This window comes from Plectropomus leopardus, chromosome 21 (genome assembly GCF_026936395.1).
Source record: "Plectropomus leopardus strain MGB_pleo_1.0 chromosome 21, ASM2693639v1, whole genome shotgun sequence".
NCBI classification, from domain to species: Eukaryota; Metazoa; Chordata; class Actinopteri; order Perciformes; family Serranidae; genus Plectropomus; species Plectropomus leopardus.
In genome coordinates, this window is record NC_142196.1 from 2578688 (window position 1) to 2648229 (window position 69542).

Consider the following 69542-nt stretch of genomic DNA (forward strand, 5'->3'; position numbering starts at 1 on the left):
TGTAGAAAAACAGTCATAATTCTGCATTTGGATGGGGGTTATTAACTGCTGGCCACAGGTGCTTTGAGGCTGACACTCCCCAAGCTCAGGAGGTAATGAGAGGTAACACCTGCCATATATAATAGGTGTGCGGACGTGTGTGTGCACGCACGTATTCACACGTGTGTGTTGGAGGTTGACAGCTCAATGTAATTTGGACAATATAATTAGCGGGGCTAGACAGCTGCTGAATAACCCGACTATTTATGCTTTTAATAGGGGCTTTAGGGTATTGTTCGCATGCAGGCAGTGTTTGTCCTGGTTTCCAAATCAAGGATGGCGGAAGTCCTTCCTCCCATATGTCACAAGGAACAGGCTCCCTCCACATTCCAGGGCCCTGACAGACCAGCTTTATTACAGTAAAGTTTCACTTCTTTGTCTCTCTCAGGTAAGCAATGCACACACCATTCACATCCATCCACATGATGTAAGAGAAAACGGGATTCATCAGACCAGGCCACCTTCTCCCATCACTCTGTGGTCCAGTTCTGATGCTTATGTGCCCACTGTAGGCTCTTTGATGCTGGAAATGGGTCAGCATGGGCGCCCTGACACGTCTTTGGGTATGCAGCCCTATACACAACAAACTGCGATGTACTGTGTGTTCTAATACCTTCCTATTGGAACCAGCATAAACTTTTTTGGCTATTTGAGATACAGTAGCTCTTCTATTAGATCAGACAACACAGATCAGCCTTCACTCCCCATGTGCATCAGTGAGCCTTGGCCGCCCATGAGCTGGTTCACTGGTTCTCCTTCCTTGAATCACTTTTGTTAAGTCCTGATCGCCTCAGACCAGATTGAAGATGACCCAGTCATGTAGCCATCACAAATCCTAACATTTGCCAATTTGTCTGCCTCTAAAACATCAACTTTAAGGATAAAATGTTAACTTGCTGCCTAATCAGCACATTCTAGCTCTGACCGCGTCACATAGTGCCGCTATGTCAGGACCTTCCACGTCTACCTATGACACTTAAGGTATCCTTCTGTGTCTGCTGGTTACAATCCAGAGTGTTGTTGCGTTGATGTCAAAAAATGCACATGGTGGGAAGATGCAGCTCATTACCTTGATGTCACAGCATGCAGAAAGCAGCACGGTCCTTTTACACAACAGTGCGGACTGTCACGATGGTTAGGATCAGGCAAAAAAGTCACAGATAGTTAGTTTTTGCTGTTAAAAAAAAAGGCGAATAAATCTACATTGTACCTTGGACCTTGTTCACACAAAAGAGGCACATGGTAAAGTGTAGAAAAAAACACACACATTCACACAGGAAGCAAACTCCAGACTCCCGCACAAAAGTCAGTTTTTGTGGGACCCAGCCACCTGCCCACCCACCTGCCTTATAAGCGCACTTGCGTTCCTTTAATAACATGGCAACCGGCGGCATTATTACCTGATGCTGTCTGTCCCTTAGCATTTCATGCTCATGCAAGTTGCTATGACGACGGCAGCACATATAGATGCAGCAGCCAGTAGCTCCACAAATCCTTGCTACTTTTTTGTCTATTTTTGCATTACCATGGCCCCCTCTGCTGAAGCATGACTTTTCTACGATAGAGTGGCACTTATCAACATCCGGAGAAGTTGTGTGGGGTTTGGACTGAATGCAGCAGACCGCGAGAGGATCTCCACCGGTGGCCAGTGCCAAACAGCGAGTCAGACCAGAGGGGAGAAACGAAACTGAAGGCACCAGACAAAGAGAGGGAAGAGAGCCAGTATCATGGCGGGGTTGACCTGACTGGGACCGAAAGCTGTTCCTCTTCAAAGCCTTCTTCTGGCTAAAGTCCGCTCACGGGAGAGAAAAGTGGATGAGATGCGATTAAGGCTTACTCAGCTACGTTTATATAACACCATGGCCCCTTTTGCTGAAGCACGAATTTTCTACGACAGGGTGCCACTTATCAGCATCGGGAAAAGTTGTGTGGAGCTTGAACTGAATGCAGCAGACCGCGAAAGGGTCCCCACCGACGGCATACGCCAACAAGCTGGTCGGACCTGATGGGAGAAACGAGACTGAATGTGCCGGACGAAAAGAGGAAAAGAGTCAGTATCATGGTGAGGCTGGCCTGACTCGGAGCAGGAGCTGTTCCTCTACCAAGCCTCCTTCTGTCTAATGTCTGATCACAGGAGAGTGAAGTGGATGAGATGCGGCTTTTTGGCTCAATCAGCAACGGGAGATCTGGGACTGCCCTGCGCACATCTTCACAGAGACATGGTTTACACCTGACATCCTGGATCAAGTTGCTGCACTGAATGGACTGACCTTGTGGGAGCCATTTGGACAACAGACTCTGATGCAAGTACAAAAATTGCACTGCAGTAATTGAATAATGCCATCAGCAGCAACATCACCAAGCAACCAAATGGAATATTCATAGTAGCTGCTGATTTTAGTCAACTCATCGTTCAACTCCAAAGATGAAGCAGGATCAAAGATAATTGTCATTTAGTGTTTTAAACTTTGTTTAAAAAATGACCAATAAATCTACCTTCTACCTTGGGGCAGCTGTGGCTCAGAGGTAGAGCAGGTCATCCTCTAATCGGAAAATCAGCGGTTCGATCCCCAACTCCTCCAGGCTACAGGTGGAAGTATTCTTGGGCCAGATACTGAACCCCAAATTGCTCCAATTGCCACCTCATCGGGCTGTGAGTGGTGCGTGTGAATGATTACTGAGTAGCAGGTGGCACCTTGTATGGTAGCCTCAGCCACCAGTGTTGGGAATGTGTGTGTGTGAATGGGTGAATGTGACAATGCCGTGTGAAAAGCGCTTTGAGTGGTCAGTAAGACTAGAAAAGCGCTATACAAGTACAGTCAAAAATACAGAAGTTCTCAATGTTATTGACTTCGTAATGTTCGTAATGATCGTAATGTTATGGCTGATCGGTGTATAACATGTATTGAAATTGGAATGTGTGATAGTTTAACCAATAAGTCTTTGTGGTTGTTGTTTTTAAGTAGTTATGTAAATAGCCAGAAATTCTTTAGCTCTATCCTTCATGCTGTGAATTCTAATAAAATATACATGTGTACTATGCAGGCAATCAGAAGCACAATGCAGATTCCCACTCTCGGTGTAGACACTTAATGTTTTCTTCCTGTTCTGTGTTTTTTTACAATTCTATAGAATTAGACCTGGGGTTCCAAGAAAGAACTAATACTTGCTAAATAAAAGCACACACATACACAAAAATCCATTTAAAGATTGATCACTTGATGTGTGCTCACAGGTCCTGACCACCTCCTTTGAGCAATTAAAAAAAAACAAGCATGTTTGTGTGAGCTATAATTAGTCAGAATATGTTTCACAAGCTGTGATAAAAAAAAACGGCACGTTTAGCTGCGACACGTGGCCTAGCAGAGAAAACACATCAGCGTGACGGGACAAAATTGGACATCACGAGGGAATTATCTGCATTTACACTGTTTTCTCTACATTGACACTTGTGTATTTACAGAGCTGTGATGTGCTTCAATAAGGGTAGATAGTTTTTTTATCCACATGAATAAGGACCATCAGGACCATTTTTTGATGTGACTGTGACCTTCTGCTATAGTCTGTGCACAGACACTATGTGAAGTGTTAATATTTTACAAGTCATAACTCCATTAAGATTGACAGCCAAAATGTTTCACAGCGCAAACTCTTGCTGTGTGTGGACCCTGGGGAGACGGAATGAGGACATTTGGAATACAAAGTGTCGCACACCCTACCACCGATGAAAGATGTCCCTTCACTGAAAGGCAGCTGGTTTTGAACCATAGCTTTTGGCAGGCTTCAGGGGACAGCGCTGTCAATACCTGTGGGCTTGAGATGTGTGAGTGTGTGAGTGTGTGTGTGTGTGTGTGTGTGTGTGTGTGTGTGCGTGTGTGTGCGCGCGTGCGCGTGCGCGCAAGCTAACACAACTGTTGCTACCACCCCAGCAGTCATGTATGCTGGCATCTTAACTCCCGTCTCCTTTGAAGAATATATATAGAGCCAGAGAGGGGCGTCAAAGGTAACTGGCCACATTGATTTGTGCCCACGCCAGGAAAGCCTTAGTGGAATAAACTATCTAACAGAGAAGGCTGTCATTTACTGCAATATGAAGCTTGTCACTCATCCACAGAAAGCAGCTAACTGATTCTGACTCCATAGCATGCAAAATTTTTATCTGTGCTGGAGTGAACCCAGCAGCCAGAATCAAATGCTGGCCTTGCACAAGTCTGCATATCAAGAATTTAGGTGGGATGCATTACAGATTTGCACAAAAACGTATTTCTAAACACTTTATAAAACCTCTAGAGATAACATTCCAAGAAGCATGGCGATGGATGTTCAAAACAACTTTATTTCTATTGCAGCCACTGCACTAGCTGTCATTATATCCAATCAAAGGTCATGCATGTTATGGAGCCATACACTTTAGCCAAAGACTTTATAAAACCTCTAGAGATAACATTCCAAGAAGCATGGCGATGGATGTTCAAAACAACTTTATTTCTATTGCAGCCACCGCACTAGCTGTCATTATATCCAATCAAAGGTCATGCATGTTATGGAGCCATAATGGAAAGGCAAGCCCCTTATGCGTGGGAGCGGCTACTTATGAAGCCGGATTTCCACCAGATCCATTTGCGGTCCAGCTATGCTCCATAGCGGCAGACAGAGCAAATAGATTGCATTATAGTCTATGTGTGAATTTCCCTTGGCTCCACTGCGTTGCGAATCGACTCCGTCTCAGCTCCGGCAGTCCGGAGGCTTGCAGATCAGATACGCAAGCCTCCTATTTTTGCCAGATGCCGGATCACTCCGCATTAATTTGGCCGAATTTAATACAGAGCAGACATGAAAACGGACAGCGATACAACATTGAAACATCCGGTTAATTTTCAGAATAACTCTGCGTTTACGTCTGATCGTATCTCACTTAACTACATCAATAACATGTCAAAATGAGCAGATCCAGGCCTGGAGTCAACAGGTCAGAGGTTTTTTGGGTTCATTACCAGCACCATGGGGAAGAGAAGTTAATTATGGAGGTGGAAAACCACAAAATTATTTATGACACCACACATCCTTTTATAAGGACAACCATAGGAAGGAAATGGCGAGGAGCAATTTATTGGGAGTTATGGGAGTAAATGGACATCGCGATAATTAATCCACAGACTGAATGGAGTTATTACTTCTTCTGTACTGATATAATGCGCGATTCTGTAATGACCGCGAGAACTCCTCGGTCTCGCCACTCCAGCTGATCTGGCAGTGCTGCGCCGTGCCAGACTCAAAATGCAACTGGTGGGGATTGACAGATGACGGAGCACAGAGCAAAACCGCAGCGGAGCCGTAACGCAACGCACATGCAAGCAGTGGAAATCTGGACTGAAAGATTTCTGGGAGGTGATACTCTATGATTTCACAGAGGAGTTGCGGAAAACTTCCTGATGATTCGCTCAACTTTTGAAGTGTTATGTGATGCAGTAACAGCTCTTGTAGCTCCTGCCAGTTCCTACTGACAAGCACATAGCCATAGCATCATGTGACCTAGAAAACACAAAAAAAGTGTTTCCTTTGCAGTTTTGCAAAACATGGCTTTTTTAAATCGCCGAAAATACCATCTCATGTGAGCGTAAAAACTTTTTTTGTTTTTTTAGAATTGATATGTTTCCATTAGATGCATTTTATATTCAGAATTTCAATTTGTGGAATTTGAGGATTAATGGAAACTAGATCTAAATCACAATATGTTTGCATAAATATCTTTTCGCCATGCTGGTGATTTTTATTAAAACTAGGACCTAAACAGACAACGCATTGCAGAAATCCTGACTCAACTTACATGTCATGAATAAGTGAATGTATAATACGACGTGATGATGTTGTGTCTAGAATCAGAGTGCAGCAAACAATGAGCTTTGATCCAACTTCAGCAGTACACTATCACTGGCGTAATTGACGACGCGCTCCACCATTGACAAGAGACAAAGCACACATTTAGCCAGCCCACTGAGGCTTTCAGCTGCTCTCGCGCTGCTGATCAGTCCCTGTCACTGCATGCATCACAGATGAGCCTCCATAGCAGCGGGGCTATTTGAAATCAATGGGGTCATAACTGTGGCGTAAATAGATAGAAAATTGGGCTGCTCGCTAGAGGCCAGAGGAGCATGTGGCCTACATCAATAGCAACTACCCAAAGTGGAAGAAGCGGCGCTCTCCAAGCTCGGGCTCCAAATTGAATTCCATGGATAGATAGATGGGAAAATGAAAACATTGATAAACCTCAATGAGCTGCATGAAAGCTTCAAATATGTGATTTTTTTTCTACATTCAGCAGCACACATGGGGCATATTTTGATGCTAGGACATTGGATTCTGTGTACTGTACACTGTGTTCTATTTGATAATATGAGAGCTGCCAAATTGGCAGCTGGAAGATGATGGATCGTTGTTGTTATGAATGGCAGCGGTAATGCTCTGTGCCTGGGGAGCGCTTGGACAATGTGGAAATTCTAAACACCACAAAGGCTACTAGAACAGCAGGAATGATCACAATTGCTTATACAATCACCCCTACATGCAATTTGAAAATAGAAGAATGGTTGTTGAATTATTGATTTTTATAAGCTGGGTTTACAGTAGACAAAATGTTTGGTTTTTTCCCCCTCCAAATGTTTTATTCATTGCTTTTATTCCACAGCTGTAGTCAGGACTGCTTTGATACAGTGAATCAAGGTATGCACTCTGTTTGAAATGGACTATACTTACTGTATGTGCATCTGTTAAGCCTAAAACAGAAGATAGGAAAACCACTGTTGGTATTCCTTTTCTGCTCAGTTTGCAAACATGAGTGGAAAAGTTATCGCCTGAAGCTGAGAATCATTAACAGCCTGCTTCAGAGGTGCTGAATGGGATTTTTTTTTTTTTTTTTTCATAGAATTAAGAACAACCCAAATTAGTTTAAAGGGGTATTCTGCTGATTACATATTGGCTTCAGTAAAGGGCAAAGGCACCTAAATTAGCAATTTATTATTTCCATGGCCCAGGAAAGTTCAATCAATATTAGTGAATATGAGCTTCTCTCTCTCAAAGCAGGAAACCAAACAAGTAAATCTCAAACCTGTGATGTCACAGGGCAGTGGTATTCAACTAACAGAGCATGGGCCGAATTTAGGCCCTGACAGGGTGTGAGGTGGCCCTCTATCCATTTTCTAATACATAATAAAAATAAAGTGATTCACACTAGGTGGAGGATCCCCTGCACTCCCCGACAGAACTCTTCGCTAAGACCCGAATGTCCTAAAATTCTAGCCATGTCTTAAAAACCCAGAAATGTCCTGAGATCCTTGAAACATCATGAAGTTATAGAAATGTTCTGAAGTCCTTCAATTGTCCTAAAATCCTAGAAATATCCCAAAATTGAAAAATAGAAAAGTTCTGAAGTCCTTCAATTGTCCTAAAATCCTAGATATGTCCTAAAATCCTGGATATGTCCCAAGATCCATGAAACATCCTCAAGTCAAAGAAATGTCCTGAAGTCCTTTATTTGTCCTTAAATCCTAGAAATATCCCAAACTCATAGAAAAGTCCTAAAATCCTAGATATGTCCTAAAATCCTAGATGTGTCCTAATATCCCCGAAATGTCCTGAAATCCTGAAAAAGTCTTTAAATCCTGGAAACACTGTAAAATCCCAGATACAGCCTAAAGTCATAGAAACATTTGAAAATCCTGGAAACATACAAAAATCCTAGCTATTTTCTAGAATTCTGGAAACATGCTGTTTCTGTCCCCCAAGCAAAGCAAGTTGAGTATCCCTGTCATAAGATATGGAGTCTGGAGCTGCTCAATGAATAGAAGTCTGGTGTTTGCTTTCTATGAGATTTACTGTATTGTGGTGTTTATTATACTGCGGTGTTCTCAGTCCTCTAACTGAAAATGTCCTTGTATACTCAGATTTTCCCCTGGATGCTCTTAGTGTCACCTACAACATCTTTCACCAAGCATTGCATATGGAGCAGCTTTTACACTTAATACTTGATGTCATCACATATTTGACTTTTAAGCACTCTAGTTTTTGATTTTGTAGTTGAATTTTTTATAAATGGGTGCAATTCTCTTTTAATGTCTACCCTACGGGGCTCTCTCCCAAAGAGTTTCAGAGACTTTGTAGTGACTTTTAAATAATGGAAATAACAAAATATGGAGTGCACTGCATCAGCATTGTCCAATAAATTCCATTATACTTTTTGAGTTTGGTTCATACCTGTGGTAGTCAAACAGAGTACCATGAGGGAGGGAGGCCAGCCTGTAGGATTCATCCTGCAGATGTGGTTAGGTTAAGGCAACAAAAGCATGTGGTTAGAGTTGTACATTCACAAGGAAGCTCCCAGGTGAAAGTCCGGGTTTGTTTGACCCATCTACCACCCCTCCTGCCTGCCCGTAGGGACCTTCCAGCTCCTGATATGGTGTCATTACTGATAGCATTTTAAATTTGATGCCGTCCAGCAGTGTATGATACAGCCGTCACAGGTTCCATCCATCTGTGTTATGAACTGACTGTCTATCATACCACCACAAAATTTGACTTTTGGCATCAGTGTCTGATTCCTAAATCACTGGCAAAGTGGCAATATTTGACCACTTCGGATTGAGAATGAGCTGATTACTGCTGATAAAATCCAAGTCAAGTTGCAAGTCTTTTTTAAATTTTATCTTCATGTCGTGTCCAAAGTCATCAAATTTGTGACTGGAATCCACACTTCTGTTTACAATTGTCCCATGTTACAGCCATCCCTGGTCTCCCCTAAATGTTTCATGTGAAGACCATCAGTCAAATGTTAAGGCCTCTCTGTATTTGCTCGTTGGATCCAAACAGAGCACTGGATGAAGTTCTGGTGTGTTTCTCTGCCTTGCTCCATCTCTGTGTCCTCCACATCCCGAACTGTCTGGAAGCTAATTGCAGTAATTAATTTGTGTGACCTACAGTTGCTTCCAGTTCCTGTTATAGCTCGGTCTGGGCATTACTGCCGGAGTGTGAAATCAATTTACTGCTAATCACTGGAGGTGGGTGCCTGTAGGCTGAGTCTGGGGAGCCGGTGGACACATGAGATAAAAGCAGCTCTTAATTCACATCCTCTGCTCAAAAAGCAGACAGAGGAGAGAAGAAGAATGGAGGAGAAAGAAGGAGAGCACTGTGATCAATGGCTTCAATCTAGAGCTGTGTTGTGAGGATGGACTGAGGCTGTGGAACACAAAAAAATCCTCTTAAGATTTCATACTGTAGAACTCACAGTGACATTACATGGGTCTGACAGGGATTCAGTGGGAGTTTCATTGTTAACCATTTTAGATCATGAATCATAAAAATATGAGGGATTTTTTATTAAAATTAAAACTGCGTAATTTGATTAATTTGAACTTCAATTATTTTGTCACTATTTTCAGTGATGTTATAATATTCACTAAGTCGATTGTTGAGATCTGAGAACACAGTGAAATCATTACAAAGACATCAAATGGTCAAGAAACACGAGAAGGCTGAAAACAAAATGACTCTTGAAATCTATCACTGTTCAAGACAAAACAACAGTTAGTACAGGGGGTTGTACACTGTGATGTTTGTTTAACCCTTTGAAAGCTGAGCAAATCAGCATCAAAATATCATAAGCAACTCAGCAAGACATTATCCAAAAATTAGCAATTAAGGTATAAAAGTAAAGTCAAAACAAACAATGACCTGAAAAAAGTGCCAAAGTTTGATATATCGCTTAGCATGTTTTCAATATATAAATGAAAAATATAGATAATATGTTCACTGAATATTTTACCCATTTTTTAAATAGTTTTTTTTTTATATTCTCTCTCTCATGCAAAAAAAGGTAATGAGCAACTTGGTTTAAAAGTTCCACAAAATGCTAGAAATTAGTCAGTTCTGATTTTTTTTTTTAAAGCTTGGCTGTCAATTTCAAGTTTAAAAAAAATGTTACAGAATTATTCTAATTTTTAAAGCACTTTTTCCAAGGTTTGCTTGCCTTGTTTGTTTTTTCTTCCCCAACCACCCCACCCCCACCCTCTTTTTTCTCTTTGCTAATTTTCAGGTAATTTTCTTGTACTTTTTACTATTTTCTTGCTCATTTTTGGGTCATTTCTTTTTACATTGCTTATTGCCTTCTTCTCCTGTTTTGATCAGGTTAAAATGTGTGGCATAACCATAAATGTGCAATTCATTTGTAAATAATTCCATAATTCCTGAGCCTTTAGCCTTTAATCACAAAATATATGTTAAAAAAAAATGTCTCTGTTCAAAGCCTGATGTGCTTATTGAACTGATAACTGTGTGTGCCCATGTAAGAAGAAGAACATGGAAAAAATGATTTTATTGATTAATTTATCATCACTGTAGCTTTATTTTTAGAAATTTCAACAACCCCAATGACAATAAGGCTTAAGGATTTCACATCATCAAAGCTCTATTACATTATGGAGTAAAGTTGAAAAAGTGAAGATGAATCCAAGTTGGAACAATGCAGAGAAGCTGCCTTGTATCACACATTATTTCTCTTTGTGACTGAAGCTATCCACAGGAGACATTTTGATCAAATTTCCAGTAAGTATGAAATCAGTCTGCAGCGTAAAATAAGCAGCCTGGTGTGCTGTGACTTGGAGGCTTTTCCACCAATCTAAAACCTGGAGAGGTTCAAACCAGGAAGGTCAGAGATAATGACTGTGAAACACTCCAAATCATGCTCTTGCAGAATTTCAAAAATATGGACAGTGCCCTCAGCAGAACAGTTATTTAGCTTTAAAGCTCCAGAGAGCGCCTCTCAATCAGAGGCAGGCAGGACGGATCAGACATATTAAGACCTCAAACACCCCAAAATATTATCACAATACTCAGTGCAAAACATACCCATTCTTATGTGGGTCCAAGGGAGGAAATTGTTCAAGGTAACGCATCTTACAGGGCTCTCCAGATGGAGGAGAAAGAAAAGTGTTGGAAATATTTGAAACCTTCTATAGTAAATTCATCCTCAATATCTTAAATGCAGCATCACAAATGCATTTCTCCTCACTCTGTTTGTTTTTCACTTTGTCCTCAAACATGAGCATTCAGGGGCAAGGACACAGAGTAATAATGAAGAGGACACGGAGGAACAGAGAGTGATGAAGGGACGGGCTGCTGCAGGCTTCCCGCTCACTGTTTCTGCCTGTTAGAGGAAATGACCAGGTGACGCTGACATTACTGACCTTTTCTTATCTGTGTGTGTGTGTGTGTGTGTGTGTGTGTGTGTGTATCACTGCTTCTTCTTGTTGAAAAAAAAGTTTTTAAAAAATCTTTAAAAATCCCAGCCCATCATTACGCAGTCATCAAATGCCGCAGCTTCGACGGTGCTTCCATCCCGATGCTAAAAGCCACCTTTCACATGACATGATACCCCCATGGACGACATCAGTTTAGAACAGTGCAAGGCCAAAGCATTGTAATTATACGCTGCTGGGCACCTGCCGCATCATCCATAATTCAAGGAACGTGAGGTCACCTGTAGGGCGGGCAGGAGGGGTGGTGGATGGGTCCAGCAAATCCCAGACTTTCATGTGGGAGTTTGGTGTTCACTTCCCACCTTTTGGGGCCGGAAGATTCCCATCAGCAGTGACAAAGTATTTCCTTAGTATGACTTAAGTGTGTGTCTGGTTTATGGCAGTGGTGTAGTTTTGATTGTGTTATACATGTTTTTCAAATTCAGTTTTATTATAGCAGCTTAAGCCATGTATTAATTGTTGGTGTTTGAGCCCTCAGGCATGCCTCGGACCATTCTCCTCTCGAGATTTACTCCTGTACATCTAGCCTCCAGCTTTTAGGTTTAACTTGTGAAAACTCCAAACATTCTATACAGCGATGCTTCCAACCAGCAATGTGGGTTTTTTTTGTTTTCTCCCAGCTTTTTTGGCTCAGAAGAGTAAAAATAGCTGTTAATTTGTAACCTTTGAGCTGAGCATGTCTAAATCTTGAAAAAGGAGTCAGTGCTAGAGCTTTAATGAGCTGGCCAACAGAAGATCCACTCCTCTGTTATGTGAGAAAATTGGACATATATTTAACTGAAACAGTCTATGATTTGATGTTGAAGCCCAAAGTCTGAAAGGTATGAAATGTGAAAAGAAATATCATATTTGAGGTCAAGCTATGCTGCTATCATTGGTCATGGCATGTGTCCTCAAGAATGGCCACAGCAGAGCCCCCCACCCACCCACCCAGCCACATACACACATACCCTAACCCATCTCTGACACCCTGAGGGGCCCTGAGGGGCCTTGAGGGACGCTGTATGCCACTTTGACCACAGGTATCTCCTGACTTCTTCTAAATCACACCATCAATAGTTTTCTCTGCTCTTTGGGCAGTCTCTTACACTGTAAAGTAAGAACACACACACACACACACATACACACACACACACACACACACACACAGTGAGCCCTGAGGCCATTCTATTGGTATGCAGACAGTGGATCTCATTTTAAGCAGGGGTTTCACTCACTATCCTTGAGACCTGAGTCGGCAGCACTGAGGTCCAGCTGAGTGTGTGTGTGTGTGTGTGTGTGTGTGTGTGTGTGTGTGTATTTGTAAAGACTTGGAGTGCGCTGCAGGTCAGAAGCACCCACATGGTTCTGCAGGTGACTGCTGGGTCACAGTGACACAAACACATGTAGCTGGATGCAGACTTGCTGTTGGTGCTCTGAGCACTGATCTGGTCGGACACATTAACCAGAGCTGGACGCTCCTGCACTCTTTGAAATTTGACACATCAACATTTCAGTCGCACTCACAAAAAGAAACTAACATCTTTGTGAAGCCGGAGACTGAAACTGATGAAATAATCAATAATATGTTCAAATGTGTCTCCAAATTTAGATAGATAATAGGCAGGTTTTCATTACAGGTTTGCACAAAGCTTAAGCATTTTTTAAAAATGTTGATAAAATGCAATTGCGAGATGATTGCGTTTCCACATGAAATACCATCTCATATGAAACTTTTTTGCAATAAATGGGAGTTTTTTCAAAATTGATGAGTTTCCATTAGGCGTATCTTATAATTGCAATTTTAATTTACGCAATTTGAGGGTTAATGGAAACCTGCTGAATGTCATCCATAAAAGAGTAGGTGGGCTGAAGCTTCGTGGAGGTGATGCAGCTGAGGGTGTGTCAAACAGTTTGTACATTTTCCCCTGAAAAATGAAGGCACCCAAATTTGTATATATCCCACATATTTTGAAAGACTGCAATCATGCACTTACAGGAGTAAACAAGGAAGGAATGGGGGAGTTTGGATTGGTCACAAAACACCAGATTCAGAACTGTGTGAACTTTGAGGTACATCCTCAACAAGTTTCTTATCCTAAACCTACCGGTGTAACTTTTATTGCCCTAACCTAACCTCCCTAATGATATGTTAATTACCAAACGTTTTTTGGGGGCTTTTTTTTTCAGTGTGTGCCTTGCTGCTTTGCCAGTCATGGTGTGATTAGTGCTTCAGTGTTTTTTTAGAAATCCTGGCCAGTGTTGGCCCACTCATTTTTTATTAAAATTCTTAGTACTGCTGCTCATGTCTGTTGAGTCCAGAATACAAAAATTCATACACCACACAATTTTTGAATGATATCATTTGACCCATCCTACGAGAATACATTGCATGGTGAGGACATACCTTAAAATGATTAAAGTTCGCTCAAAGTTGACACAGTTCCAAACATCCTTCAGGAAAGTCTACCACCCCAACCTGTCTGCTCACATGTCTACTTCCATCTTTACTCGCAAGAGTCACCAGAGGATTTTTCTCAATTGCATATAAAGATACATAATTTGGAGGCATGTCATATCTCCTGCCGAATGTGTATCTTCACACTTTTGATTCAGCAAAATTCCTTTCTTTAACACTAGAATGGCCGTGATGGTTATTTTGACACATTTCACATTTATATGTTATATTACATACATGACTTTGTTGCATTAAAAAATACAGTGCTGCTGGTCCCTGACCTTTCTAGAAAATATCTGCATTTCCATTTAAATTGTTATTTATACAAATAGCACAAAAGGCAAAGAAAATAGGATCATTTTTACTTATTTCGGACACTGGCAGGGAGTGAAAGAAAAACCCATTGGGCTTATTTGGAGCCTCCACTTTAAAAAAGTAAAGAATTAAAAAATTTAGGCTGTGACCAGATAGAACATACAAGATAAATACATTTTTAAAAGTCTAATTAAATTTGTTATATGTACATTTTGGTATTATTTCATGAGGATATCCTAACACGAAAAATGCATTACTCTCTATACTGGGTATGTATCATGAGATTATAGAGTGTGGAATCTGGTGGTCAAAATTAACACTCGTGGCCTCTCTAGTAGGTATTGAATTCTGGCCCTTGTAGTGTTAACAAAAAGCCAAATATTCTCTGATTCTGCACCAACTGGCTAATTCCAACAAAATCTCTTTTACACATATATTCTAGCTAGCATCGTGTGTGTGTGTGTGTGTGTGTGTGTGTGTGCGTGCGTGCGTGCGTGCGTGCGTGCGTGTGTGTGTAACGGTCTCCTATAGAAGCGTCCTGATATCATTGCAGCTTTTTGCTTGTTGCTATCTCTCGTCCAAGCACTTTACGTGGCACATGAGCAGCAATCAGGACAACAAAGAGCACAAAGACATCTTAACAACAGCATCAGTCAGCAGTATGGTCCGAGTGCTGCCTTTTGTAAACGTGCAGCCGAGGGTTGATTCAGTGCCACAACTCACTACACATCCATTACACAAGCATTTGGACTTCTCCTCCCATGTGTTGGCTTTTGTTATGTATATGAGAGCTATTATGTACGGCGAGTAAATGTATTGGATGGAAAGGAAGGGGGAGTGCACGAGGAGGGGGTGGGTTTTAATAATAATCTTGTGTGTTTAACACGAGGGAGGGCTATTTCCCTGGAGGAAGGTCTTCAGCCCCCCCCCGTTGCTCCATTATCTCACCCTCTCTCTACTTGATATTAAGACAACAGGGAGGATTATGGCGAGCGGCGACAGGGAAAAAGCAAAAAGCAATTTGGCCTGAAGGAGGGATAAAGGAGAGGTGGGAGGGTGAAATGCAGGGCTGAAGTACTTGACTCCAGTTTCCACTTTTCTCTTCAACAACAATATTTTCCTGCAAGGCAACAAATACAATCATTTATGGATATTTAATTCATTTTCTCTCTGCTGCTACAATTTTAAGGATTTCTCATGTTGAAATTTTGATGTGATGCTCCCTGAGCCTCCAGCAATAATATGCATGATAACGGATATGCTGTCATGCAAAAGTAATTTAACACTTTGCAACCTGGAGCAGCATCGCTTTTCTTTTCTTTTAGACCCCTTTCACAAGTATTAAAACCTTTCAACCCTGTGCTAATTTCCTTCAAAAACATGGGGAGAAAGACACTGGGCGACTTGGATTGAAATGTTCAAAAAATTTCAAAAAGAAAATTTAGAAAAGTATTAAAAGGAAAAAAGCTAGGGAAAACGTTATCTCACAAATTTTCAGGTAGTTTTATGTACTTTTTACTAATTTCTCAGTAATTTGGGTGTCATTTCAAGCAAATTTGCTTAGGTTTCAAAGATATAAATCTTAAATTTGACTAATTTCAAATGCAAAGTCCATGTTTGGGGTCTACAGTTGTAGTTTGAATAAACTGAAACATAAGCACTTGATTCTAATAGGCCAGAAGTGATGGCCAGACTGATTCTTTTCATAGCACTGGTTCACCCATCGGTCTGATACATGTGCCTTTACATGTGTCAAACCTGATGACCTTTGATCCATTTTCAAAATATGGGGTCAGTTTCCCTCTCTTAGTCCACAGACACTTGACAGTAAGTGCTGCCAGCCCCACAAAATATATTTTCAGTCTATTACCAGTCAGCATGTATAAGTTTAGATTTATTTAGATAAAATATACATTTTAATGAATTGATTCCCACTTGTGACTTACTACTGACCAATGATCTGTAAGATGTCCCAGTTACTTCTGTAGCCTTTTGATCCATTTATGTGGTGTCACAATAATTTTGAAAAATGAGTTCCTGATCATTTTTGATCTGGCTCACCTATCCAGTTTCATTTGCTCTTTGTAATAATTAACATGTTTAAAAGCTCTGCATGCATGTACTGGAAGTTGAGGGCAGTATCAGCAGACAGCCTGTCACTCAAGCTGCTCTCCTGTAAATATGCATAACATTAAGCCTTGATAACATGCAAATGTAGCAGGGCTGTAAACATGTTTATTTCTGCTCCAACATGGTGCATTTCAATATGGGGGTCTGTGGGGGTTGACTAAACATGGTATATTTTTAATTACATATGTAAAATTGTGTTACACAACATCATTTTTAAGAACTTTTTCCAGGTCATTTTCTTTTTTTTTTTCTCTTTCTTTCTTTTTTTCTTAAAATTTCCAGGTAATTTCTTGCACATTTGCGAATTTCTTCCCTTTTTTTTCTGGCTTATTTCTTCTTTTATTTTTCACTAACCTTTTTTCGTGTTTTGAACAGAATCAGGCCAATTTGCTCTGGTTTCAAAGGGTTAAGGCTGTCTGACTTTGTTCCTTCTGAAATGTTTAACTGAGAAAGTAATAGTGAATAAGGAGAAGTCAACGTCAGCTCTAACCTGACTTGATGAAAAGAGAAAACGTCAGAGAGTTAAGGGAAATAATTAACTCTAGAAGTGGTCTGCTACATTTTGTTCTCACTTGAATAGAGCATCTGATTCAAAGTTATCCTGAGCATCTTAATGCTCACAAGAAGGAATTATTCGGTGTGCTCAGATTCAGAAAAAGGAGAAATGTTGTGTTTGTTTACCTGCTGTCAGCAGCTCCTGTCTGATATCAACTCTAAACACTCATCATGTCCAGGTTCAAATTTCAGCTCGAATCTATCAGATTTCAGCTGCGGACTTTTGCCGATTCTCATTGAGCACATTAGCAGTGAGTGGCGTGCCAGTGGTGATAAAATGGAGAATCTGATACGGGTAAAGTCATTAAGGATTAGTCCTGCGGCGAAATTAGATTTTTCCCTTTCAGCACAGTGTTTTTAGGACTTCAAACACAAGTGCCACCAAGCTGATCTGCTTTTATCAAAATCCCATGTGGACGGAAATATTTGCTAAAGTCACACAGGAATAGATAGAGCTTCAAATAAAAGGAAAATAAAGTCTTTCTTTCTGGCTGCTGATAGCATCTTTTCAACACCTTCCCTACGGTTGATGAGTGACTTTATTTTCAGCAGCCTTTTTTAAAAAAGTTCCCTCAATCAAAACACGCCGGGCGGGTCAAGAAAGAAGACAAACAGGCTGACTAATAAACTGACAGGAAGGACAGAGGACCGACTGGCAGAGAACCATCAAGTTTGATTATCAGACTCTTAGCCCTGATGCCCTTTACCTCTTCCCTGCCATTCGTCTGTGGTGTTTTCTTAATGAAAAGCCGACGGCTGTGCCCGTTCCGGATCTATCTGTTGGAGAGGAGTTCTAGCCGGCCAACACTGACGCTGATCAATAGCCTGCAGAGAAGACAAGCAGAGCCCCGGACTCTCAGGGCTTAATGGGAGGGAATAGGACTGGAAGTAGAAAGAGCAGAGGTGTGCTTTTAAATGCCGGCCCAGTAATCTTGGCGGAGAGAAAAACCGAAGCAAGACAAGAGAAGTGTGGGTGCAGACGGAGAATGGGGGATTGAAGAGGGAATTATGTTTAAATGAGACTAAATGGTCACTAAAGGTCGCTGGTTGTAGCTCAGAGGGTTTGACCTGGGAGAGACAGGCTGTTTTTACTTGAATTGCACTGCCTATTGACTTCTGACTCTCTGAGTGTAAGCCCCGGCTTCTGTGGAAAGCTAAATATATGTTTAATGGTTGTACTTCAGAAGAGCGGCTTTGAAACTTTGGAACATGGTAGAATTTCAATGAGAACACACGCTGCTGCAGAATGTACAGCTGTAACAGATGTGCTGAGCATTAACAAGGATAGACCACCTGCAGACTCCTCCATCTTTAGATTTTTATCAATAAATAAGGTTTGACTTTGATTTTGCTGTGCTTTTTGTTCAGGAAATACCAGCTACCTTTACAGGATAAAGCCCATTTTCACCTCCAGGTCTTCAAAAACACGTGTTCTCGAAGACACAGTTTCCATTACACATTTGCACATGTTGTTAAAACACATTTGCAAGATGACTGCGTTTCCACTGAGTGATATTTGACTTCTGTGGTGATAACATTCCAAGAAGCATGATGATAGATTTTCATATATAAACAGCATAAACAGCTTTATTTCTACTGCAGCCACCACACTAGCCATCATTGTTTCCAATCCAATGCCACATAGGCGTGTCATGGAGCTATAATGGAAAGGCAAGCCCCTTATACATCACCTCATCTCTTGTGACACCTGACGTGTTTCCATTAGATGTATTTTATATCCACAATTTCAATTTGTGTAATTTTAGGGTTAATGGAAACCCTCCTAATCACCTTCCAGTCTTTTTCGTCATATATCATTCATATAATCAGTGCATCCAGTAGGCAATACTTTGATATTTAATAGGTGGAGATGAAGGACAATAGGTTAAAAACTGGAACATATTTTGATAATTTTGCAAACAAGATGGTTTTACCCATAGTCAGTCTAAAACCCATCAGTTTAGACTGACTATAATTCCTCTGTTCATTGATAAACTTGTGTGCACCTCATGTTGTGAGCTGCTCATGTTGCAGGCAGCAGCTCCCCCACTCACCTGATGACTCAGTGCTCCAGCTGTGAGGCTCAGGCTGCCTCCTGCAGAGTGCTCAGCCTCAACACTCAGCCTCAACACTCAGCCTCAATACTCAGCCTCAACCCTGCAAAGCTTGCAAAGCCCTTTTGTTATGTACACTTCACTGTCATTATCAGTAGTGATATTAATGCCATCATTATCAATATCTGTAGTTTTCCAGTTGAGTTATTTTCCACAGTCATTTATTAATATTTAGATTAAACAAAAATCTTGTCAGAAAAGAATGCATCACATTGCATTGCAAACAAATTGATGTCTCCTCTGTAAGACCCCCTCTTGTGAGAGCCAAAACTGTATGGACCAAATAATAGTGTCACCTCTATTCATCATGGGCAACCCTTTTATTTATTTCTCTATTATTTAAGAAACCACGTGGTTTCATGTCTATCTTTTTCCCGATACCAAACTCTTCTTATTTAAAGATTTTAGACTAATTTTAAAATGTATACTTTTGAGTTTTGGGTTTTAGTAGAACATTTTGCTGGGTGCTGTGTTGTTGTTGTCAGGCCATTGCTAAACAGAGGAATGACACCTGCCCAGTCATAACTTCCTCCTCCTGATGGTTGATGGGCTGATCCCAACACTAAAAAGCCACTTTTTGCGTGAGCATGGCACGCCACTGGAAGGCATCAGCTGAGAACACAGCCAAACAGATCAGCTTGTGGTGTTACAATACACTGCGACAGCAGGATATACAGATGATCAGTGTCAGTTGATAATGCAGCCGGACAGAACCTGTTGCATCCACAAGATACGCCACTGGACAGCATCAGGTTGAGACGCTGCTGGTTATGATGTGATATAAGAAGCACAAAGGTCTCTATCAGGCAGGCAGGAGGAGTGGTGGATGGGTGGAACAAACCCCAGACTTTTATGTGGGAGTCAGGTGTTTGCTTCCCATCTTTATTTAATGTTTTATGAGGGGTTTTCTATACCTTACCATGTGCCCTTTTCCCTTACACAAACCATCTGTGCCCTTGTTGCCTAATTCTAAGCATCCGGGCCAGCATTTGCATTTGTTGACATCCCTGCGTTGGTTGCCACGTGCTTTTTTACCTAAATATAACCACATGCAGTGTAATCCCACCATGTGCATGTGGTGACATCATGGTAGCAGCATCCTGGAACATAAAGAGCAGATGTAGGAGGATACCCACAGTGTAAAGTGTAGAAGACCACTGGCAAAGCGGCAATATGAGATGACTTGGAATGTGTTGGAACACCTCATCGGACAGGAGCTCCAGGAGCACCCACTGATTGCTTTTAATCACTTTAATCAAAAGATGGTACCCTACTGAACCACACCATGTTTAACTGACAAAGTGCAAACGTTGAATTTGGACGCCAATCAAAGGATCCAGCAAGAGGACATACCATGTTTGTGTCATTTTGAAGATGTCACATCAGTTTTGCGCCGTGTCCTTTTGACAATCAGTTCAGAATGTCTAGATTGATTTGGTACTTACTTAGGTACTTGCAATAGAAAGCAATCCAGAAAAATACCTGGTACCAAAAGCAAGAGTCTAGTGAAGCCATACACGCTGTCAAACTTTAGCAAAGGATGACAGGAGACTGAGGAAAAGGTCAATCAAGCACAATGTGCACATGTCCACACAGTCATTGAAGAGTTCTAATCATGCACAATAAATCAAATCAGCTCATTCATGTTCCATGGGTTTGCAGGAGCTTTAAAATGGCCATTACCTTTTACATTAAAGCCACTTTAAAATTGACATTTTCCCCCCAATCTTACAGGAAATTATGATTTATTACATTGTATTAATTAAGTTTTGTAGCTTTGGTGCTCTTAAAACATTTTACTCACCTAAGCAGGCCTAATTGTGATATAATCAAGTTTCATTCACTTTGTAATGAAAATGAAAGCAAAAGATAAATGATGACCCAAACTGTTGTTTAACATCCATCACAGTTTACAGACCCACTTGTTAATTTGTTAATTTGTCAAAATTAATAGCAATTGCAATTTGCCATGAAAGTATTTTTAAAAATTCAATTCACATTTTAAGCATAAATTCCATTCATTTATGAAGCTGTGCAGCTCCTGCATTACCAACAACACAGTCTTGCATATATATATATATATATATATATATATATATACATGTAGCACCCTCGTCTGTATGTCCGAGTGTCAGTCATACAATAATCTGAGTGAAAAACATGTTAAAGCCTGTGGATCCCGAGAAAAAGCCTGCGGGTATTCTTGCCGTCATTAACAGGGTGTTAGGCTCCTGATAAAAACAAAATGCCACTCTGACTGGACAGAGCTTTTCTCTGTCTGTAAAGGAAATGGCTCAAGACTCAACAATGTGATTGCCGAGTCGCCCTGGGCAAGTAAAAACCCACATCGGGGCCAGTAAATCTGTCACAGATTGACAAGCAGCAAAAAAAAGCAATGAACAGATCAGATTTTTTTCCAGAGCTGATGAGGGATAGAGGAGAGCCATCCCAGCCTGTTCTCATTCAAAAGTTTTCAAATACCACTGCTTTGTCAGTGATTATGGTGGTGTGATACATCGCTGCGCAGTGTCAGTTTGTGGCATGGTTGGGACAGAACCTTTAGGAGTGTTATGATATGCCGTCTCTAAGCCGTAAGGCACCTGTTGCTGCAGTATCATACGCCATGTTTAAATGCTGCCGGTAAAGAGCTGAAAGGTCGCTATAGAGATGGTGGGAGGGGTAATAAATTGGTCCAACTAACCACAGACTTTCACCCGGGAGCCCAGGGTTTACATCCCGTATGACTGAAGAGCCAAGCTGTTTATTTTTTTCCTAAATCTAACAATGTGCCTCTGTTGACATCCCAGCATTGATTACGGCTGCCACAACATCCACAGCCAAAAAGGGCGGACACATGCAGCATAATATGTAGTGATTTGGTAAATGATAGAAACACTGACAGCCAGTCAAAATCTTTTCAAATTTACAGGGCATATGTTTACTTCCTATTTTGTAAAATCTGATGAAAGAAATGTTTTTTTTATGTCACAATTTCAGTGCTCCTATCAGTTACTATGGTTTATTTACTTACATGACCTTGAGCTTGGGTGTACAAATTTTAGGAATATGAACCATTTGAAGATACTGGAATGACATCCAAATAAGCAAAATTACCAGTTTAGGCACTGAATCATTTCAGTTGCTTAGTTCAAACGGTTAACAATGGGGGCTTCCTCAGGATCAAGACAAAACACAATAAGCTAAAAACTTAAGTAAGAGTCACTTTCAGGAAAATAGAACTAGTGAATATTGTGAGTTTGAATACTGTGCTGCAGTATTCCTCCTACTTTGACTATTTGTGTGGGGCAGCAAACACAGTCCCACATCCTCCGCAGTAATCACCAGGAGAAAGTTCACCTCAACAGGCATCCACAGTCGGTCATTTGTATTTACAGACCATCTGATATCACCTGAATGCAGCCTGGGTGTGTGAGGAGAGAACAGTAGACAGGTGGGCTGCAGAATAGTCGAAGTGTTAGTGTGTTAAAGTCTGTGTTTTAATTGCTTTTTGGCTTCAGATGTAGCAGACTGTGTTTGCCCTGTGGGTGTATGCTGGAGATTAGTGCTCTCGCAGAGCTGCAGGTATATAAATAAATAAAATAAAGCTCTGTAGAGAGGAGAAATTATGAAAAGTCCAAATGCATTCTTCATAATGGCAAAAAGATATGAAGAAGTGGGATTACCCTTTACAGCAGACTTCTTGGGAGCTGCAGATACCAAGAGAGGACATGGAGGTAAAACACAAGGAGAGATGGAATGAGATTAATGTTGTAAAAGAAAAAAGAAAAAAAACACAGAGACCCTGACAGGCAGTGACATTAAAGGTCCAGTCAGTGTGTGCGCCTCATTGCTGCAGCAATTAAAGCCAAGACTTTTTGCCTGTTTAGAGGAAAAGGAAGAGACAGAATTGATCTGCGAGCCCTCAAGCCACAAGTCAGAGCTCCCCAAATGCCAAAAACAAACACAATATTCCTCCACTTACACACACACACACACATACACACACACACACATAGATAGTCCTCTTTCAAACAGAGCAGGTACACAGTGACCTCCCTTTGAAGTATTGTTGAGTGGAGAGACCGAGTGAAACAATAAGGTTTCTGTTTCTCTCAGTTTGGTTGAATTACAGGACAATAACCTCACCCAGCACTTTAACCCTTTGAAACCTGGGTTTGATTTATTTCTAAAAAATGGGAAGAAAGCAATGAGCAATGAAAGAAGAAACCACCTAAAAATTAGAGATAAAAAAAAGGGAAAAGTGCAAAAAAATTATTTCAAAATTAGATTTTAAAAAGAAAAGAAAGAAAAGTGAAAAATAAAGTTAGAAGGAAATTACTTGGAATATGTGCATAATAATAATAATAATAATAATAATAGAATTTTAATATGCATGTTCTCCCTTGTTTTCTTCCCTAGACATTTTTCCCTTCCTTTTTTAAAAATACTTTTCAAAATTTACCAATTTCTTGCAATTTGTGGAACATTTCTTGTCAAGTTGCTCATTGCCTTTTTCACATGTTTTTGAGTCAGAGGTATTGAATATTTGAATACACTAAAGGTGTCTGAAAGTATCACAAGAAGAATTATGCTGCTGCAGGTTTCAAAGGGTTAAACTTTGACTGACAACTGAACTTCATAAAGTAAAAGAAAAAAGTCAGTAATCTTTTCTGTATTTCCAATAAATATATTCCATTATATAATTACTTTCTGGCTGCACAGTTAATTTGAAGTTATACACATATTTGTTATCCTTTAACCATCTGATAAGTTGATTGACATCGCTTTTCTTCTGTTGTGTTCAGATGCCTTTTACAAGCATTTACACCTTTGAAACGTGAGGGAATTGGTTTGAATTATTTCAAAAACATGGGGGAAAAAGCAGTTTGCCAAAACATTGTCCGCAAATTGCAATAAATAGGTTAATTAAAAAGTTATTTTTAAAAAAGCCAAAAATGGAAAAATGTCGTGAAAACTACATTTATAATTATATGAATTCTAATTTAAAATTGTGTTTCATAATTTTTATTACTCTTTAAGCACTTTTTTCAGATCATTTCCTTTATATGGTTGTTTTGGGGTTTTTTTGTTTTGTTTTTACTTTACATTCTTATTTTGTTTTATTTTTTTACTATTTTCTTGCAAATCTAATGTAATTTTTTTACACTGTAAAATATGACAAATTGATTTTACTTTTTGAAATTTCTGGTAAATCAATTGCCTTAAAAAATGTAAAGTAAATAAAATTCTAAATATTAATTTAGGTGTAATTTATGTCTGATTGTTAAGTTTACTTTAAATATAGTTATGCCTGTTTAACTTTGTAAAGTTGTTGCAACTTAAAAATGGCAAGTTTATTTAAATCAGGCCTTCCTAGTTTTAATAACTTTGGAAAAGCAAAGTTTATATATGTGTGTATATACTGTATATATAGCGAAGTTTACTTCGCTATATATCTGTATTCTGCTGGTTGCAAACTAATCATTCATATTTGTATTTTCCTAAACGTGAACAAACAGAACTAGCAGATCTACCAACTTCATTTTTGGCAAAATCCTCTTTGTGATAATCAAATGACACATGATTTCGAGTAAACTTAACAATTATAGCCTGCAAAGTAAACATAAATTACGATTTATAGTTATAGTTACTTTCCTATTTCAAGATTTTAAGTAACAAACTTTCAGATTTTGCAGTACACACTGCCTCGACAATTCATTCTTTCTTTCTTTCTTTCTTGCCTGTGTCCCTTTGTATCATTCTGTGTCCTCCTTTAAAAATCGTTTTGTAGGTCCATAAACGCAGCACAGCCAGAACTCACCATTAATTATTTTTTTTTTTTTACCTCAGGAGCAGTTTGTCACTGGCAGAGTCGATAATTGATCTGTTGATCAGTTCACAGCTGATCAGATTACACTGATGGATGAGTGAAGAAGCTGTTTTAGCGAATATGCAAACTTTTAGACCTACTGTGCTGCCTTTGCCCCAAGTGTGTATAAATAACTATAGCTATAACTAAAAAATTTATGTTGATTATTGTATTCCATGGTGTGCTAAGTTTATTAAGGACAATGAATCAAATCTGCTTGGATCTTCATCAGGTCAAAATGTTGACCACACCTACAGTATATTTATACAGAATGTGAACTGACAGGCTGGCAAATTCTATGGTGGTAGGTGTGATTACCATCTGAACCACTCAGGGTGATCAAACAATTGACAATCAATAATTAAAAATACATAGAAACAAAGTGCATAGGGAGAGAAAAACAGTGATCTCAAGGTCATAGTATAAAACATCAAATGTATCTTTTTTGATAAAAACATTAAATTGCAATTCTTTATATCAAATTCATCTTTAAATCAAAATACTTTTTACTAAAATCCATCATCAGTCTACATCACCTAGCTTCAATGTTGTATTAAATTAAGGTAAAGGAAGAACAGAAGTAATCTCAAATACATACAAAAAGACACCTAAAATACAGACCAAATTTCAATAAAGCAAACATCCATACTCCAATAAAGTCGAACATTTTGACCTGACGAAGATCTGAGCAAGATCAAAATGTAAATAAATGGATACATAAATAAACCTTGAATCCGCTGTCAGTTTTTGTTCAATGTAAACTCACAATACGAACTTTTTTCTTTTACTGGAATCCAACACTGCAACAACCAATCAACAAACGAAACTACAGACACCAGAGACGATAAAACCTTCATTAACTGATCAAATTCATATATAACATGAGACATACATGAGATAATGTGAGAGGTGAAGCATCTAAAGGAGTGAAAGAAGTGCATAAAGCAAGAGATCAGTCAGAGACTGCTACATGTTATTATGTCACCGCTGTTATTCATGTATATGTTCTTATCATTCGTTACTTTGGCTACTGCAACAACGCAATGTCCCCACAGGGAAATTAAGCTGCACAGAATAAAATGGCACACAAATACACACACACACACACACACAAGCATTTTACATGCATATATGTGTGTGAGATTCTAAACATGTAGAGACACAGGTTATTACACACTGATGCAGGAGAACGTGTGCTGCACGCTGTCTGTTCAGCCGGGGAATGAACACAACAATGCACACACACATACACAGACACACACACATTCACTGTCAGAGGAACACAAATGTTCCAGTGTTATTTAAAGAAGTCCAATTAAACGTAATGCTCAACATAATCTCTCTCTCCACTTTCATTAACTTGCGTTTCTATAGAAAGGCAGGCGAGATGAGCGCTGACAGGGACCTCCCACGCCTCCAACGGCTCCAGCCAATCACAGCTCCTGCGCAGTGCAACAGCAGCCTCTAGTGGCATCAAGGAGCCGCTGGGCTGCGGAGCCTTTAATTGGGTCTGGACTCATCTTGAATCAGGGGTCAAACATGTAGCACCATGTGAAAGGCTAATTTGACTCATGTCAAACTGGATTTTTTAGGGTTTTCAGCTGTCAGGAAGGAACAATCTACTCCACAAATAAGTCAGTGTGTGATTTACACGGTGCTGTGGAGCTGCACAGAGCTGAGCTAAGCGGGGTTAAGGGTTTGATTGCCAGCAGCTAGATACTAATACAGCCAGGTGAGGGTGACTGCACCTCTGAGCAAGGCACTACAGAGTGCTACTAAATTTCATTCACTGAAGCTGGCATGTTATTTCATTACAGATTTTTTTTTGCACTTTATCAGAAATGGTCAATATTTACACACAGTGCACTGTCAATAATTTCACTGTAGAATAACAATAAAGAGCTGGCAGCACAGATGCACAATACACTGTAATTTTATAGTACTCATTCTGGGAAATTAAAACCTAATGCTGTAAAACACAAATACAGTATATTTCAGCATTATATTGTATAAGTATTATATTGTAATATAAATGTATGTTTTCTGTATTTTTCTAATAAATATAATACTGGCAGCACTGACACCATGCGGTAAAAATTAAACGCAGCCTCCCTCTGCCAATGCCGGGCTCTTTGTGCTTAATTAATGGGTTAATGAGAATGTTGTTCCTCAGAATAGATCATTAAATCAGCTTTACCAAAATAAATAGACAAAAAACACCTCTAAATAGGCTAATTGTTTGACTATTCAAATCTCCTACTTACTGATAAATGACATATTAAAACTAGCTAGACAGCCTGTTCAGCATCAGTTTGACATCAAACATTCTAAACAATTTGAATACGATACTAGCAAAAAAAAAAAAACTTTAATTACTGTCTAATTTGTAGATGCAGGACGCATCACTGTTGATAAAGCAGGTCTTGTTGATGTGAAGCACATGTCCTCCAATTTGTGCATCCTCCTGCTCTCCAAATGACAGTTTCTGAGGAGCTGAGAAGAAAGAAAATCAACTAAGAAACAAAAAGCACCCGCCTAATGTTAGAATTACAAGGCTAATTATAAATCAAACTTCTGACCGAGCTCCAAATTCTCTATGCAGGACTCTGTTTCCAAAAAATACTGTTGTGTCCTGTCGTTTAGAGCCGGGCCTCTGTCCTGTTGCTTTAAGTGGAGCCAACCACAATGCATTGCTAACTACAGTACCAAACCGTTTAACACAACAACATTTTATTGTGTCCATTCTAGCAAATTTTGGGGTAATTTCTCAGTTTGTTACTCATAGCTTTATTCTCATGTTTTTAAAGACATCACACCAACTGGCTCAGGTTTCAAAGGGTTCAAATGAAACAGTGGAAAGCACACATTCAGCGATGCAAAGCGCTGCGCTGTGCTTTGGAAAAAATGGCAGTGATGTGAAAAAAGAAGAAAAGAAAAACAGAAAACAGAAGTGATTTTCATAGGACTGCAGCTGTTTTCCTCTCAGACATAATGCAAACACAAGGAGTAAATGTTTGTTCAATCACTTTCCATGTCAACACTATGGCTACAGTGATGACAGTGATGTCTCTTTATGTGTTCCTGCAGCCAAATCATTCCGATCCTGCAGGTTTGCAGTCCTAACACAAGGCCTGTGATGGCTCTGTAACAGCCCAGTGTCATTTTCCATCCAGGCTTTCATGTGCATATCAAAGCTTTTCATCAAAAAGGAATGATTCGCTCTCAAAAAGATGCACGTAAAAACACAACAAGACAGGCCTCATTGAAATGTGAAGCGTGGAGGAGAGCAATACGCCAGCGACACGGCTCGGCAGGAACCTAATATTAATGAAGGCCTGAGAGAGGCGCGCATGTGTGTGTGATGCTGACCCCGTGTCAGTCCACTCTGATTGACCCCACTGGAAGTTGGCTTCAGTCCTATTGACTCACAGGACAGAGGGGGAGGTGATGGCTGAACTCTGTGCTGTTTACCAGATTCATTCAGTATCCGATCTGCATGGCACTAAGTCATTATATCTTATATTTGTAGTGTTGGCCATTATTTTAATTGGTTATGATAACAGTGTAGTCACAAAAGTAATTAGGTAGGTCTGGGACAAATTCTGACAAAAACACAAGTAGTCAGATGATTGGACAGGTTGAAAAAACAGTTTAACACCCACATGCACTATGAAGACAATGATCATACAAGTTCACTTCATGCCAAACCAGCCTGTTCTCAAATAGCGGCACTCTGTCGGTGCTTTCAGCATACAAATGTGAGACCATAATCCACCTTCTGCATCCACATGCAACACACACGGACAGCATCAGATGTTAACACCTCAAACAGAACCAGTGGCGTTATTAATGTATGCTAGCAGATGGACGGGAGACATCAAGCACGTCCACATGTAACGCACAGGGGCAGTGTCACTTGACAGTGCAGACGGACAAAACTGGTCGCGTGCACCTGAAACACAGAAGGACAGCGTCAAGTAATTATGCTGCCAGTGAACGTGTAATATAAGGTGTGTGAGCACACTTGTAGGGTGGATGGGTCCCACTCTTCCTAAGTGGATGTGTGGGTTTTTTTCTACACTTTACCATGTGCCTCTTTTGTCTAAACCTAACCATCCATTACTTTGTTGCCTAATCCTAACCATGGTGATGGTCTGCGCTGTTGTGTAAACATGAGGACCGTGCCACTTCATCCGACCACATACACAATTTTTGACAACACGGTAACGGGCTGCATCATCCCACCATGACTGCATCCCAAACTGTGCAGGATCAGTCTAAAAAAACACTTGGTGTAATCACATTGGTAATAATTTTGAGGCATGTTAGCTTGTATAGTAATCACCTGGTAAATCTTCATCAACATCATCCATCTTCTCTGCACCTGCAGTGCCTTAAAGGGGAACTTTGGTATATTTCAATCTAGACACTTTTTTTCCCATGTTTCCCATGGACTACTGTGTTGTCACAAAAGTGAAACCACTTTTTGAAAGCTGGCCAGAATTAAGCAAGGCCGCTGAAGCCAGCAGTGGCTAGACAAACTGCAACTTAATTTCAGCCCATTCTCATCCGAAATTTGTCAGATCCCAGCACTCCCAAGCCACATTTTGCATCTGCATGACACACTGCTGGATGGTGTCAGCTGAGATGAGGAAGAACGGAACCTGTCGCATGCACATGATATATCAATAGATGGTGTCAGGTTGAAACGCTGCCAGTAACAACATAATATAAGAACCATGAAGGTCCCTATAGGGCAGGCGGGAGGGGCAATCGACAAGTCCAACAAACCCTGGACTTTCATTTGGGAGTCCAGAGTTCCTTCCCGTCTGCATGTGATGGGTTTTTTTTTTTCTACGCCTTACTGCATGCGTCCTTCCCCTAATCCTAACCATCCATGCCAGCATGTTTTTTTGTTGACAGGTGTGGTTGGTGTTTCTGATAATCCTTTCAGCCTTCTTCCTTCACCAGTTTAGATGGCAGCTTCTGCCTGGTGATGTGCTGACTAACATGGGTTAACCTGTTCCGTGTTTCTTGCCCTCTGCCTTTTTCTAAGTAATGTTACCATGCTTTGAGATGTTACAGTGTTCATTCAGCGTATATTTTAAATAATCTGCTTTAGTCTTTTCAAAAGGGACATTTTTCCTTTTACACAGATTTATTCTGCTGTTTCTGTGCTCATCAGTGTGGTTCATATCTCTCTGATTGGTTAGATGGATATATGGAGCTGATATTAGCCTGTGTTACATGTTAAAGGTTGGCCTGTCACACTGATGCTTGCTGTAATTGAAGTTCCTGCTTGACAAGTGACATAAACAATCAGGACAACCTAACCTGGAATTAATTTAAATATGCAATAAAAACAGATTCATGCATCATAACATTACTGTGTGGCAGTATTGAATAGCTGCTGTTGGTGACCACTAATTTATGATAATGCATTTTATTTTCAATGCTCTGAAGAATATTCAGCAAACAGAAAATATTTTTATTAATTATTTTTAGCTTGAAAATACATAGCTACATATGAAAAGCACTGGTCTTAGCATTTAGCATTAGCTTTAGACATCATATATTCAAAAATATATTAGTGCTGCTTTCACTGCCTCATATCAGTGAGAGACTAATCTCTGACTAATACAGCAAACCTCTTTGATTTAATTGCAAGGCTGTGCATTTCTGTCACGAAACAACCATTCTGGCTTAATCACAGCTGCGTTGTGTGTTTCTCTGCCTTTATTCCGGAGCGTGTGGTGCAGCATGCTAATGAGCTAATGCAGGCCCGCCGTTACTGCAATTAAGAGTGTGTATGGCGGCTAATGTGGGGAAGTGGCGGCTAGCATTTATAGGAACAGGTGTGTGACGGTGTATGAGGCGAGGAGGGATGGTAACATCTTAAAGATGCACTGAGTCTAACAGATAACATCTTCAGGAGTCAGAAGCCTATCCCAGAATGCACTGCACAGAATATTTGTATGTCTTTGTTTCACTCTTTTTGTCTTCTGTTGTTTGCTCCCTCTCCCTTTCTCAATCTTCTCATATTAATACATTACCAACCACCCCACCCCCACCACACCCCCACCACCACATCACCCTGCACCCCTTTCCCCTTACCCCACCCACGTTCTCATATCTGCTGGTGTAGCATGCCAGTCTATCACAGCAAATGGCTGTTTTTATTTCAATTTCACAAAATTGGATTTTAATGAATTCTGCAATGAATAACCAAGCAAGAAATTATTTTCCAATATCCTCCCATGATATTCCACCATCCCTCTGTATTAGTGGAATTAATACTTGGAGCATGCTGGAGATGCTGCATCAGGTGATGCAGGATTTGATTAGGAGTTTAAAGTTTTCAGCAAATAAGGTGTCGGGGCACAATCATGTTTTCTTTTTATTTTTTAATCTTGGAAAAAAATACTCAAGCAGCAGCAGGGAATACTAAATTGCCAGAATTTGATTAACATACTGGGCAAGTGGCTTTGCCATTTCCTCTCATGTCTTGGAGCATTTTTGAGGAAGGATGCGGTATGTCTGTCTTTGATGATACAGGGAACATCCAACATTTGCAGTGTGTAAAGTTAAACTGAACAGGGAGCTGCTATTGTTGCTGTTCCTTTCAACATTATTTTCCACAGGTATCACTCCCTGACTGTGCAGCAGTGTGTGTGTGTGTGTGTGTGGTGGGATAAAAGCCAAGTTGTCTGCATATAAATAGCAAACAAAGTGCACAATGCTCACAGCTACCCATTCACCGTGTATGCGTGTGTGTGTGTGTGTGTGTGTGTGTGTGTGTGTGTTAGCCATTTGCAAAGAGTCCTCTGTATACATGCATGACCATATGTGATAACATGTTAACACAGGACACAGTATCACAGTATACAGGTATTAAGAAGGGTACTTCAGTGTTATGTTTTTATGTTATAAACACTCGTGCAATCTGTTTATGTACCTTGCAGATTACTTAACATAAGCAAAACTGGTAAGCTTGTGGTGATGGTCTGATTTTGGTGGATTCATAAATTCAGTATTTGATTATATATTTATATGTCAAGCCGCGTTCTCACCTGCCACGGTCCAGTTGCGCTGTGGACATGTGGACACAAAAGGTTTTTCTTTGGTGTCGAGATCTAATGCAAAAAGTACAGTCAAAACAGTAGTATTTGACAACTTCAGAATGCTAAAAGTGATGCAGTCTAATAGCAATATATAGCATGTAAGCAAACTCTGATGTATGAAGTGGAGAAAGTGTCCACAGATACCTCAAACAACAGCAAAATTCAGGGAGCTGACTGAGCCCTGATCGAAGCTGCTGTTCCTCTTTAAAAAAGTATTGAGCTTTGCCAAAAATAAAGCCAAGGCATCCATTTTTGGAAACAAGCAACACAATACTCATGGCCATGGGTATGGTACGACATGTCAGCCGCAGCTGAACACGACACTTGAAATCAACTGAAGCTGCTACACTGAGCATGGAAGCTTTGCTTGCCTGCGCAGGCACGGTGCTGCTCAAATCAATTTTTTTTCTCTGCAGCCCCAACAGTTGAGATCTACATAGGAGTTTGTAAGAAAAAAACCTGTGCAATCTGCTTTAAAATGATTCAGATGAAAACCTCAGTGCACCAGAGGCAATGTGAAGCAGCAGAACAAACGTGTACACCTTAACATTAAACATTAAAATACATAAATCAAATCAATGGATCCTGTAGTTAAAAAGATGCAGTTCATTAATTCAGTACCATACATCCAAACCCTGCATAACCGACTGTGTTATCACTTTGTTTAACTCAATACACACACAGAAAGCTGGGAGCAACCACATACACCGTCCAAGTGTCAACATATGACGAGTAGAGATGAGATCTTGTTGAGGAAACCAGCCTCAAGTATGGTCGTTAATTCATGGGGAAAAAAGAAGATTCATGAAAGTAAAAAAGTCTCTTTTCAGGGAAATTTGTCTTGTTTTTCATCTAAAATGAAAAAATAATGTTTTCCATCATGTTTAGCATTAGGAAATTAAAAATAATTTTGAGAAAATATATCTACCTGTATGGTTTGTTGTAAATATTGATCGAGATTTAACAAGCTACAGCAATGATTTTACATAATATCCCAGCAGAGGAATAAGATTGTTTTCTTATTTTAAGAGTGAGGTCACTTTTGCACAACTTCTTAATTTTAAAATCTTATGTAATGACACGATGTAAACAAACCCAGATCAGATAGAAAACTGCTCTTTCATTAATCAAATGTAGTCTTATTTAATTTTTTTTTTGGGTAATATTAATCCCTAATTTAGTTGTTTTGTAGGCTTTTTTTTGCTAATATTAGTCCTGAATTAAGAGATTCATTTTTAAAGTCAACTCTATCAAGAGACCAAGAGACCCTCCTTGAATTTTGGCATTTTTGCGTAGTTTTAAGACCCATTATACTGTTTCAGTGACTAGAAAATTCAGTTTTGAGAACTTTAGCCAAGCAAAATTTGTTTACCACCATTGACAGATTTTGTTTTTTGGGTTTTTTTTTTTGCTCAGTTCAAGACAATTTGATAAAGAATATAAGCATATTTCAAGTAGGGCTGTTTTTTCAGTGCCTATTTAACTTTAAAACTAATGAATAGAAATGAACTATGTGGTGCTCTCTTGAATTTAGCAGCGCATCAAAATAAAAAAAACAACAGATACCCACCAACACACACATACACATACACACACACTCACACATACACTGTGTTGCCAGTGAGCGTCTTCGTCCCCTTCAAACAAAGCGGCAGAGGGTCGGGGTTACCTCTGCTATCTTTTACGGAGCGCTCTACTTCTTTCATTACCTCTCATCCTAATCAAGGATGCAATTAGTGCTCGCCAGCTAGCACTTTCTGCTTGAGCTGAAACAATGGCTAACCGTGATGTGAATGGACGCTGGGTGAATGCACTGCTCATCATGCATGCACAGGCAGAGAAAAGGGGTCAGAGTGACAACAAAATGGAATATGAACAAAGAAAATACAGTAGGTAGCCGTGTGAGTAGAGCATGTACAGTATGTTAGGCCTAGTCAAACACTGCTGCTATTGTTCACTGGAACACTGCTGTCTAATTACTGAACCTCGGACCACTGCTGGAGTGGAGCTCTTGTTTGGAAGCGTGTGCTGCTTTTTCACAGTTTCATAAAGCCCTGGTGTGTGAAGAGAAGTATGGCTGTACAGGGAGGAAGCCTGTTTCCAGAACATGTCAAGGACTCATCTTTAAATGTGAAGTCTTTGTCCTGGTCTCCATTTTATGGGGATTTAACTTGTTCCAGCACAAAACAGAAACAAGATGTTTCTAGTCAATGTGGAATTAACCAGTTAACCAGTGCAAATTGTATGAAGCAATTTGAATATTGAACTGGAACACTTGGTGGTTTTCCATTTGGAAAACACTCCCATTTATTGCAAAACAGTTTTTATGCTCGTATGAGGTGTGTATTTTAGGCAATTTGAAAAAGCCCAAACTGCGATGGAAACTCTTTTTGTGGCTTTTCTAGGTCACATGATGCTATGGTTAAGTTTCTTGTCAGTCGGAACTGGCTCCCTCATGATGCAGCAGGAGCTACAAGAGTTGTTATTGCATCACATAACTTTTCAAAAGTTGAGCGGATCAATTGGAAGTTTTGAATCCACAATTCCTCTGTGAAATCATGGGCTATCACCTCCCAGAAATCCCACATACGTGGCCGCTTCCACGTATAAGGAGATTGCCTTTCCATTATGGCTCCATAACACGCCCATGTGGCCTCGGATTGGAAATAATGACAGCTAGTGTGGTGGCTGCAATAGAAATAAAGCTGCTTAATTTTGAACATCCATCACCATGCTTCTTGTTATCACCAGAGGAGAAGTCGCAGAACATCACTCAGTGGAAATGCAGTGTTTTATCATCATTTCAAAAATATAGCATAAGATCTGTGCAAATCTGTAATGGAAACATTTCATTCATAGTTATAACATTTATTCTGATGGCATATGGTAAGCTGCTTAACCTTAACATGTTAAAGACCAAGTCCAAGCTTCAGTATGCTGATGATAATGCCATAATATTCAGCCATTTGGAGGGAAAAAACTACATTTTTATGCATTTGCTCAAACATACAGGCTTTGAGCTGCATCTCAGGCTGCAAAATACTGTATAAAATAACGTATGTAGCCACTGTGACATCAACCATTCGTTTGGCATCATGGCCAACTGATTTTTTTTAATGACATACCATTCTATGATTTTTTTTTTATGACAGACTAGAGTATGCATTTTTCATGATTTTTTTAATAACATGGTTCACCATGACATTTTTATCATATTTTAAATTCGATTCTAAACTATGACGTCTGGTTTTTTGAACAACATACTACCCCATGGCAGTTTTATGGATTTTATTAGAAGACATATTAAGCCCAGCAGATGATTTCATGAATCCAAAACACTTAAAAAAAGAAAAAAAGTTAACGCTATTTATGAATTTTGTGGTAAAGCATCATGTCAGTGTGAAAAGGTGTGAATACATACAAACCAACCAGAAGGTGGCCTCCGTCCTCCTGATTTAAAGCCAAGAGATGAATTAAAGAGCAGGACAGTTTAAGACAGAGGGAAGACTGACGTCCAAACACAGCGGCAGACAGACTGAAGACGGAGCTAGCGAAGCAGTGATAGAGGAAGGCTCAAAGAGATGGAGTGCTGGATGAAATAGGAGTAGACAGCTCGGACGGAGCCGAGAGCTTCATCACACATCTCCTCAGGGACGTAATCAGTCCTCCTCCAATTTGGCGCTTGCCGCTTATCGCACTACCGGGAGCCATGACCCACCGACTTTTACGGTGTGGTCGACTGGCAAATGGAGAGATAGGCCCCGTCTGCCTGCCAATGTCTTTTAATGAGCGTGCCGATAAACAGTGAGAAGGAGGACCGGAGCTGAGGCCCTTTATAATTACTTCTCCAATGATCACCCTATTTCACCCTGTATACCAGATCAATATTACAAGACGCAGCCTTGATGACTTACAAAGTCACTTAATCTCACTTGATACTGCCATCACTGAGGGAGGATGGGAGGAGGCCTGTGTGCAGGCAGGAGCGCACTCAAGTGCAGTGAAAGAAGAACATACAATAATACAGATAAGGAGGAGAAGGCAGACTTTAACACTTTCAAACCTGAGCAAATTGGATTGAATTTAAAAAAAACAAACAGGAAAAAGGCAATGAGCAACTTGACAAGAAACAGCCCAAAAATTAAAAAGAAATTAGAAGTACAATAAAATTACCTGAGAATATGTTTTTTTTAAAGAAAGAAACTAAAAATGAACATAAGAACATGCCAAAAAATATGTTTCCGTGAAATATATAATTTCTAAGAATTATAAATATAATTTTCTGGACATTTTCTCCACCTTTTCTGTTAATATCTAATAATCACCCCACAGCAAATTCTCAAGTCTTTTTCTTGCCACCTTTTAACTTATTCTTTTGCAGTTTGTCAGACATTTCAAGTTATCTTGCTGCCATTTTCCTATGTTTTCAAACAAAATGAAAACAATTTTCTCAGGTCTCTGAGGTTTGTCTGCTTGCGAAAGGCATCTGAAAGGAGCACAACAAACTAATGTTAATTCAGGATCTGATATTTATTTGTTATTTTGAACATTAAAATCAGATCAGGTCAAACTGACAAAATGCCATACAGTATAGTACAGTATTCTGGTCATCTTTTTTTTTTAAAAAAATCCTAACCTTTACTTGATGTTTCCAAATTTAAAAAGTTTTGCAAATTGCAAGTTGCAAGTTTGCAGACTCCTGACTTTCAAAATAAACATTGTTTTAGAACAGCAGCATTTCTGACATTTATTTTCATTTCACCAACCAAAAGTCTGTAGGACTTTGGTCATATTCAGTTTGCAGGCCTGAAGGAGAAAGAGCCAAAAGAGGTAGCAGACTAAGAGGATGCATGCTGAATAAGCATCACAGTCCTGCTGTCAAACCCAGCTGCCCCTTAATAATGGACCTCCAGCACTTCCAGCAGATCCAGTGCTAAGCTGGTCTGACTCCTCAGCTGGACAAACAAACACACATGAGGCTTCAGGTCACCTCAGAGGGAAAGCATCACTTAAACAGGGACATATTCTCATGGCTTTAATACAGAAGTGTCTACCTTTATACACTGTCAGATTTGACAAGTTGATTTTAATCTTAATTTATGTTTACGTTTTATCATATTGTAAAAAAAAATGTCTCTTGTCAAATTGTTAAAATTTCACTTCAAATTTTGTTATTTTTACTTACTTTTGTGAAGTTTTTGGCAACTTAAAATGACAAGTTTAATTACAATAATCTTTCTTAATTTTTCAGTAAACCAATTTTACTGTGCTATATTCTGTATTCTGCAGGTTAAATACTAGTCAATCATATTTGTATTTTCTGAAACATGTTAACAAAACAGACATGACACATCTCCTAACTTCATCACTGGCAAAATCCTCTTTGTGATGATCAACTAGTCGGACAAACTTAGTTTACTGAAGATGCTAACACTTAGACAGAACGAGGTAATTCTGGCTGCCATTTTTAAGTTGCAACAACAACTTCAAAAAAAAAAGTAATTACAGTTGAATTTCAAGTAAACTAAACAATTAGATATAAAGTAAACATAAATTAAGATTTATAATCATATTTACTTTTCTTTGGTATTGGTATCCAAATTTTTTTTAGTCAGATCAACTCAGATTTTTAGCAAAACATGGCCACAGTACATACAGGCCAAGGTGGTGTCGAGGTGAAGAGGTGCTTTAGGACGACACCATGCCTGGGCCCAACAGAAGAACACCAGCTGCCTGAACAAAGTCCAAAGAATGTACAGAAAAACATGACAGAAAATGTATAAATCAGCATAGACATGTGTTACTCTAGTGTGTTTATAAAAATGCTATAATTTGCTCTGTTTGTTTGTTAAAGCAAACTTAGCTCAACTTAACTTTCTTCCTCCCTAATTAAAAAAAAAAACAAAAAAAACTGACAAGCTCTCTGCTTTGCAGAGAGCCAATTAGCCCTCCAAATTCAGCTGTCATCCACCGAGGTCACTGTATTCTTGGGAGAATTGGCCTCCCACAGAGCTTTATGCTGCCGTTTTCACTCCCTCAGTGCTTTATTTCAGCTAATGAGCAAAGTGCAACTCAATAATCAGCTACACTCGTTTTCCTCTGATAATACTGTTGCAGGCCATGTTCTCCCCCGAGCTTATCAACACAATGTACAGACTGGGATATTGTGTGGGTCAAGTAAGGATCAATCTGCTAAGGAAGGTGCAAATGTTAATAGTATAAATGTGAAAATGTGAGCTGTGCTTGTGAAACATGAGATACATGAGTTACATGAGATATTCCACCATTTCTTAGCATATATAAAGGGAATATTTATTCACAGCTGGAAAATGTGTTGATGCACTAGGGTCGCTGAAGGTGAGATGAGGCGTGCATTAATCCTTGTGATCTGTAGGCATGTTTCCATTAACCCTCAAATTGCACAAACGCCAATATAAAAAACGCATGTGAAAGTAAGTCAAATAATATATATATATACAATGGAAATACTTTATAGCTCACATGATGTAAAACAAAAAGTCAAGGAATCACTACAAAAGGTGTTATTGCACTGCACCCGGAATTTTTTAATCCACAATTCCTCTGTGAAATCATGAACTATCACCTCCCAGAAATCCCTCATATGTGGCTACTGCCACATAACACGCTTAGGTGGCCTTTGATTGGTGACAGTGACGGTTAGTGTGGTGGCTGCAACAGAAATAAAGCTGCTAATGTTTGAACATTTGAACATTTTTGCCGGGGGCCAAAGAAATTTTGTCATGCGGAACCCTCTAATTTTATCACTAGATTAAATAAAATACGTACGTATTAAATAGAATACATACTGCACACTTATTCCTCAGCCCATATTAAAGTTAAAAGCTCCCTGCGTCTGTGATGCACCTACAAAACGAAACTCCTATGTGAAACTGTGTGAGCATAGTGCCATGAGAAGCAAAACTTTTGACATTCAACCAAACCCGATCAACCTAATATCAAGTGTGAGAGGTTACATCGGATTGTGCGGAAAGTCATGATCAAAGACACTGCAGTCCTGATCCCTCCCCATGTGAGCAGTTTGCCAGAGCTCCATAAGACCCACAGCCATCACCTTCCACAGCAGCCTCATCCAGCCAAGCCTCGTCCAAGCATCTCAAGCATAATGTAAGAAAAGAAAACGTAATGAAACCCTGGATTTCTTAAAACATTATAGTGAACGACAGATGCAAAGGCAACAGAAGCTGGACTAGGAGGGGAGGAGAGAACAGAAAAGACAAGAGCAACTAGATACATTAATATCCTTATTTGTTAAAACTGTCGAAAAGAATAATTGACCCAATTTTGTGCTTCTGTAAGCCATGTCGTTTTATTTTGTTCTAAATACAGGGGTGTCCATTCTCATTTCATTCAGCATAGTTTTGACAATTGTTTTTTTTTGCACAAAAGCAAAAAAGAAGGACTGATTATTTTGCTGAACCACATAAAATAAAATAAAAAATCATTTGGCGTGAAAACAAAACTTTTGTGGGGTAAATCACAAAACATCTTTAGTGATTTACCCCACATTACACAATGACAAACTAAGGCATAAATGCAAAGACTAATATAAACAATCACTGTTCACACACCTGCATAATCATGGTCTCTCAGCATGACTGGCAACTGAGCAGGTGCAGAAACCTGGGCAGAAAGTCTTTCCCTAATGGGGAAACCATTTGTTTCCCTGAGGTTCACCAACTCTTGAGGTTCTGGTGGACCAGGGTCTTCTGGCACAATGTCCTCCTCTATGTTGTCTCCTACCATCACACATATATTGTGCAGAAAGGCACAAGCAAGGATGACCTCAGAGCAAAATCCTGTGTCCACCTCCAGAGCTTTAAACAGAGTTGCCCTCCACATGGTTTTCATCACCCCAAAGAACCCCTCAATCACAGAGGGAGCACGGGCATGCTCCTGGGTTCTGTCTCTAACTGGCAGCCTGAAAGGTGTTTTGATTGTGAAGGGTTTTTCAAGGCATGGATAGCCTCCATCACCTAAAAGAAAATAGCCTGTTGGAGGATAGGGGGCGTCAACCTAAATGGGGCTGTGTTTTAGAATGCATGTGTCATGTACTGAACCAGGTAATCTAAAAAAAGTCCAAAAACAGTCCTGATGCATTGCATATTGCTTGCATTTGAATTGAGTAATATTGTTTATAGTTATAGCCATTTTGCATTGATAACTACTATAGTTTATAGTAGTTATCAATGCAGTTGGATTTTGGTGGCTTGATTCAGATTTGGCACCCATCTATGGCTCCCACTGCTATACTGAAGGCATCAGTAATAATAATAATTATTTATTTTTATTATTATTATTATTATTATTATTATACTAATAATACACCGGCACAAAAACAATGTGGTTCTAGCCCTTGCAGAACCACCCGCCAGATCTGGCCCGCAGGCCGGGTAATTCCCAGGTCTGCCCTAAAGGGACCTTTGTGCTCCTTAACGGAAAGCTTTTCAACCTGCAACATCCAGTGGCATATCATATGGATGCGACAGGTTCCTTCCAGCCATGTTCTCAAGTGAAGCTGCCTATGCATATGAATATGAAGCTGCATATGATAACATCTGTCCAGCTCCATTCTAAGCTGATGCTGTCCGGTGGCGTATCATGGGGACGGGAAAGGTGGCCTTTGGTGTAGAGATCATACGCTGAAAGCAAAGCAGTAGCGTTCAACACGTTTGGAATGAGAATGGACTTGAGTGTGACACTTGTGGGCCATGACTTCATAGCCACATTTACCACCAGCCAGCAAATAACACTGATGCCAAGTTTGCAACTTAGTCACTCGACTTGATGAGTCCCCACACTCCTCAGTATAGAAAGTGTGTTACAGCAGCAGCTCGTGAAAAATGCAAGCTACCTCTTTGAGTCCTACAGTGTCTGCTGAATTGCCTCTGTGCACTACATGCACATCAAATACACAATTACAAATAATGGTAAAAAGTATGAAGACACAAACTCAAAAAAAAACATACTAAGTCATTAGAGATGGAAGAAAATATGAATTAATAAGTTAACAGTGAACAGATTGTGGAGATTCACTCTTCGATCCAAATAGTTTTGTAAGTCAATTAAAACTAAATGAAGCGAATGAAAAATAGATGAACTGTATTCATGAATTCAGACACACTGTGCCACTTGACACTGTTCAGTGTAGAGGCCCACTCACATAACTGCAGGGATATTTAGCTGCATGTATCACTGCATAATGACTGTTCAGCCTCGCTCCACATGCTTTGCGTTTATTCAGAAAAATACTCTCCATCTTTTATATTTACAGACGTTTACTTATTCATTCACAGAGCTGAAATTCAACTAAACTGCCCTTTATTTTAATCTTTATCTTTAACCTAAACTCATCTCAAGAGCTTAGTCAATGAGCTCTCAGATACGGGGACAACCATGCCCTGAGGTCTTGCAGTCAATGGTTTGTAATAGGCTGATATGAATTTGTTTTGTAATCTAATGTTTTGTTGATGACTTTTAAGAGTTACCCTCTTTTTACCTGTGTTACAGCTCTTCAAACAGTAGTTGAAGATTGCAGCAAAATTACTGACACCAGATGATTTGGTATAGCTAACTGGTGCAACTTCATCAATGATAAAGAGAGTCATGACAACAAGAAGGTACACATCTTTTTATCCTAAAAGTGGTAAGCAACACGGTTGACCAGAATCATGTCTTCCTGCCAAAAGGTCTTTGATAATAACCGCAAAAAGGCAGTTGAGTCCGAACCCATCCAGATAGTGGAGGGGGAGGAGGAGGTGGAAGGGGCAGGAAAGATGTAAGGCCATTTAGTAGGGCTGCACAATTATGGCCAAAACTATGATCACAATTATTCATCACAATTCATTGTTTTTATTTCTTTTAGTTCAACAGGGTTCCCATAACAGGGAGTTTGCCTTTCCAGTCTAGATGTGCTTTGTGGACTTGAAGAAGGCCTACGATCGCATCCCATCGGGAGTGTTGTGGGGGTTACTGAGGGAATAGGGGGTGCCAGGGTCACTGCTACAAGCCACCTGTTCCCTGTATAACCAAAGTGAGAGCTCTGTCTGCATACTCAGCATAAAGTCAAACACATTCCCGGTGGGCGTTGGCCTCCGCCAGGGTTTTCCCTTGTCACCGACCCTTTTTGTGATATTCATGGATCTCAAGGCACAGCTGGGGGGAGGAAGGGGTCCAGTTTGAGGACCTCAGAATCACATCGATGCTTTGCAGATAGTGGTTCTGTTGGCTTCTTCACACTGTGACCTCCAGCATGCACTGGGGTGGTTTACAGCTGAGTGTGAAGCAGCTGGATGAGAGTCAGCACCTCCAAGTCTTAGGCCATGGTTCTCTGCCAGAAAACGGTGGATTTGAGTTGGGGAGGGAGTTGTTGCCCCAACTCCCAAAGGAGTTCAAGTATCTCGGAGTCTTGTTCACAAGTGAGGGTAGAATGGAGCATGAGATGGACAGGCAGTTTGGTGCAGCATCTGCAGTAATGTGGGAGTTGCGTCGGACTGTCGTGGTGAAGAGGGAGCTCAGCCAGAAGGCAAAGCTTTTGATTTACCCGTCCATCTATGTCCCAATCCTCACCTATGTGCATGACCTTTGAGTAGCAACCAAAATAATGAGACTGCAAATACAAATGGCCAAAATGAATTTCCTCCGGGGGGGGTTTGAGCTCAGCCTTAGAAATAGGGTAAGGAGTTTAGACATCCAAGGAGATCTCGCTGCTCAATCACGTCAAAAAGGGCCATTTGAGGTAGTTGGGGCATCTGATCAGGATGCCTCCTGGGGCAGACCCAGAACACACTAGAGGGATTATTGTATATATCTCATCTGACCTGGCAAATCCTCAGGGTCCTCCAGGAGGAGCTGGATTTTGGTGCTTGGGAAAGGGATGTCTAGAGTGCTTTGCTCAGCCTGCTGCCCCTGCTCCAGATAAGTGGATGAGAATGGATGGATGGGTTCCCACTATTATGGAAAACCTGGAAAAGTCATAAAAAAAAATCTGCCTCTTGTATTCCAGACCTGAAAAAGTCATGAAATTAGGCAATTTCTTTTAATTTTTGGGAAAGACATGAAATTTTGTTTTTTGAATGAAACTGCTGCAGTAGTCTTTCATGGATAAATTTTGACACAATGCAAGACAGCCAGGTGTGTGTTGTTTGTCTGGAGCTGGGCAGAGTCTGACACACCTGCAGTTCATCACTCACCTGCTGCTGATCATGTAATCAAGCCACCTCCCCTGCTGCAGGATAAAAGGAGCAGCTCATTCCTTTACTCTCAGCCAGATCATCTGTTACTCTCCAGTATTTCTGTCATCAGCTCACCTCCAACCTTACCTGTTTGCCCTCAGCTACATTCAGATTTTCTGTCTTCCTAGAAACCTGAAAAAAAGACACTCCAGAACCACTTACCTGGATTTCCCCCTCCTCCTGCAGAGACCTCTCATCCCCAATTCTACACACCTGGAAATCTGTTGCCTCACCAAGAAACCTGCAACACAGAAAAGCCCTGCTCTGAAGATTCCAGACTTCTCGTTCCCCCAGAACCCAGCTCTAGAACCCAGCCGAGCCCCTGTCCCTCCTCCAAAAGCTCAGACTAAGTCCATTCGGATTTTGTTTGATAAATAACTTCTTTTTGCAACTTACCTGTTCCCCATGTCTTAATATTATAATGTGTCAATTATTATTTAGGTATTTTGTTTCACAAACCTGCATCATAACACATAATGTGTCCAAGGACCATCGGAAATGTGAAAATACAATGATAATTTCTACTGTTATATTGTGATAATCTGTATAATTTTGGGAGATTTTTAAAGAAAACATGGGTTTGAAAGGCACTGTTTTTTTAACCACTAAAAATTTTCAAATAAAAAAATGGCCAAAATATGGATTAAAATAAATACAAAATACAGCCATTTAAAGTTGCTTGTCCCTCCCCTAAAGCCAAAATAAAAAACACAAGTCACGACATGCTTCCCCTTTTTTGCACGACCCCCTTCCCCCACATAAATGACAAACACGCCCTAAATTATATCTAAATATTGAGTTCTAATTCTGCTCTGAATGCAGTATTTTTTAAAATTTATTCTTTTAGGGGCCCCATAGCTCAGTGGGTAGAGCGGGTGCCCCATGTACAGAGGCTATGGCGCAATGACCGCAAGTTTGATTCCAGCCATGGCCCTTTGCTGCTTGTCATCCCCTCTCTCCCCCTTTCATGCTTAAGCTGTCCTATCAAATAAAGGCAGAAGCCCCAAAAAACACCTAAATATATATATATATATATATATATATATATATATATATATATATATATATATAACTGATGGGTAATATCGATAGTTGTTTCAGAGAATGTATGGTTCTTAAATTTGCCTCAAAGTCATGGAAATTTATTGGTAAAAATGTGTATTAAGCTCCTGTTTTGGCTCCAAGATCAGCATGTCCAAATCATACAGACAGAGATGCACCTGCCTCTCCACTTCAAACTGGTTCCCAATCAGTCACTGGTACCAAACATGTGAATGACTGCATGTTTGACACTGATCAGCAAATGAACATGTAGAAGAGCACACCTGTCTGAAGAGATGATCCCCAACTGCTGACAGGCAGCAGATGTGTGGACAGAGCAGTAATTGGGGGGCCGCTGGTGGCAGACAGAGGGCTCTTTTTGCTATGGAAATGGGGGCTGCAGAGAGCAGATATGATAAAATAGTGGACATTCACACAGAAATGTCAGGGGCTGTTTGGACATCTGCTGTGTGCTGTGCAGCTATCTGGCACTTGGGAAATCAACATGTACGCATTATTTAAGGCAACATACCCACAGCTCTGTGCTTGACCCACATAGGTATGCATTTAAACGAGAAACCCACCCCAAAAGAGCCAATGACCATGCATCCATTTTATTCTTCTTCCCACGGATGACTGGCCAATTATGAGATGATATGTGACGTTGAAACATGATGTTGTCTCCAGCATGGACGGTAAATGTCAGGTGTCAGCCCTCGTTAGATTTAAAGAGAGATGTTTTCCTCCTGCGTTGACATTCAACAATCATACAGGCAGGAATCAATCAGTCAGGACAGACCTGCTCCTCCACAGACAGAAGCCGGGACAGACCACAATGCAATGCAGCAGCCACAAGTCATGTAGTGTTGTAGCTGTTTGGGCTGCATAGGAGCAGTGAGGGCTGGCACTAGGGGAGTGGCTTTGGGACACCAGAGTTCACTACCTAGCTTCCTAGAGGTGCTGTGGAACCAACTAGGTGAAACACTGATGAAAGGAGGATCCCACCTGATGACCCCAAAGATGTGTTAGTCTTCACTGCTCTCTGACTCTCTCTGGCATTCATATTTCAGTCATAATTGCCGATCAGTGACCCTAGGATCCTCATTGAGTGCTTATCCTTTTCTGGAGCACAGGCTTCTTGTGTTTTATTTAAATTCAAAGCTAGCTTAGCTAGTGACTGCTGTTAATAGGGCAGCTGACAACTAGGGAAAGACCATATGACTGCTTGGAAAGATAGCTGGCAGGAGGGAAAGACCCCAAAGGTGCTGACATGGGCTAGCAACCCACGCCTGCAGTGGTGAGGTGTAGTAGCCTTTTTACAACCACAATAAGCTACAGCCAACATAGGAAAAATACCCCAAGAGTCAGCGAGAGCAGGGGTGGAAGATGACTCACAGGTGGATTACACAGCAAAAGACATCAGAACGGACATGACTATGCATTGGATACGTGACTCAGTGAGGGATTGGGGCACGGACCTATCCACTAGGGTTAAAACTAGCAGCATTCGGGGTAAGGTGTGGAGGCAAAAGGTTGTACAATAGTGGGCAAGATGCTTCAGGTTTGTCCTTGTGGCTGGCAGAAAGTAACATCAGTCAGAGGCCTTAAAACTCATCAAGGAAGGAAGAGGTGTTTAGCAGAGGCAGGGCAGAGTGGCCGCATCGATCAGTACTTTTTAAGAAGTCAGTCGAGTCAGTCTGGTGATGACCAGCGGCAGGTAGAAAACCACAGTTCGCAGGATATCAGTAACACTGCGCCTGAGGAGGAGGTAGTGAGAGGGGATATAGTTTACACTGAGGTCATCAGGCCAGCCAAAGAGAGAACCATGGAGCAGAAGGCTAGAGTTAGATGGCCAAGGGCAAATGATAGTAGGTGGGAGATGGTTAACAGTGACTTGTTGGTAATCTTAAGTGGGCTTAGAGGAAATGTGGTTGAGAGGTTCAAAAAGATGGGAGAGGTGATTTACTCATATAGTGCAGAAAGGTTTGGGGTGCATGACAGAAAGAGGGGAAAGAGAGTACAGGTAGGCAAGTCTAGAAGGCAAAGAGAAATAGAGAAGTTAGTTAAGGAAAGGAGACCCTTAAGAAAACAGTGGAAAAAGGCTACAGACGAAGCGAGGGAAGGAATCAGTGTTTTGTAAGAGGAGTTAAGAGACAGGATAGCAGCACTTAGAAGGGCAGAGCATCTTAGGAAAAAGAGAAGAAAGAAAGAATATGCAAGGACATCTTTTTTTAGGGACCCCTTTAAATTTGCGAAAGGTTTGTTTAATCAGGAAAAAGGAGTGCAACTTAAGGCAACAAGGCTAGAGGTTGAAAATATTTAAGAAAGACTTATGCAGACTTAGAGGAGAACAGGAGTTGAGGTCTTCCACCTGATATGCCTCCATTAGGAGAGATAAGTCAGGAGTTGGATGTTAGGCCACCTAGGTGGAAAGAAGTTCAGGGAGTGGTTAGGCATGCAAAGGCTTCCTCGGGCCCAGGGCCTAATGGAATCCCCTACCAGGTTTATAAAAGTGCATCTGACATCCTTAAGTTTGTGTGGAAATATCTAAAAATAGTTTGGGAGAAACAAATTATTCCAAGAGCATGGCGCAGGGCAGGGGGTATCTTCATCCCTAAGGAGAAGGAGTCCTCAGATCTTAACCAGTTCCGGATGATCTCTCTCCTGAATGTAGAGGGGAAGATTTTCTTTAGTGTAGTAGCGCAGAGATTAGCTGGGTACTTAGAAAGAAATGGGTTAATAGACTAGACAACGCAGGGATACCAGGTTTTCCAGGGTGCTTAGAGCATACTAGCATGATCTGGCATCAGATTCAGGCAGCCAAGAGGGAGAAAAGAGACCTGCATGTAGTATTTTTGGATCTGGCCAACGCGTTTGGTTCAGTGCCGCATAGCCTTATTTGGAGTGCTTTTGAGTATTTCAGGGTGCCAGGAATAGTTGTCAACTTAGTGAAAGCACATTTTTGAGGACATTATATAATGTATAAGTACAGCAGATTTCACAACAGACTGGCAGAGGCTAGAGACAGGTACTATGGCAAGATGTACAATTTCGCCATTGGCATTTACAATGGCGATGGAAGTAACTATCAGGGCATCCAAGTGGGTTGTAGGTGGAGATAGTCGTCAAAATGGGATGGGTCTTCCACCAATTCGGGCTTACATGGATGTCATGACGATACTTACTAGAACGGTGCCATGTACAAAGAGGCTATTAGAGAAGGTAAATAAGGACCTCATGTGGGCCAGCATGAAAATCAAGCCAAATAAGTCTAGAAGTATGCAGAGGGAAATTAAATGATTGGAAATTTATCATAGATGATGAGGAAATTCCAACAATTAGGGAAAAGTCAGTGAAGAGCCGAGGTAGGTGGTATAATGTGGATTTGAATGATGTTGAGCAGGTTGTGCAATTTAGAAAAGATGTTGCTGAAGGACTGGATAGAATAGATGAGTCAGGACTCCCAGGAAAGTTGAAGTTGTGGTGTTTGCAGTTTGGGTTATTTCCTAGGTTAATATGGCCACTGTCAATCTATGAAGTCCCAGTATCTGTTGTGGAGAGAATGGAAAGGGTTGTTAGCTCATATATTAGGAAGTGGTTAGGTGCTCCCAGGTGTCTAAGTAGTGTGGCATTGTATGGTAAAGGGATACTTCAGCTGCCAGTATTTAGCTTAACAGAGGAGTTTAACCCTCCTATTATCCTCAAATATTACTAACACATTTTACCCTTGGGGTCAATCTGACCCCAGGGATATTTGCCTCCAGAAAATGATTTACAGAAAATTGTTGACCAAGTTTTTGTGTCAGGCACTTTGTTTATTTGTTGAATACATAAATAACCCCTTGATAATGAAACATTGACCTGTCCTCTAGGGCCACCATCAGGCCAAACTTTTCAATTAGAAATAATTTATCTTGAAAAGTTTTCATCCAAATCTTCTCAAATTTACTGACAACATTAAGTGCACCAAGGTTAGGGCAGAGTTGTTGTTAACCGGGAGTAAGGATGTAATAGCTAGGAATGTGGTTCTAAATCCTTCCAAGGGGAGAAAATGGAACCCCAACAGTGGCAGTTCAGGATGCAGAGGCTGCTCTTAGGCATACAGAGATAGTTGGGGTGCTAAGGCAGTGGCTCAGGCGAAGCAGGGTCAGTGGTTGAATTGAGAAAGTGTAAAGAGGAGGAAGCTTAGCTGGAGGGACCTGTGGAGTATGGAGGAGAACCGCTAAATATGATGTGTTGCCAACCCCCCAGAACTTGAAGCTCTGGGTAAATGGCGACCCATCATGCCCATTGTGTTCACGTACTGCAACTTAAAGACATATTTTGTCAAGCTGCAAAATGAGTTTATCACAGGGCTGGTATATGTGGCGACACAATCAGGTGCTGAGAAGCTGAGCTGCAGGTACTGAGGGGAGAAGAAGACATGTGAGTTCAGGAGAGTCTGGATAGCCAGTTTGTACGCGAGGGGGAGAAAATTAGAGGCAGTAAGTTAGGGAGGAGGCAGGGGTGTGGTTGCCTGAAGGGAGCTTGTGACTGGGGATTGCAGGTAGATTTAGGAGGAAAACTTGTTATTCCCCAGGAAATAGTTTGTATTAATTTGAGGCCTGACATAGTGCTGTGGTTGGTGAGTCAACGGATCATTTATTTCATTGAGCTAATGGTCCCTTGGGAAGACTCAGTGGAAGAAGCCTATGAAAGGAAGAAACTTAAGTACACAGACTTACAGGCAGAAGCTGAGCAGAAAGGATAGAAAGCTAGGATTCGCCCAGTTGAAGTGGGATGTAGAGGATTTGTAGTTCAGCTATCTCTCTCCTGGGGGAACTGGGAGTAAAGGGACAGAGCTTGAGTAAGGCAGTGAGGGAAATGTCAGATGAGGCAGTTAAAGGAGGAACAATAGTATATGGGGACCAGCAGGGGGACCCACTGAATGGACAACTCCTTGAGATCAGCTGGAGAGATCCACCAATCAGTCCTCTTAGGAGAAAATCCAGGAAGTGTGAGGGTATTTAGGAGTGGGAGCGGCCTGTTTGAGTCTCTCTGTGTGAGACCATGCTGCCATCCAAGAAAGTGTGTTTGTTGATCCAATTCACCCTTCAGCTTGAGTCTTGTATGTGAGTTTTAGTATATTGGCAATTGTGATGCATGTTCTAGGGATAGTACCATCAGCACAGTCACTACCTGAAGTCTGCATAAAAAGAGCCAGGGTCTGTTGAAGGTGGTATTGCTGTTTGGGCTGTGATAGCCATGTGATAGCCAGCCTAGCTAGCTTAGTTAGCTCAGTTTAGCCTCCTGGGGGATAGCCATGTGTTATCTTAGCTTAGCTTTGTATCTGTGGTAGCCTGTGGTATCTGTCTGTAGGCTGTGATAGCCATGTGATAGCTAGCCTAGCTCGTATGGCTCGCGTAGCTTAGCTTTAGCCTTGTATCTCTGATAGCCATGTTTTAGTGTCGCTTAGCCTTGTATCTGTGATAGCTTTGTAATCATTTAGCTTGTATCTGTGAGAGCTTTGTAGTAGTTTAGCTTAGCCTTGTGTGATAGCCAGGTGGTACTGCCACTACCTGGAGCTCGTTTAAACGGAGCCTGGGTCTGTTGAAGGTGGCAGGGCTGTTTGGGCTGCATAGGAGAAGTGAAAGCTGGCACTAAAGGAGTGGCTTTGGGACGCCAGAGTTCACTGCCTAGCCTCCTAGAGGTGTTGTGGGACCAACTAGGTGAAACACTGATGAAAGGAGGTTCCCACCTGATGGCCCCAAAGATGTGTTAGTCTTCACTGCTCTCTGACTCTCTCTGAGCTCTCTCTGGCATCCATATTTCAGTCATAATTGCTGATCAATGACCCTAGGATCTTCATTGAGTGCTTATCCTTTTCTTGTGTTTTAGTTGAATTCTCTGTCTTCCTGTGCTCTCAGCTCTCGTTCCATCCTCCTACATAAATAACCTGCAGCCCATCAGAATTCAACGCAGCTGTATGTGCATTTTGGACCAGGAGCATCCACTTGGTGATTATTTTATTCTGTTTTTTTTAAGGTTGACTGAAGGCATCTGAGGACAGAGACAGGAACTACCAAAATAGAGGTTCAGGTGCAGCCTTGACAATGTAAAGAGACAAAAGTCATTTTACAGCTGGAGAGATGCATTTATTTACATTATAAAAATGTACCAACAAATATCAGCTCACTGTCTCAAAGGAACAGCTCAACATTTTAGGAAATGTGTTCATTCACTGTCACTCATCTGCATCTGTTCATCCATTCATCACTTTCGTTCATCTCACATTAATTTATACATTCATCGAAGTCCATTCACCCACTCAAATTACATCCAGTCATCCTTTTATCTCACATTCATCTGTCTGTTCATCTGACATCCATTGATCTCAGAGACATTCATCCATTCATCTCACAACCATTCATTTGTTCATCTCATATCCATTCATCTGACATCGGTTCACTCACTCAAATGACATCCATTTATCCATTCATCTCACATCTGCTAATCTCACATCCATTCATCTCAGAGACATTCATCCATTCATCACATTCATTCATCTGTTCATTCATCAATCACATCTGTTTATCCCTCATCAGTTCATCTCACATCCATTCAGCAGTTCATCTCACATCCACAGCTGGTCAGCCCTCCTCGGCCTCCAGACTGCAGCAGAAAGAGCAAACCTGTCTCTGTCTGAAGGGGACACAGTCTATCTGGCAGCTCCTCTGAAGCTCTCTGATGAACACATTATGCCTCATTCACTTCATCTCTCAAACCTGAATGTAAAAACAACAGTCTGCTGTTTTACAGCAGGTTCAATATGTGCAGGGCTGTTTCCTGGCCATGAGCTGTTGCCAGGTAACCAACAGAGACTCCAGGAAGTCACCAGGCTGACGGGTTCTGACATCCCTGAAAACACCCAAGTAAATTTTCAAACAGGCATTATTCTGATGAATCACAACACAGCCACAATATAAAGATTTTTTTTAAAGAGTAAATCAGTGCAGAAGGTTATCCTTCTGATGTGTGAAGTGAGGCTGAGGAGGAAGTGTGCACTCTAAAGTCAGCCTTCACAGGAGAAAGGAGAGAATCAGAGGGAGAATCATGACTGAAAATGGCATTTTTCTGTTCATGTGTTTTGTTTTGCTTTATTGTGCTGTTTCAATACGACTCCAAAAATATAAAGTCTGGTGAAACACCCCCCTCTTGTGTTCAGCTGCAGAACTGCATCAACACACCTGGAAAAAAGTGAATCAGCCTCAGTCCAGAAGACTGAAAGAATGTTTCAGTGAGTAGAAACACACTTCCTTCTGCGCAGTGATATGATTTGCTGGTGTAGTTTGAAAATAGAAATAGAAAATAGAAAGAAAATAGTTCCTTCATGAATTTGCTTACAACAAAGTCTGTGGATTATCTTGAGACACTAGCTTTTTTTTTTTTGAGAAAATATTGCTGTTGAGTTTTTCAAATGTAATTTTTGATTATGTAAGCACCACAAGCCGAGTGCCATCTAGTTCCATCATATTGGAGAGAAGTCTGACACCTCTACAACTGATGTCTACAACACTCTGCAACTCACACCACAACAATCTAGACTGATGCATAGTACTACATGTAAGAAAAAAAAATGTGTATTTTTGATTTGGTGACTGGTCCCTTTGAAGTTTTTATTACCATGTTGCTTCTGACATATATAGATTAAATTTCAGCACTTTAAACCACTTTTCTTTTTTTTTTGGCATCTGCTTTGCTCAATTCTGCTGTAAGTTGAATTCTGTGTTATATTTAGTGCTATGTGGCTGTGAATAACACAGTTTGGTCTTTACATGTGTTTTCTGTCATGTGAACTTAGTTAATCAGTGTTTGATGTTTTAAAATCCTGAAATAAACCAATTGTGACTGTTCATTCTCATCTGCTTTGAGATTTCTTTGTGAAACTGATTCATGCTGGTTTGGTTTGCAGATAATCCAAGACAAAAATCTGAAATAGACAATTAAATTAAGGTGTAATGATACATTATGTACAGCAGATGGTGCTAAATATACACTATTTGGACAGGGTGACCTTTATATGTCTTACCTAGTTTGGTCCTCCAACTTTAAGTCAACAGTTGACTGTTGCTTTCCTGATAAAACATAGCAGTGCCTCCAAACACAAAGAGCTCTGACCGAACCAACACCTGAGGGATGAAGTGAAACACTGTGATCCAGACCTCATCCATCAGTGCTGGACTTCACAAAAGCCACGTTTCCACCAAAACTTTTCAGTATAGTACCTCTGAAACCAAACATAAACCCTCTTAACTTGTGCCTAGACCCTAAATCTGTGGTTTTTTCACCACTCACAGTACATGTCAGCAAGGTTTTTGTCACATACTGCTCAGTCGAGCAGCACTCACTGTTCACTGGTGATAGAGTGAAGTCTGAACTTCGTTTATTGTCCACATAACAGGGCAGCAAGCCGATATTTTCAGAACAAAAAATAACAGGTTGGAATGAGTCTCCCTTGATCAATTATATGTTTTTTGATATGAAACACTTGGTGCATTTCGTGTCTTTCTTTTAAAGCACACTGGGCTGCATTTATTGTATGAAAGGTGCTATACAAATAAAGTTTATTATTTTTATTATTATTATTATTGTTGTTGTTATTATTATATTTAAAAATAGTGGGTTTTGGGATGCCTCATGGCTTCCCTCATAGAGTGGTGAGCTGTGTCCTCACCACAGCGGCCAAAGGTTCGACTCTAACCTGCAGCCCGTTGCTGCATGTCATCCCCTTCCTGTCCCAACTTTCATGCTTAATCTGTCCTGTTAAAAAAAAGGTAAAAGCCCCAAAAAATATCTGGGTTTGTGCATTGGCTCCTTCTCAGGCTCCAAAGCGTTTATTTCTCCAATTGACGAAACAGAATCTATGCAGTTCACATAATGTGGTTGAAATGAATATATAATAAATTTACTTTAAACGCTTTCAGATCCACTCATCACGAATAGTATTTGTCAAAGAAAGACAATAAAAACTAATGAAATGGTCAAAGTTGTCATATTGAAATTTAAAGGGGCCCTATTATGCTTTTTGGGGTTTTCCCTTTTCATTGTTTTGTGCAGCATTTCTGTGCTTGTAAAAGGTCTCCTAAGTAATAAAGCCCACAGACCAAGCCAAAGGGAGCTCTCTCTGCTCCTAAGCTGCCTGAAACAGCTCATTTGAGTTTCAGTGTTTACTTCCGCAACGTCAGTGAAAGTATTTTTTCTGAGTCTCCAGCTGCCGCTAGAGGCTGAAACAGTTCTTGTTTAGTAATGTATGAAAGACTAGTCACAGTATGAACAGTGGTTAAACCACAGCTCATCCCTGAGCACTGAGTGCTGATTCTCTACTGCCCAATCAACAGACTGCAGCAGTCCACCTTTTAGTACCGGATCTTTGTGCTAGGAACCCCAAGCAGAAAAAAGACGATAAATGGTAACCGTTCTAAAGGTACTAAAGGTACCATCCACAAATTTTCACAATGGATATGAAAAAATAAAAATCATATCAAACTGAAGTGAACCTCTCTGCTGGGTGGAAGCAGGGCTTAGTGCTCTTTTGGTACAAATCACTGCGGCCAGGTTTTGCCATTGAGTACATGAACATGAAATGATTTATTTTTTCCAAGAGAAAGGCAAATATTATTCAGAGGGTTAAGACAACCAGCTTTATTGATAGTTTAGCTGACCACCAGAGCTAGTAAAATTATTTTTTACATACCAGAACTTTTTAACTGGGACAACAGCATCAAGATTATGCACACAGAAGCCTACACTCATTCATCAACCAATAAATACAAATCTGAATATCAGCGCAACAAAAAACAAGAGAGCAAAGCTGAAACACAGGATTCAGACAGTTCTGGAGAGATTACAGATGATACTTCGAGAGCAAAACCAGATTTAGACCCAAGTACATTTGGTAAATAAAAATGATTTTTAAGTTACTTCAGAACTTTTACCCCCATTATAAGACAGGAAAGTAATATAGTATATGAAGTATGCTGCAGGAATATGATGATACAGCATGTGAAATGGACAGTCAGCTTTAAATTTTACTTCTAAACAAGCTACTGTCATGTGACCAACTAAGGAAGTCAGGGCAAACTAACCGCAACAAGAAAGGGATGGGCTAACAGAGTTACAGGGTTTCATAGCAAGGCTAAATTCCATCCAAGTCCTTTTAAAAAAATATACCTATATATATCCTTTGGGTCAAACTAGACCAACACCCATAAACCACTGCACAGTCATCTTGGTAATCTGTCAAACCCATCTCACCACTACAGATTATTCTGACAAAACAAAAACTCATAACTGTGCTCCTGAAAATATGACTGCATGGATCTGAAGAGGAAGTTTCATAACAATCACAGCAGATACACTGAACTGTCAGCAGGTCACATCACGGTGTGCTCAGCTCAAACTGCCACCAGAGTCAAAAGCAGCACTCTGATCGAGCTTCAGACTGCCTGTGCAACGTTAAAGGTCAGCTACAGGGAGCATTTTAGGAACACTCTTGCAAAAGCACTATTGTATGCTGCGTTTCCCACACATTCATGTATATGTGGTGCTTGCTAACTTGTTTTGTATGAGACATAATAGGTCAACCTGAAGAAGGTCAAATAGCAGCTACCTGAAAGGGGGCATATCTCCACCTACTTGGTGTCAGACATGCTTCTGTCAGTAAAGGGATTCTCCCTGTACAGCAGTCCAAATTAATGGCCTAATCGAGCTAAAACTGTAGCTCCACCTTACTGTGCATGGAAACGCACTGAACGTGTTTTCTGCCTCTTCCTCAACTATAACATAAAGCAACACTCCAAAAGACCTCAGATTAAATTTGAATTCCATATAATAATCAACATTTTAGAAGCTATTTCTATTATTACCAATGATGTGATCACAAGTGGCACTGCACTTTTGTGGATTTTTTTTAATTGTGGCAAATAATTACTTCCAGAGAATGATCCATTGATTCAAAGCTGCCATGTGAGATGATGCTAATCGGAAACAACAACAGTTTACACATACATTTATCACAAAGCCTCCGTTCAGATAGCTGAACACTTCCAAATCAGTACTTTCAACCTGAAACCTGGTACTCCAGCAGGTAGGGACTGATTTTCCAGAAATGCAAAGTGGGTCTGCAAGAGACATTCCTCCAGTGTGATCTGAAGTGAGAGCAGAGTGAAGGCAGCTGAACAGATAACCTGAGGCAGTGAGCCACCACGTGTGACAAACACACATACACTTCCACTAGCTCAGATGCACTTGCTGACCTGCAAACCCAAAAAGTAGAATTTCCACTGAAATCAATGTGATTAGCAGATGAAGCTCCATACAGACTAAGTGAGTGAGGTTTTACTAAAACAAACGTGGTCTAAGTCTGTTTCGTATTCTTCATGAGTCATGTTTAGGTTTCTTTTCATAGCACCGCACATCTTGTCAAGAGCTGAAAATGAGGAACGCCAGTTTCATAGTCCATGTTTGGATTCACAAAGTGATCTACGTGTGTGCCAGTCCTTTAAGAGGTCCAGCGCCACCAGGCCACCTTCATACGGTCCCAGACGGCGTCTAAAGAGTCAAAGGCGGGGCGAACATCCAGGATGGAGAACTGGTAGTTCTCTGTGTTGATTTCACCGTCATAGTAGTCAATGACATAGCGCACCTCCTTCCCGCAGCGGTCTATGATCCAGTCATGGCGGTCAAAGGGCAGCTCGTAGCTGAAAAGGAGAAGAAGACGCATCAGAGAAATTCTTTCATAGAGATGAGATGACAGAGGCTGCTGTGAGCTCCTTTAAAGCAGCAGTGAGCTCTCTCCCAGTGGAAGCCACTCATGCTGCTTTCTACCTGTGAAATGGCAGATTCTGGCAGGACAGGGGATTTAACGCCATCATTTTCTCTGGGCAACAGTTGTGACACCACAGCAGTGAAATCAGAAATGACTAATGTTTGCCGCTCTTGTTTTAGTCTTATATGCTGATTCTGAAATGTAAGGTAAAAGTATGTTTCTAATTTTCTGGCCTGGGTTTTGGAATAAAACCTGAATCTAGTCACAGAGAGAGCAGCTGGTGGCAGAGTGGAGAGGGTGTTAATTGGATAATTGCACAATGTTTTTGTAAATTATGACAACTTACTCAAAAAACTGCTTTCTCACTTAATGACCCGAACCACTCGAAATCCGTGAAATTTTCTAACAAGCTCCCCTGAAGTGATCAACCCTCAGGACCTGCCAGTTATGGGTCAGCCCACAAATCACTCCTCTCTACTATTTCTTGTTAGGATGTTTTTTTTCTACCTTTCAATGTTTTTGTTTGTTTTTTGTTAACTTGCTTACACTGCCGCAGTGTTTTAGTTGTGGTGTAATATGTAGTGTGTTCTGTTTTTTTAAAGGACTATTTTTTTAATGCACTAGTTACCTGGATAGTTGCTGCATTAATCCTGCTTTCTGCCGATTACTAATCTGTTTTACAGCCTGTCCGTGATGTTGAAATGAGACACACCAGAGAAAGAAAAAAGGCAAAGCTATGTGCCGGGGAGCTGATTTGCACAGCTCTTATCTACTGCCTGCCTTTGACAGGTTTTCCTGCATTAAAAAAAAATAAACCACATACACACCCATCCTCATATTTTTGATCACTGCCACATATTAATGAAACTGCTAGCTGACAACTTTAAGTTCCATCTTATCATCTTAAAAACTTGGCTCATACATAAAATAAAGCTACATTTTATTTGTGAGGAGAAGAGCTCAATAATGGAGTGAAGTTGAGGCAGATAAAGTGTGAAGGAGCTCACCCCATCCAGTGACGGAAGCGAGCTCTGGGCGAGAACTCTTTGGCTTTACCACCAAATCTCTTCAAGCTCGGCCCACATGGACATTCACTGCAACAAAGCACAGGATAACAATGTAAAGACAAATAAGTTAAAGCACATAGAGAATATGTTGAAGATAACTCCTCTACAGGTTGTACACTCACTCTGCATGCAGAGCCTCCCATTTCAGGATCTCCTGCCAGGCCTGCTCGTTGTTCTGGTTGTGGATTTTAATGATGTTGGTCATGTCTTGAGAACCAAGGTCATCTTCGCGCCAGCGCCACCTGCAGAGCAAACATGACGGACTGTTAGACCAGACAAAGATTCCATCCCAGAGCAGACCATATAAAGACCATACATTCACTGAAACGACCATTTATCTGTTCTTTTTCATGACTATATAGTGGCTTTTTTAAAACATGTTTTAGTAAAAAAAGGAATTCAGGACAGATTTTGAACTGAATATTTAAATGTAACTCAGGGGCTGTTCATTATTTATGCAGGGGGGGGTGGAAAAGGGGGAGGCATGTCAAAAAAATAACTTAAATCTGTGATAAAATTTATCACAACCAAAAACTGTAAAAACTGCAATTATAATTATATTGTTAGACTTTCACATTTCTGACAGTCTGAAAACATCATGTGTTATTTTACATGTCTGTGAAACACAATTCCATGATTTTCTAAAACTTTCAGGGTACACTTAGTTTTCCAAAACTTTTCCAGCAAATTCCATGACTTTGAGGCGGTGTCTTTACTGATTTTTGTCATCTTGTGTATTTCTTTTCCAAACTGTGTTTTCTGTGGTCACTATAATCTTGAATGTATATTTTTCTCTGTCTTTGCAGAACATTGCCACTACAGGCATTTAGATATGATTAAATATGTATGCTAGCAGGTGAGCACTACATGTTTCCTCCTATAAAGTTAAAGCTGTGATAGCATTACATTAGGAGATGGTATATGCTTTAAAAAGCCAACAATTTGTGTTAAATGTCTGCACACGTCTGCTGATGAGCTGGTAAATAAAGGCCATACAGCGTGGACCGACCCTTTCCGCAGCATGGCGTTCCAGAACATCTGCTCAGACGGGTACACCCATTTCTTCTCTGTGTTGTGTCGGGGAATGGTGGACTCCTCTCTGCTGACGGAGAGTGGGAAGGGCTGATCTGGAGCTGGCTTTTGGTTAGGAGGCGGCATCTGTGCAAACAGAGAGTGACAGCTCTTCATCATCACAAAGCACATGATTACCTTTGAGATTGAATTTCTGGCAACATGAAAACAACATTTAATAACAGTAATTACACACAACTCATCGCAGAGAAGTGCTTTCCTTCACCAAAGTGTTGCAGTTACCATATTTGCTGGGTCGATGTCGCTCTTTGTGCCTTGTGCAGCTTTCATGGGACACTCCACAAACTCGTAGGCCCGGTCCTGGTGCGCTGGACCTGGTTCTGCTTGGTGCATTGGACACTCCGAAGGGGGAGATGCTGTAGAGAACAAGGGGCACCCGGTTGAGGCATAACGGGTACAAAACCCTAGTCACTGGTATCCTAAAACCTTCAGTCATCTCAACAATACAACAATATGAAGCTTGAAATATGTGAAAAAGTGTCGTCAGAAAAGAAACTGTAAAATTGTAAAGGAGGCTGCATCAACTGAAACAAAACTCATCTAGCACAGGAAAACTTTACGATGTGACCTTTAAATTATCTTGCAGTGTTCCTGGGAAATGTAGTTCTGTAAGTGGTACAAGCATGTCACTAATAGTTTAATCGGCCCACATAATTACAAAATGTCATAATAATGACATAAAAATGTATACCTTTTACAGGCGCAGCTTTGTGCATGGGACACTCTGAAGGTGGAGACACTATGAAAGGCAGATAGACAAAATACAATATGTTATCAACTTTTAACAACAATTGTTAAAGATACAAAGGTATAACTAGCTTTAACTAGTATAATTAGCTTTTGTACTTTGCACTGAAGGAATGGAGAAGCTCTCCAATCTCGTTATACACTGTATAATGACAATAAAGAGCATTCTGATTCCGATTCTGAACATAGCATAGCATAACATAAGAGCAGGAAATCCCTCCTGTAGCTGCACCTTTGACAGGTTGAGCTTCTTGGTGCATGGGGCAGCCCTGAGGAGGGGCGGCCATCATGGCCTCTGCCCGGACTGTAGGAGCAGCAGGTGTGGACAAGGAGGCTCCCATCCTGCCCTGTGGAAACACACACACACAACACATTAAGATAGTAAGTGTGCCTGATAATGTCAGCACATCATCAGTGTTGGCAGATATTAGCTTTAAATGAAATATCTTGTCGGCCAACATGCTGATTTCTGTCATATAACAAACTGATATTTTCCTTTATTTATTTTAATTGACAAAGTGAAAATGTACAAAACATCAACCCTGCATTGAAGTATGTTTCTTACTTCCGCAATGAATTATTATGAGATACACTGTAAAGCATTGTATTTTATGTCTCCATCCGGACCAATCACGATGTAAATATGCATAATGTGACGTTAACTCCGCAGCAGCAGCCCTGCATTAAATCCTCACGTTATTTTAACACCTGTGTGTAACATTTGAGAACAAAGCCCTGCCCGAAAACCACATCACACGATGGCATATACATAATGAGTAAGCTGACAGACATAGAAGAGCTAACTGCTGTCTCTATGTTTGTGGCCACTTATCTCAGCACAGTTATCCATATGAAGGGCGTGAGCTGTGTGTTTGACCATCTTTCAATGACACACACAGCAGAGAGAAGCATCAGAACATTTTGTAACAAAGATCAGAACAATAACATTATAAGAAGTGTGCAACATTAATCGAAAGATTGTTTTTAAAGTGATTTCCTGGTCTAACAAAACATTAAACAGTCATATAAACCTACAGAGTGTCCGAAGAGGCTGCCATTTGATCTAAGCACAAGTTATCCTTGTGTAACCTCACGGTGAGCGTTAGCATCGAAACTCCACCTAGCGTTAAGCTAATTTCCAGCCTGCTTCAAGATACCGCTAACATTTCCGGTTTTTCTGCCATACACATAGTATAGAAAGAATTAAGTCAAACATACTGTCAAATCAGTCTGATGACGAGGCTGAGCAGCCAAATTGCTAGCTGTTTCCATTCACTGTTAGCTAGACTACCTAGCGGCTATGCTAACGTTAGCCGAAATGTTGTTGATCTTCTTCGCTTTTATTTCTAACTTCCTTTAAACACAGCACGACAACACCTTCAGTCCCAAAGAAGGACGTAATAACATAGAGTGGGAGAGAAATGACGAACTAACCTGAAAGAAACGTGAGCAGAGAGCTGTTGAGTCGGGTTACTGTCCCAATGTCAACGTGCAGGACACACGGAACGTACGGAACTGCTTAACTTTGGGTTTGCACGTGCCGTACGTAAGACATACGTCATCACGCTGAAAGGGACAACACGACGCATGGTTTGGTAACGTGTTATATCCATGGTTGTATTTTGAGGTTACATATTGCCTTAATACGTAACATATGAGTGGTGATATAACATTAGCTGCAATATGACATAACTCAAATACAATAACAATATAAAAGTCATTTGAAATGTATGACGGCTTATAAGGGCCACTGCTGATAAAATAAATAAATAACAAAAAAAACCTGGGGTAATATTCCGAGAAAAAAAAACTCTGAATTTCCCAAGAATAATGTCGTAAATATGCGAGAAAGGAAGTCGGAAATGTTTTGTGTTTTTTTTTAGTTTTGGTTTACTTCACAAATTTCTGAGAAAAAGGTATGATATTCTCTTCGTTTATAAAGTCACACATTTGCGAGGAAAAAAAGTCGGCTATTAACGTCTGAGTTAATAAAGTCGCAAATTTAACGGGATAAAAAGCTCACATATTTTCGGAGTTTCTTATGAGAAAAAAAAGTCGAAAAAAGTAGTTATTTTGTCGTTATAAAATAATGTTTTTCTAGTCTGTTGTATATCTGACATTTTTCCACTTATTTTTACACGTGGGAACAAAATATAAAACAGCCCTTATGATCTAACAGTGGCTTTACAATCTAGTCCCGTCGGTATAACGAATAATAAACAATTAAAATATACCTAAATAGATTAAATGATTAACAAAAATAATGTATTGAAATGATAATAAGTAAATGGCTAGTTTAAAATGCACAGTGATAATATAAACAAACGGTTTAACAATAACGGTTTAACAAAAGTAACAATAACGAACAAATTCCTGAAGACTGTACTGATTATGGAATTACAAAAATATGAGTTACAAAACGCAGGTCATCTTGTAGTGGTGTTTTATGACCACTGGATGGCGCCAAAATACAGTTTTATGTTGCCTTTGTCCTATCATTGTGAAAGACTTTGTCATGCAATTACTGTAAATCATTGGGGGATGAAGAACCCTAAAGGCTATACTTTGGTAGAAGTCACCTATTAACGTATTACTTGAGCCTTAAAGTATCTCATATTTAATGTACATAAGTATCAAAAGTATGCTATTGAAAAACGTAGGTATTGAATATAAAAGTATATGTAAAAAAAGCAAGTAGTCACAATACTAAAAATTCTGAAGTTTATTTAATTGTCACATACACCACCAAAAACATTGAGTGTACATTACACATAAAGAAAAATAAAGTATTTATTACAACTTAAAGGATTTAAAGAAATAAATACATTTTTCTTCCCTCTGAATCCTTAAGTCTTCCATCCATCAATTCACACCATCCCTAGAGTAAAAGTTAAAGTTGACAGAAACATAAGAACTCGAGTTTAGATACTCCTAAAAATATTTGTACTGTAAGAAAATATTATTTTTATTTATTATTTATTATTATTATGTAACTGATGGTGATGGTGAACTTATTAAAATCGAGAAAAAATAAAAGAAAGAAAGAAAGAAAAAAGATGACTTGATGATTTTATTTTATTTATTTATCTATTTATTTATTTAAAGTCTCACAAATATCATTATTTTTCCCAAGTATCCCGGTAATTGAAGTGGCCTCTCTAATGTTTTGGTGCTGTGACCTTTAACCCTGAAAATCCTGAAACCAGGTCAAAGAGTTGAATTTTGTTGTATTTTTGTGCATTATTTATTTCTGTATCAACTGTCATAAGGTTGTACTACTCATTTGATATGGAGGTATGTTGACTTTATTCCATGAACAGCAGGGTTAGATTGGATTTGTTTTTATCCCATTCTACTTTTATTTTCAGTGCCAAACCCAAATTGATTACATGTAATCTACCACTGACTGGATTAACATGTCAAGGGGCCCCAAGGTGTAAATGAGCTATGGGCCCTTGTTGAGCCCCTCTTCCCACTCTGACCTTTTGTACATTCATTCTGTCACCTTGTTGGAGACCGATGTCTCAACCATTTGGTAGAGACCCAAAATTTAAAGTGTGTGGTCAGTTTAATTTCTCTTTTTCTTTCTTTTTTCTTTTTTTTTTTGTAGTTGTTAGAACCCTGAAATAATAAGAAATACAAACATGATTATTAGATTAACCAAATAATATTGTTCTCATTGCTTTTTAATGGATGACACCATAAAGCAGAGATACACAACTTGCTTTGCTTGAGGGCCACTTTTGCAAAATAACAAAAGGCCTGGGGCCAGTTGCAGCAGCACCATACATGCAAGGATTTTAGGGCACTTCTAGGAGTTTAGCACATTTTACAACATTTTTAGAATATTAGGACTTTACAAGGATTTTAGGACATTTGTGAGTTTAGCACATTAGGATTTTAGGACATTTCTAGGATTTTTGGATATTTCTAGGATTTTTTGGATTTTAGGACATTTGTTGGATTTTTGGATATTTCTAAGATTTAAGGACATTTCTAGGATTTTAGGACATCTCTAGGCTTTTTGGATGTTTCTTGAAATTTTAGGATGTTTTGAGGATTTTAAGACATTTGTAGGATTTTAGAATATTTCTAAGATTTTAAGATGTTTCAGATTTTAGGAACGGGGTGGGGGTTACCTTCACTGGCAACAAGCTCTATTTTGATGCTGTTTTATGCACCCTGGTATATTATGTAGACTAGAAGTACAAAACAATTCCCAGTGTGAATCTTTTTATTTGTACTGTAAATTAGAAAACAGCACCCTATCCATAAGTTGAGTAACATTGTCATAAAGGGTAAAACGGCCCTATTGCTTTATAGCAGTGCATACTCCCAAACAAATTTGCAATTAATCAGGTAACCACAATACGAGGGAACTTATCAACACATTCCATGAGTTTTACCCAAGACCTTTTTTACCACCTTGTTAAACCTTCATTGTTACGGTTTGATTCTTTTTTGTACTTTTATAAGAATTTTCCCAAAGTATACAGTTCCAAACGTTTGCAATTCATTGCTCTGTTACACTTATGTGCTCTTGTGGTTGTAAACACCAACACTGACAACAGACTTAATATTGTGACATGACTTGGACACCAGGATATTGCTTTGGGTTTGGCTCTATTAGTTGTTTGTGTAATTAATGGGAGTTCTTGGTGTGCTTGGAATGAGAACACAAACTCCTGACAACAAGAGTCTACTCCCAGTGTTCTGGGAGAAAGTGGTAATGGTGTGTGTATTCATTGAACTCAGATAAAGTTGCAGAGTTATATTATTCAAGATAATGGTATCTATTACCATAACATCTGAAAACCTTGTTGTTCCATTAATAAGTAGTTGAGGTTTAGATCATGCCAAGACTTTTTTTAGTCCTCGAGAACTGATGGAACATTTTAATCTCAGACCAAATCCCTGAATATCATCAAGACTGCAATTAATCAAAAGAATGTGAAACTTAATACCAGTCTCACTGATTAAAACCTGGCATTTTCCACAGGCTGCTTCATTCATGGTGAAAACATTGATGCAGAGGAGTTTCCTAATTTCTTCCAGAACTTCAGCACGTAGACAAGACACTCGCAGCAAGTCGGTGCCAAGAATGGGATTATTGTAATGTTGCCACTTTGCCTTAGAGACCTGTCGAGGATCTGAAGGAAATTTACTAAATCTGTGTGTGTGTGTGTGTGTGTGTGTATGTGCGTGTGTGTCCAGGATTTGTAAAGGTCGAGGGATGGATTCATAAATGTGTAAATGTGTGTTCTCATGGTTTCATGCATGATTGTGATTTCCTCACATCTGTGATACATATTACTGTGATGATATTGTAGTAAATGCCCAGATGTCATTTTCTCTTTTTCATTTTCCTGACAAAAGATATCATTTGAATCAGTTCAACAGCAGCTGATCATATTACGTAAGCAGTGTCTGTGTGTAGCGCAGACTGACAGACAGACAAATAAGGACATTTTTAGGATTCAAAATGTAAAATATAGGACTTCAGTTTGACTTGAGACTGGTTTGTCTTGACTCAGACATACAGGATATGACTAAGGCTCTATATGTGTTGACTTAGAATTTGTTGCTTTTGACTTAGGACTTATTGGACTCAATAGGGAACTTGCTGGTTTTGACTCGGGACTTGTTAGTCTTAACTTGACCTCTAACGTAGACCTTCCTGTTTTGACTTTGGATGTTATTTATGATGTACCTTTCTTAAGTTGTGGTATGCTGGTCTTGCCTTGAGGTTTCACTTAATAGCTGGGCTAAGATATCCAAATTGAAGATAGTATATTTAAACAAAATCCCCAGTAACACACAAAAAATCCCTATGTGCTCCTACAGGTTTAGCAAGTTAGCTTGCTAACTAGGTATGCTATGCTAACAGGTAGGGTAGAATATTGTTCAGTAACATTAAAAAGAAAAGATAATAACATTGTTCAGTTGCAAAGACCTGCAACACATTTCACCTCTTTTTTGTAGTCTAGCATATTCAAAAGATGTTTTGTTATGTTTTGTTGTTTTCTGTAAGATTGCAGTGCTAGTGTTGATTCAGGAACATCACCATGTTGATCCTGGATACTTTGATTATGTTCATCCAAGATAGTAACATGGCAGTGATGGTCCTGGATTAATGTAAGCACTTCTGTGCAGGATCAACATGGTGATGATGGTCCAAGAGCAACATAAACAAATTTTACACGGTCAACATGATGGTCCTAGACTGACCCAAACAAATGATCCAGGTCAACATCATGATAATGGTCCTGGATCAACAAAAACAAGTTATCCAAGATTGACGTGGTGATGATGGTCCTGGATCAACACATATCAATTACCCAGCATCAGCAGGGTAGCAATGGTCCTGGATTACTTTAAACAGAGCCTACATAGTAATCAAGCTAATATGCTAGCCCTGTAGTAGCTCACAAGGATTTTGTTCGGTGTCACTGAGGATTTTGCTTAGTTTTACTTACTTAAATTTGGAAAACCTATCTTAGGTCTATAGAAAAACACACATTTTGAAAGAAGCACACTGATGATGTCAGAGGGCTGTGATAGGTTGATCACAATGTTGGTCCAGGATTGCAATGTTGATCCAGAAACATGTATACTTGGCAAAACCACAGTAGACCACTTGTTGCTCTTCACTTGGGACTTAGCGTAAGACACACACGTTGACCAAGTACGTGTTGCTTTGGCTTTCGACTTGTTGTTTCTCGACTTGGAACTTGGAACTAAACCTTCCTGTCTTAACCTTGAATGTAACTTATAATGTACCTCTCTTAAATTGGGACTTGTTGGTATTGACCATACCCATACCCATGCTGACATAGAAATTGTAATTCTTCACTTTGTATTTGGCTAAGGGCATACCCATACTGACCTAGGACTTCTTGCTCTTGAAATTGGACCTGATCCTTATTGGGACTTGGCTTGGGACATAATAATATGGACTTAGGACTGCACTGACATTGAATGTTGGCAATTCAAAGAGCTTGTCACCAGTGCTGCCTTTTCTGTCTTGGCCTTAACATTAACAGTTCAGTAACACCCTCAAGGGTTGTCATGTTTAGTTATATGTCAGGGCTCAGTGTTTGGTGTGTCTGTCCATTGTCTATACCTCCTCTGTCTGTGTGTATGTTTTTTGTCTGGAGATGAGCAGAGTCGTGGAGTTTAACACACCTGCAGTTCATCACTCACCTGCTGCTGATCATGTAATCAATTCCACTCCACTCCACTGCTGCAGGATAAAAGGAGCGGCTCATTCCTCCTTTCTTGGCAAGATTGTCTGATGGTGCTCTGTCAGGCTGTCCTTTTGTTCGTATGCTCCCATTGTCTTAGTTCAATTCTAACCAATATTCTCTGTGTGCGCCAGCTCACCTCCAGCCGTCGGCTCCATCCACCTCCTCCTGATCCCGGCTCTAATATCCTCTGTCTTCCTGAAAACCTGCGAAACCCCCAGAAACTCCAGAACTGCTTACATGGCTTTCCCCCTCCTCCAAAAAAGAACTCTCAGCCCTATTCCTACTCACCTGAACACAGTCCTGGAAATCCATCAACTCACGAGGAAACCTGCAACACTGAAAAGCCCTGCTCTGAAGACTGACTTCTCATTTGCCTAGAACCTAGCTCCAAAACCCTTGACCCAGCCAAGCCCCTGCCCCCCTCTCCAGAAACTCCATTCTTATTTTGTTTAATCTTGTTGCAACTTACCTGTTGTCTCCATGTCTGTCTGCACTGTGGTCCACCTGAAAAAAACTAACTCTTAATGATTGTATACCTTGTGCAAAATTGGAAATTTCCAGTTTGGTACGAACAAAGGGTGTTTTTCATAATTTTCATAATTTCATAATGTTCATAATTTCATAAATAATAAACATATTTCATGATATAATTTCATAATATACCAAAACAATGAGCTGAATGGTATTAAAAAGCTCTGTAGCAGCCTTGGTGATCATTAGAAAACCAACCACCATTCACAATAGTCATTTTACTGATTGTCTGTATAAAAATATGTATTAGCGCTGCTTAGAAAATATGAAATGTTTGGCCACAAGAGCAAATCAGTTTTCAGTGCTCTAACTTTTTTTGTTGTCACCTTTCTGTCAGATATCACCTTTTTGAGTTTAAACTACCGTAGGTTGCCTCATGTCATCAGGTGCATTTGGGAAATGTCACTGTGTTTGAAACCAGTCTGTAAACAGTGAGATTTGGTTGACGATTAACAGGCCTCTTCTGGCCTGCATCATAGACTTTGTTTCTGCACGGCTTTGAACTCCTGATTAATTCCAGTGCATCCACAGCTGGGACTGAAATTATGATCATTGTGTTATTTTCAGCTTGCTGTTGTTGAGATGTTTCCTTCACTTGGTCTTTTTATCTGTTTTTGTTTCCCCCACACTCTGTCAGGGACATATGAGGAGACAAGCTCATCTGTCTCTCCTGAAGCAACTCAACTGGAGCCTGTATTTACACAGATTGGTCCTTTAGGCTGGGTTTCTGAAATACTGTAGGAGCACAACAGTGAGAGAAAATGAGTATTGACCTGCATTGTATGAACTTTAGGCAGAGTGAATGCCAGAAAAGCCAATATCAGCAGGCAGATCTATTTTTTTGTCCCCTGGAGATGGAAACAAGTCAATGATTTATTGAAAAAAGTGAAAAAGTATAGGGTAAGGGTAAAGGCTACAGATACAGGGTACAGGCACTGAGTACAGGTACAGGGTACAGATTGTGGATTACAGTTTACCAACATGTTGTCATCTCAACTCACCACATGGTGCTGCTCTTTCAGTGACCTTCTGAGTCCAACTTTTGACATTTTAGTCATCCTTTCCATTCAGCTGTTTTTACTCTGGGATGCCATTATGATGATGGCAGCAAATGCACATGGTGGGACACAGCCCGCTACTGTCTGATGGTTAGGATTAGGCAAAAAAGTCACAGATGGTTAGGTTTAGGAAAAAGAGGCAAATGGTAAGGTGAAGGAAAAAAAACACACACATCCACACTGGAAGCAAACTCCAGACTCCAATATGAAAGTCAGTTGTTTGTGGGACCTGCCCAACCTATAAGCACACTTGTGCTCCTTATGCTCTATTACTGGCAGCATTATTACCTGACGCTGTCCTTCAGCATTGCATGTGGACGCAACCGGTGCCATATATAATAACAATGGCACTGGTTCTGTTCGAGTCTCTTCTCATCTGACACCATCCAGCTGCTTTCCAGTTGGACCTGGAAGGTGCCTTTTGGCACGTACACTGAAAGCACTGACAGAGCAGATGTATTTGACATGATCCGAGTGAGAGCGGGCTGGACACAGGGTACTGGTTATAGTTATAGGGTAGACCAGAGGGAAGAAACAAAACCAAAAGCGCTGGATGAAGAGGGGGATGAGAGCTGGCAAGGATCAGGGTGTGGATGACCCTACTTGGACTGAGAGCTCTGTCAAGCCTTCCTCTGGCTAATGTCCGGTCACAAGAGAGTGGAGTGGATGGGATGTGATGTGATTGGGACTCGTTTAGCGCCGGGAAATCGGAGACTGCCCTGCGCACGTCTTAGCAGGGACACAGTTGGCCCCTTGCATCCTAGATCAGGCTATTGCACTATACAGGCCTTGTTGGGAACCATAAGGACACAAGACTCTGATGTAAATTCAAAAAATGCACTGCAGGAATTGAATGAGGCCACCAGCAGCAACATGCCCAAACAACCAGATGGAATTTTCATAGAAGCTCCTGATTTTTATCAACTCATCTTTCAACTCCAAAGATGTAGCAGGATCAAGGACAAATGAAATTTCGTTTATACTTTGTTGAAAAAATGACTAATAGATCAACCTTCTACCTTCTAAGTTACAGGTACAGCATATAGGTTACTGGTGCAGGTTACAGGTTACAGTTACAGGTTGCAGATACAGAGTACAGATACAGGTTACAGGTTGCAGGTTGCAGGTACCAGGTTTAGGGTACGGTTCAGGTACAGAATACAGAATACAGAATACAGATTACAGGTTTCAGGTACCACGTACCACGTACCAGGTACAGGGTACAGGGTACAGGGTACAGGTGAGAGGTTACAACTTGACCAGCAGAAGGTGCTGATGGGCTGGAGACAGGGACACAGGAGTTGATAGAGTAAAACAAAACAACTGAGACAGAAGTTGTAACATTAGTAAAGATGTGAAAGTGTATGAAGTGATTTTTTTTTTCTTTTTTGTTGTTTCTCAGCTACTACTATTATGGAAAGCACAATAATTAGTGCCATCACAATATGCAATTTACTCAGGTTTTTTGTGTCGATGGGTGCAGCATGGACAGACCAGAAAGAACAAAAGAGGCGACAACAAAAGACAGCAAAGGTAGACAGAGGAAGCACAAAGAATAGCTTCCTTGCAGGGGTTTTGTAGCTGCAGTTTCCAGAGGAGAAGCTGTTTGACAATGGACAGCTTGTCATGATAAGTGACAGATGATGAGGGGGGAGCAGAGCTAGAAGGACATCCTCCTGCCAATGCTTAAATCACTCTCTCAGGTGATTTTCAGATGTTACCTGATGATTTATTTATCAATTCATAAAACTTCAGTGCTGTTGGTCCTGTCCTACGTACTGGTTTTAACTAGTC

General features: G+C 40.3%; 1 protein-coding gene across 1 annotated transcript; it reads right to left on the reverse strand.

The window, feature by feature from the left end:
- Positions 1-53854: 53854 nt before the first annotated feature.
- hccsb (holocytochrome c synthase b) lies at positions 53855-60499 on the reverse strand. Its single transcript, XM_042510724.2, has 8 exons — positions 60347-60499; positions 59145-59259; positions 58857-58904; positions 58388-58521; positions 58083-58231; positions 57196-57315; positions 57014-57100; positions 53855-55938 (listed from the first exon to the last, which is right to left on the reverse strand). Exons 2-8 carry the CDS (start codon positions 59251-59253, stop codon positions 55740-55742), a joined length of 846 nt encoding a protein of 281 aa, XP_042366658.1. The 5' UTR covers positions 59254-59259; positions 60347-60499; the 3' UTR covers positions 53855-55739.
- Between the last annotated feature and the right edge of the window lie 9043 nt (positions 60500-69542).

Bases quoted from the DNA above. Each gene is read 5' to 3' on its own strand.
- hccsb (XM_042510724.2), bottom strand. From the start codon at position 59,253: ATGGGAGCCTCCTTGTCCACACCTGCTGCTCCTACAGTCCGGGCAGAG. The intron at 58,232-58,387 runs GTAACTGCAACA...CTGTTTGCACAG, and splicing joins ACATCGACCCAGCAAATATG to ATGCCGCCTCCTAACCAAAA. The intron at 57,101-57,195 runs GTGAGTGTACAA...GCTTTGTTGCAG, and splicing joins TGGGAGGCTCTGCATGCAGA to TGAATGTCCATGTGGGCCGA.